The following is a 72,089-nucleotide window of genomic DNA, read 5'->3' as shown; positions in this document are numbered from 1 at the left end:
GGTCCACCCAAGCACCATTCCTTACATCATGAGCCCGGCACGTCCTGTGCCGGGACTGGGTCGCCTTATGAGCCTGGCGCCACTGGCGCCAGGACAAGGTCCATAAGGCCCCTATGGGAGCCGATGGGTGCCTGAAAATGAAGTTGTGACCCAGCTTCCGAGGCAGTTGGGCTAAATCTGACTCCTTGGAGGCTGCGGTCATGACAGTACCCCCCCTCAAGGCCCCTCCCAAGCTTGTCTTTTCCGGCGGTTTTGGCTTGTTGGGAAAAGCCAGATGAAATTTTCGGACTAAACGAGGTGCATGTACATATTCTGAGGGTTCCCAAGATCTCTCCTGGGGTCCATATCCCTTCCAATCAATCAGGTAGTATAGTCTTGATTTGGAAATTTTGGAGTCCAAGATGTCTCGAATTTCAAATTCGGGTTCTCCGTCAACTTGGATTGGCTCAGGAGGTTTAGTCAAACGGGTTCCGGGTTGCACAGGTTTCAGGAGAGAAACATGGAAGACAGGATGTATCTTCATTCGAGTAGGTAATTCTAGTTTGACAGCCACTGGGTTAATCACGGCCGTGATCGAGTAGGGTCCTAAATATCTTGGGTTGAAGGTGCGTGGCCCTTTTAAAGATAAATGTTTAGTGGACAGCCAGACTTGATCTCCTTTTTGATATTGAGGAGCCTCTTTTCGATGTTGGTCTGCTCCTTTTTTGTATGATTCTTTAGCTCGTTGAAGATGAGCTGTGGCTTCTTTAAATGCTTGAGTTATCGTCGAATGCAGATGGTCAACAGCAGGTGTTCCGAGAGCTTGAGGTGGGTCCAGATTTGAGGTTCGAGGATGACTTCCATACAGCAGGAAAAAAGGGTTTTTTCCTGTCCCAGAATGGATTGAATTATTGTAAGCGTATTCAGCAATCCAAAGGACATCCTTCCAAGTACCCTCGGATTGATGCAACATGCAGCGCAGATATTGTTCTAGAGTTTGGTTAGTTCTCTCAGTCTGCCCATCGGTTTGAGGATGATGGCTGGTGGAAAGTCGTACATCAATCTGTGCTAAACGACAACAACTCCGCCAAAAATGGGAAATTAATTGGCTCCCTCGGTCAGAGATTAGTACTGACGGGAAACCGTGCAACCGGACAATGTTTTCAAGAAATTCTCGGGCTAGAATGGAAGCTGTAGGTAAACCCTTCAATGGGATAAAATGAGCCATCTTTGAAAAAAGGTCCACGATCACTAGAATTGTGTTGTATCCGGAGCAAGGGGGTAAATCCGTGATAAAATCCATCGAGAGCGTGTGCCAAGGGCCTGGTGGAATGTCTATTGGACGTAATAATCCTGCTGGTTTTTCCTTCTGACTCTTGTTTTGTGCGCAGATACCACAAGAAGCCACAAACTCCTTAACATCTTTCCTCCAAGATGGCCACCAAAAATGCCTTTTAATTTTCTCTGAGGTTTTGGCAACTCCAGGATGTCCTTCCATTAGAGAATCATGGTAGCAGGTGATGACCTGTTTTTGTAAGTCAGCGCAGGGTAAGAATAGTCTTCCTTGGAAATACAGTAGGTTCTGATCTATTGTAAAATCCTTTCCTTTCAATTGCCAATTCGATGAATCTTCGGGAGTTATGAGTTGATTGACCCTTGCTTTAATTTCTTCGAGGGATGATGTGTTGATTACTCCTAGTATCTTTTGTTCAGGAATTATTGGCACCGGCTCCGGATTAGCTGTAAGTTCGTCTACCCCTATCCGGGAAAGGGCGTCTGCTTTTCCGTTCCTAACGCCTGGTCGAAATGTGATTACAAAATCGAATTCTGCGAAGAATAAAGCCCAGCGTAGTTGCCTCGATGATTGAGCTTTAGCTGACTTCAGGTACTGGAGGTTACGGTGATCCGTGATTACAGTTACTGTGTGCCGGGCTCCCAAAAGATAATGCCGCCAGGCCTTAAAGGCGGACTTAATTGCCAAGAGTTCTTTGTCCGTAATTGTGTAGTTGATTTCAGGAGCCGAAAATTTGCTAGACCAAAAGGCTACAGGATGTAACTGGTGCGTTTCGGGGTCTCTTTGTGACAGCACCGCCCCCATTGCAAGACTGGAAGCATCTGTCTCGACGATGTAGGGTAGTTCTGGACGGGGATGCCTTAAGACTGGAGCAGAGATAAATTTAGCTTTTAATTCTCGGAAGGCTTGTTCGGCTTCTGGAGTCCACTCGAATTTTTTACTCTTTTTTAGAAGAGCCGTGATAGGTTGGACTACCCGAGAGAATTCAGGAATGAACCTTCGGTAAAAATTAGCGAAGCCCAGCATGCTCTGCACACCTTTCACGGAAGTTGGGGAAGGCCATTTGGTGATAGCATCCACTTTCTTGAGTCCATGTGAACTCCGTTGGGTGATAAGATGAACCCTAAAAATTCCACTTCCTTTGCGTGAAAGGTGCACTTCTCCAGTTTAGCAAACAAGCGGTGTTGGCGAAGTCTCTGTAAAACCACTGTGACGTGTCTACGATGATCAGATTCTGAGGCTGAGTATACCAGGATGTCGTCAATATAAACGACTACGCACACATCAATAAGTTCTCTGAGGACATCGTTCATGAAAAACTGGAAAGCGGCCGGTGCGTTACATAGTCCGAAGGGCATTACTTGATACTCAAATAATCCATATTTAGTGCGAAAGGACGTCTTCCATTCGTCGCCCTCCTTAATGCGTACCAAATGGTAAGCTCCTCTGAGGTCTAACTTTGTGTATATGCAGGTGCCTTTTACCTGGTCCAATAATTCAGGAATCAAGGGCAACGGGTATCGGTTTTTGACTGTAATCAGGTTCAGGGCGCGATAATCGATACACGTTCTTAGGTCACCTTCCTTTTTCGGGACGAAGAACAAAGCTGAGGAAGCCGGGGATTTCGAGGGGCGGATGAATCCGTTAGCCAAGTACTGGTCCAAGTATTGCCTGAGATGGAGGTTTTCTGGTTCAGTGAGGGCATATATTCTACTGCACGGAGGGGTGGACCCAGGTATCAGGTCTATCTGGCAGTCGTATGACCGATGTGGAGGCAGGGTGTTGGCTTGATCTTTCTGAAAGACGTTGCTGAACTCTTGGTATTCTAGAGGTAATCGGGGGTCCTCGGAAGTGATGGCTGCTAGCTTGATTTCGGGCTGAGGATAACAGGTTGAAGCGCATTCTGGAAACCGAATCACCTTGGCTCGCCAGTTTATCTGAGGATTGTGTTTTTCCAACCAAGGCATTCCCAGAATCACCTGAAACTGTGGGGCCTTGATTACATCAAACACGATCTTCTCCCGATGTCCGCCTTGACATAACAACGTTACCTCCATGGTGGTATGAGAAACTGGTCCGGAAGCTATTTCAGTACCATCCACTGTAGTGATTACGTCCTTTACCATCTTGGGACGTAGGGGAAGATCCATCCTGGTAGCCAAGTCGTGGTCCACATAATTACCGATTGCTCCACTATCGATGTACACTTTGATAGCATGCATGCAATCTGGTCTATTGGGACATATGAGGACCATGGGCATTACCAAATGCGAGGTCAAGGAACTGGTTCTAACGCTCGGCAAGCGGACCTCTACGCTTGTCGGGCGAGGTCGTTTCCCGATTCCAGTTTCTCAGCAGTTTTATCGGAAGCTCCTACGGTCTTCTTGACCGGTTTCACTGAGCAATCACGAAGGAAATGTCCAGAATTCCCACAGTATAGGCACAGCTGTAATTGCCTTCTTCTTTCCCGTTCTTTCTGGGTTAATGGTCCTTTTACTACTCCTATTTGCATTGGTTCCACAGAGTCATTCCCTTTAGCGGAGCTCTGAGGTCTTGAAAGTACCCGGGTTTCAAATCTGGATCGATCGGTCTTCCTGTTCTGTAGCAGATGATCTAATTGGACCACTAGGTCGATATAATCTGAACAGTCTTGCGGCGGATTCACCACCTGAGCTAAAACGTCTTTAAGTTCCCCACGTAGACCTCTGTAGAAGAGCGTGATTCTCTTATCTTCAGGCCACCTGGTCTCAACCACCAGTCTATTAAAGGACGCTATGTAAGCCAGGAGATCCTGATTACCTTGTCTGAGTGACAGGAGTTCATTGTCCAAGGCCTGCCCCTGCGAATGTCTTGCGAACAACTTTTCCATACTGGTCTGAAAGTCTTGAAAGTTATAGAGGAGCGGGTCATCCTGTGTCACGAGAGGAATGGACCAGTCTGCAGCACTACCGCTAAGATAGGAAAGTACAAACGCTACCTTGGCTTGGTCCGTTGGGAATGCGGCGGGTCTACACAGAAAGTGCAAGCGGCATTGATTGATGAATACTGCATATCGCTTTGGTTCACCGGAAAAATGTTCGGGCGGGGCTAAAGGCACATTTCCTGGCAGATTAATTTGCACCGGATTACTTGAGGTTGTAGGAGGGCCGCCCCCTCCATAGGGAGGCAGTGGCGTCTGTCCCGCTTGAGCCTGTAGCAACTGTCTGGCCAGATCATCAGTCCGTTCCTTGGCAAGGATCAACTCCCTTCGTAAAGTGTTTCCTGGCGAGATGCGTGTACTTCTGCCCTTAGTTCCCCAAGCAATTGAGCCAGTTGATCTGTGTCCGAGGTTTCCATTGCGCCTGGGTGGGAATATTGCGGTAGGCTTCGCATTCTGTAACGCTCACCTGAATCCCTCGGAGGCGCAGGTCTGGGCTGGGGGTTCTCGGAGTCTTCTAGGGTCACGCGCAGGCCTCGAATGCCACCCTGGAAAGGCCCTCTCCTCACTGAGATCTTGATCTGAAGGGTGAGGTGTCTGCAATTAGGAGAGCAAGGGGTTAATAGGATATATAAGCCTGACTGGGCAAGCTGACTCCCCTTCCTGGTACTCCCCAAGTAGTTCGTAGGCTAAACGTGCTCACCTTATATAGGTGAAAGCGGAGCTCTCCATCCTGCGTCTGTGCAGGGGCGCCGAAGCCAGTTACTTCACTGGTTAATTGTCCAGCCTCTTGGTTGCAGAGGATGAAGATTTGAAGCTAGGCCGTCGTTAGCAGCACGAACGGCGGTTGCTTGAATATGGAGGTCCGGAGAGCGATGGAATGGCGAAGGTATTGCAGGCAAGTAAGTAGAAAATGTCAATTCGAAGTTTAAAGCACTTCTTAATGTCTCTTTTCCTTTTTCAGGTTGCAGAAGCAGCTGGATGGAAAAATAGATGTCGAGGAATGCGCCGAGGATTGAGATAGATGAGAGCTGCCCAAAACACGTGCGTATGGATGGCGTTTGTATTTCTTAATGATGTCCTTTTCTTTTGCAGATGCGAGTAGCAGCGTCGGCGGAGGCGAAAAGAATGCAGCGCAGGTAGGGAAAGTTTCAAGATGGTTACTAACCAATGTCCTTGCTTCCACAGGGTGCCGAAAAAAATGGAAAGCTGCAGCCCGTGGCTTGAGATGCACCGATGGATTGGGTAAGAGCTGCGCTGCTTTTTATCTCGTGCAAACCTGGTGTTCTTTTCCCTTCTCAGATGCTGCAGAAGACGAAGATGGTATTTCAGAAGGTAAGATTACGGATTTCTCTTCCCTAGATGCAGAAGTTGAAGATTCTCTGGAGCTGACACGGTGAGCGTCTTGCTGCTATTGCAGAATAACGCGAAGCACGTTGCTCTGATCGGGCGTGGTTTAAATAGTCCTACTGGAGTGCTTAGGTGTCTCCTTCCACAGCAGCCTCGCCCAGGTAAGAAGTCCCAGCTTCCAGAATAGTTCCAGTATCCAGTCCCAGGGAGTGGTGCTGGCCACACCCAGAAGGTAAAGTAGTTCCAGCCATGGATGGATGAGGATTTCATCCTGCAGGTGAGTGAGCAGCATGGTCTGCAGCCGGTAGGTCCACCCAAGCACCATTCCTTACATCATGAGCCCGGCACGTCCTGTGCCGGGACTGGGTCCCCTTATGAGCCTGGCGCCACTGGCCCAAACTGCAAGGCAGAAACGGCAGCTGCCTTGATGATTAACCACATCTTTTCCCGTTTTGGTCTACCTCAAAGGATTGAGTCAGACAGAGGTAGCCACTTCACCAGTGAAGTAATGACAAAGATGTGGGAGATACTGGGGGTCAAAAGGAAGTTGCATATTGCTTACAGGCCAGCTTCTTCTGGGGCAGTGGAGAGATATAACCGGACAATTGTGAGCATATTAAAGAAGTTTGTGGCAGATTCTGGGCCAAGTTGGGATATCCGATTACCTCTGGTCCTAATGGCCATCAGATCTACCCCTTCATCTGCAACCAAAATGTCACCATTTGAGTTGATGACTGGGCGCAAGATGGTGCTTCCTCAGCATTTGCTCTACAGGACCCAAGAGCAGACACTGATAAATGCCTCCACAACTCATGAGTATGTGGAGAATTTAAGGAAACACCTCCAACATGCTTTTGCTTACGCTCAGCGGAATCTAGAAAGATCGGCTGATAGCATGAAGACCCATTATGACCTGAAAACTTCCAGGAAGGAATATCAGGTGGGGGACCGGGTCTATCTATACAACTTCCAAAGAAACCAGGCAAAACAGCGGAAATTTTTGCCTACGTGGAAGGGACCCTTTGAGATCATCGACAAAATCTCCCCTGTGGCCTACAAAATCCACATCCCCAAAGGTCCTTTGGCAGAGGGGGAAGACAAGTGGGTCCACATAAACCAGTTGAAATGTTGCCATCCCAGGCACACTCTGCAACAACTGGAGGAATCCTCTGGAATCCTAGCGGGTACTGTCTCAGACTAATTCAGTTCCAACCATAAAACATACCACATCTAGTCTCTAAAATATTGTGATTTGCATGAAACTGTCTCTTAGTTATACTGTTTTTTTTTCAAAATAAGAATGTAATGTTTCATTATGATGAAATGCATATGCTGCCCCACTATCTCAACAGTGGTGGAAAAAAACGTCTATGAATAGGTATTGCCGCTCTTCCTTTGTCGTCCTAGGAGAAAGAAAACCTGGAGACGGGACAAGGAGGACGATCCGGAGACCGGTAGCGGAGACGCAACGGGACCAGTGTACCGCCCAATATTCCCATCAGGACCGGCGAGGAAAACTGATCGATCTGACCGGATGGAGAGGAAGATGCTGAACTGTGCCATCTACAGAATTGGAAGAAGATAATGTGGACATACCAGCGCCAGGGTTCAAAACCTCCCTTGCAACCGACTCCCCCTCGACTCAAGTCAAAGCGCAGTCGGGCGGGGGGTTTGTGGAGGGTTTTGACCCATGTGGAATCATTAGACGGGGTAAATATGGGGATTAAGCTGTCGCTGCCCATCATTTTACCCCAGAACAAAAATAAATCATTGGAGTGGGTAAAGATGGGGATGCGCTGTCGCCGCCCATCATTTCATCCCAGAATCCAGGAGAGCTGCGCAGTTGTGCGCACACCAAAATGGTTGCCTAACTTGCCACCCACCAGTGTAAAGAAAGGTCTTTGTTCACAAAATCCACTGTTACTGATGTCAAAAAGTTGCTGAAATCATGACTCAATGGACCACTTTAAAGATTCAACCCTTTTGTGGGGTTCCACATAACCATTTTACTGTAAGGAGCCCCATCAAAACAATGTTAAGCAAGGATTTACTACCATGTAAGAACCATTCCTGTTTAGAATGCTTTAATCCAAGAAAAATCCCAAGGAGGGATGCAGTAACCGCAAAATCCTGAGAGTGGCGCTAGCGGTCTAAACTCTGACAGGAGAGCTGTCTTGCAAAACTGTCTAGTGCAAAGAAAGGGGTCTCATTTCATCAAAATTTCAAAGGGGTTGCCTTTCCTGAGAACTCTTGACACTTCAGAACTCAACACAAGAAGCCACGAAATCACAGGGTTTTGTTAATTAAATGCAAAGTGGCTCCCTGGCCTCCTGATCTCAGCTTCCCAGAGACCACACAATGGCCCCTCTCCTCTGAAAGGAATATGTTGATTTTGACTGTTTAATGTCAACAAAGGCCTGCCTGCCAGAGGACACGTGACTGACCCACCCAAGTCTTGGAGGCGGACTCCAACACTCTGAGGACTTTGTAATCAAATGACAGAAATGTATAACTTTGAGAGATTTAATTTAAAAAATGTACCTTTAATTCAAGCCCAAACTCCAAATTGTGGGATATTCTGGGACAAAACCCTGCTGTTTATTAATATTACAGACTCCCTGTTTCAGCTAGACAAACGAAAATGCATTGGTATGTGGGTAGATATGTGAGGAACAGTTGTATAAAATTTAATGAAGATCCAATGTTGTTTAGCACATTAAAAAGTGCTAAAAGTTGCCATTTTTGAATGCAAGCTCTTAGAAACAGCAGATTTGGGACGGAGTATACCTCATGTGATATGTGACATGGGTATGTAATTTCAAACAACTGTGTAACTGTGAAATATGTATTTTGATCATATATAGATTTGGGAGCACAGATGACAGGGGAGTTTTTTCAAGAGATCATAAATGGCTGATATCACTCTGACACAACTTAGCTCCCCCAATCAGGGGAGAAATGAAAGCTGGACCAATGACAAGTGAGAGGGGCAAGTTTAGTTATGACCAACACACACACCCACTTGCAGAACATATAAATGGACCACTGAAACTTAGGTAGAGACCTTCAAATCCATTTGCAGCTGGAAGCTCTGCCGGGAAAATCCATACTTTACCTCCATCAACCTTCAGAGAGCAGACATAGAGACTTCAAATCTATCAAGTATCCAAAACCAGAGAGAGCTGAACCGGAGTCCAGTCCAAAACCTGACCAGATCCGTGGGAGGGCATATTTCTAAATATAGTGTGAGTACCTAGCAAACTATGCAGAACCAATCTTTTAGTTAAAATAATATAGTCCAAGCTATTTTAATCTAAGTAGAACTGCCTCCTAACTGTCACCTGTCATTTGTAAAGCTGTCACTTGTGATTTGCTAGTTGCAAGCTGCACTTGTCTTTTTGAACTTTAAAATTTCAAATCTGAAAGACGACCTTTATTTAATCGCTCATATCTCCGTGACTGTTTGTGCTAGAGACTTGCAGTAACTTTCATCTGAAAGCTGAGATCCTAGGCTGTCTTAGGACCCCAAAACGATAGTGATAGTCCTTGTAGTTCCTCTGTAATCGCACCAGACGCATTCGCGAATTTTGCCACGATTTGCAAATTTCTCCACGTGTGAAAACAGAAGCTTCTTGCTTTCATTTGCCAAAAATTTGTTTAACCTGCTAATTATCCCTGAACCATTGCAAGAGTGAGCCTGGACTAATATTAACTTGATACCACTCACCCTGAACCTCTAGAGGGAATTAAAAGCATTTTAGCATATTTTCACTCCATTGCCAGCACATATAAAAGCATTTTGCCTGTGTTTAAAACTCCGATCTGTAGTCTAAGCTTGCTGGGGTTAACTGAATCACATTTAATTGCATTTCTGAGAACTTTGTGCCTTCCTTCCATTTCCTTGCATTGCATAAAAGGGGGGGGGGTGAATTGTCCAAGAAAGTGATTACATTGTCTTTTGCTGAAATCCTATCAAGTTATTTTCTGTACTGCATTTCATTCCACATTGCATCCATTTGAAACCATAAAAGTATTGTTGCTATCTTATCCATTTCATGTCAACTCCTTAGTGATTATCAAGAAGTGTGCTAGTGCCAGATTCTCTGTTGTTAATCTTTATCATATCAGATTAAGTGTGCTATTCAATTATTAATTTATTCTAAAGTGTGATATATATCTATTGTTTAAACTATCAATTAAACCTTTTAACTTGCAAAACAGAACTACTTCTTGGCTCAGTGGGGTCAGGGGGATTCTGAGAGAGGGGTGTTATATAGGGGTAGTCATCCAGAACGCATGAACTGGACATAAAGATATATCAATAAGGGTTTTCATTCAGTATTCTAGACTAGGCGTTGACTTGGCTGTAGTGCTGAATTGAATCCTCTTACATTCCACCACATCACGCCGAGATGGCACCAAGCCAATGGAGACATGGAGAGGTTCATGCGTACCCTCAACAAGGTGCTATGCCTATCCCGAGCGCACTCCAGCCCATGGAGGGTAGACCTGTACCGATTCCTAAGGAACTACAAAGTGACTCCCCACAGCACTACAGGAATACCACCGGCAGACATCATGTATGGGACAGTGATAAACTCTTCCATTCCACACCATCCAACCAGGGGCACTGATGCCTACGACAGCTAACACACAAATCAAAGAAGGATCACAGCAAATGAGCGCATGAGCATCAAGAGACATGCAAAGGAATCCAGACACCAAGTCGGTGATCAAGTACTGGTGAAGCGGAACCCATCGAAAACAAAGCTGGACACTGAGTACGATGTGGTTACCTGGACTATAACTCGACGGCGAGGAACCGTGATAACAGCCACTCGAGTGCAGCGACAGATCACCAGGAACGGTTCAAAGGAGTGCCACAACAAATGTGGACTGACGAGGAGCAGCATCCCTCGGAGGAAGCAAGATTGCCGCTGGAAGATGAGTACCAACACCCTGAGGAGGAGTTGATCAAGGAGCACAGGACAGACGGACTGATGGAGGAAATGAGGGAGGCGTCTCCAAATAAGGCAGGTGAGCCGCAACAGGACATAAGTTCGGGGACAGCCCCTAGATTTGGGCGCTATACCCTAAGGACCGAGAGCCCCAGACAATTTAAGAGACTATGGGCCTCATTACGAGTAGCCCGGTAAATATGGGTTAATTACCGGCATGCCGGTAAGAGCGGGTCTGTGCTCGTATGAATCTGCTAATAGCGGGTGACTACGAGTGCGCGAGCATGCGCGAACCCCAATACCGGTAATGGCAATACCGGCATGCTGCTAAAGGCCCTCCAACCCCCCGATAGCGGCATCATGGGACCCGCCGATACCGGCACTGCCTCAGAGCAACCCCTAAATACCGGTCCGGTAATACCACCATGCTAATGCCAGGTTCCCAAAACCGGACCCGGAAATAACATCATCGCGCAGGAACGGGAAATGGGTCGGCGGCCATCTTTAAAAACACAATACATTGCCATCCTTCCTAACCACCAGTCTTTTCGTGTTGTGCTGTGTTGGAAACCCTGAGGATGTCCAAGGCCACCCAGAAGACGACCCCCTGGCAGCGGAAACAGCGTTTCTCTGACGCAGAGCTCATTATGCTTGCGGACACTCTGGCTGCACATGCGGACATAATGAAAGGCAACGACATGAAGCGTGAAGCCCAGATGAGGAGAAAGGAAATCTGGCAGGAGGTAGCCCGGAAGGTGTCGGCCGTGGGGACCACCCCACGTACTGTGCGTGACTGCCGCAAGAGGTGGGACGACCTCCGCTTGAGGGTGAGAAACATCCTGTCAAGCAACAGGAGGGCGGCCATGACGAAAGGTGGGGGTCCACACTCACCTGCTAAGCTGATGCCCTGGGAGGAGACTGCCAGCACATTTATTGACCCTGAGTCAATAGAGGGATTTGGAGAGATGGAGATGGCTGCGGCATCATCCCCAGAAAGAGGTGAGTGACCCTGCACATCCCTATAGGGGAAACCATGACTTAGCACAAGTGACGTGGAAGTGAGACTAGGCAAGGCAATGCATGTCCCTACACCCACATCAACATATCCAAGTCAAGATTGCGGCCCAAACCCTGCTACACAGAAATGCATGCTGAGTGCCAATCCCATAACCAACACACGGCCAACAAACCAGGACCGTGCCCATGTAACCCAACACACAAACCCCATATCAACGGCATGCCTCCTTCCATGCATTGGTTGTCAATATGCCCCCTCAGAACACCAAGTGCCACACACCTGTAAGACATGGATGCATGAATGTATGAATAGTGAACAGCACTATAGTATGTTGCTGGCATGTGACACCATCACTGATGACCTGCATCTCTTCTAACCCCCAGGCACTGATGAGGAAGATGCCAGTCAGGAGCCGAGTGCAAGGGCATCTACATCACGCCATAGGACAAGGGCCACTGCCACCGCCACTCCCCAGCCAGATGAACAGGCCAGACCCACAGGCAGTGTGCCTGACCGGGTGGAAAGCCAGCAAACAACACCTGCTGCCAGTGTGGCCCACACACATCAGGACCAGCAGCACACACCCACAACAGATGGAGGGGTGTCCCTTCCGGACCCACCAACCACCGCGGATGTTGTGGATGCCAATGTGGCCCCCCCAATACCCCTGCCCACCCCCTCCCCCATATGGAGCCCTACAGCAGTGACGATCCCTGCCTCCATGACTCAGACCTGACCCCCTCCGAGTTGGCCTTCATGCAGAATGCAGGCCCCGTGCATGAACCATCCACCACTCCAGCTCCAACTCCCACCACTCCAGCTCCCACCAACACAGGAGTCACGCCTGTCCCTGTCAAGGGTGGAGGCACGACAGGAGTCAAGCTGGAACTCCTGCGGCAGTATATTGCCGATGGAGAGAAGACAAGGAGGGGCATTGCAACTGCCATTGCGGGGACCACAGTGGCCATCGCAGCGAACACAGCTGACGTGAATGCGTCTGCTTGCTGATGCGGGACTGTCTGGGGGCAGTAACCCAAGTCCCAATTTCCATCCTGCTCCATATGCAGCGGCCACGCCTTGGAGCAGGCGTGGAACCTGCCTCGGGCACATCCACTGAAACAACACCTGCATCCTCAGTCCACGCAAGCCCTGTGCGGATGACCCGGAGGAGTGGACGGCACTCAGAGATGCCACCCCCGGACAACAAAAAGTCCAGGAAGTAGAGTGCCCAGACAATGGGAATGGTACACATGGTTGTGGGTGAAGGGAACCATATCATGGAGTACATTTGGGAACTTTTGGGGTTTGTAGGGTGGGTTAGGGAGTTCACTGGGGAGTTTTGGGGTTTGTAGGGTGGGTTAGGGAGTTCACTGGGGGTTGGGAGGGAGCGGTAACATTATGTCTGCTAGAACAAAAACACCTGTTGTGTTGAAAAAAATTCAATGGCTGGACATTGTTCATTTTGTGTATATCCATTTAATGTGTGACAGTGTTGGTGAGTTGTGTTTCAAGTTGTTGGAAAAAAGGAGGAATGCTGTGTATGCTGTGTATCCCTTAGGTCCCGCGACGTGGTGACATAAGGCGCCTTCAAGAAAAGCCCCGCCCCCGCCATGGGGAGACAGTTCTGGGCATGATACGAGCCCAGTGTGTGTGTGCCTCTTTTCAACTCTCTCCACAGCCAGGCCTTGGCCTGCGGGACCCGCATGTCCTCTCCCTCGCCGGCCCACCGGCAGGAGAACAATATTAGAGCGGCAGCCATGCCTGTGATACTGGCATGGCCTAAGTAAGTGCACATTCCAAGGTGCACAGACACGCAACCAGTGGCATGGACATGCCGGTAACAATGTGAAAACGATGCCGGAAACACCGTCATCGCGGACCAAGCGTTAAGTGTATACTGGTGCGTAGAAACAGGCCACAGGTGCTCAAAATCAGCACAGGTGGACACAATGGGCAGTTCCACAGCACAAAAGGACCACTCCCACATCCCACAACCCTTTCAGAACCACAATGCTAGCATTAGCTGTGATAGTACTGGAGCTGGAGGACATGCCTTCAGAGCTACTGATTGAAGAGGCTGTGAGGCTGAGGATGCAGCAGAGGCGCATGAGGAGAAGGAGGGCTATCATGGCCCAGCAAATCCCCAATGTGTAGCTGGTTGTCACGACAGGCAGCCACCAATCCCTCATCTAAGGGCCACCCCATTCAACCGCACCCCTGCTCAGATCCATACCCTGTACCGGCTAGACAGGGACACCATCACCACCATAGTGGACCTCATACATGATGACCTGGTCAGCCTCATTAATATCCGGACAGCCACCCCCCCCCTTGCTTAAGGTAGTGTTGGTGCTACAATTTATTGCCACAGGCACATACCAGCACACAGTGGGACAGCTGCATGGTATCGCCCAACCCTATTTCTCCTATGTGCTCTTCCAGGTGCTCGATGCACTCCTGTCCCACGTACAGGACCACATCAGCTTACCAGAGACTGCTGAGGAGGTGAATGCCACAAACATAGCATTTCATGCACTTGCAGGCATGCCTAATGTAATTGGTGCGGAGGACTGCACACGTGGAGCTGGTGGTCAGGCATGCTGTGGAAGTAGTGTACCACCATTCCCTCAACGTACAGATGGTGTGTGATGCCCGGCACCTCATCACACATTGTTGTGCAAGATTCCTGGCTCTACACAGGACTCCATGGTGCTGCGGAACTCCACGCTAGCCCCGGTACATGGCATGGCACGCTGGACATCATAACTGGCTGCTGGGTGTGTCTAACTACAAGGCCATGTGGAGTGTTGAATTGGGAGGAGGGCAGTGAACAGCATAGCATACCCGGCTGCTGGGTGAGTCCAACTACAAGGCCATGTGGAGTGTAGAGAACATGTCCAAGTATGACACCCATGACCAGTGTGCACAGTGCATGCATTAATCCAAAAAAACACCTACTGCAAATTCCATATCCAATTACCAAATCCCTGTGAAACTGAGCAGAGGCCGTATAGGGCATTGAAAGGCAAAGGTAGATGAGGAATGAGAGCAAGGAACATCATTACCCACAATTGTAACAATATTAAAACTCACACATTGAAGGGGACATGACCCTACGCAACGTTGTGAGGGCATGAAATGTGCAAGTGTGTAGATGCAACTGAAGGTGCAACACAGTAGTAGCATGCCAGAGCACAAGGCCTTGACAGCTGTGTCTCTATGTAGGTAAAATATACAGTGCATACGTAACTCCATCTATTCGGTCCAGCAATGAACAATAACCACATGTACCAGAATACTCCACACTATATTGACAATGATAGGCAAATACACAGTCAAGGAAAAACACAACACATGATGCCAACCAGAGAATCTGCAAGCTGCCACCCTTGAAAAACTTGTGGATGCACACTCATTTGACAGGTACACTGCCTGTTAGTACCCGTGTCATGTCTTCCAAAATGTAACACCTTTAAATGGACTGCTTTTAGACCAAAACATACTTCACTACCACTAATATATGATTTAAAGGTGGTGGCGTCACCCGATCCACCGTTTCACACCCCCTAAATACTCCCCCTTATAGCAAATATTTAACCTGTTACCCCACACACACATATAACATCAATATGTCTGTCGTCATATGGGTCACGATATCAAAGCGCGTCTACATAAAGGATTTGAAATAAAGACTCCATACCGGTACTACCATTAAATCACAAATGCATGCCATTCAAATGCTAAAAGTACCGTTGTACTAGGACATATAGTTGATTTTCATATGTGACACATCAATGACATTTACATCCAATAATGTCAGTTTCTGGGAAATTGTTAGAGGTAATCTTGTCTGTCATTCTCCTCGGTGACATCAACCTAGGCCTAAATTACACCAAAGACCCTGCTGCCAAATCACTTGACGCAGCTTTAGCCACTCTAGGATTCGCCAATACCATCACAGACCCCACTCATGCCCTAGGTAGATCATTAGACTGGATAGCCCATCACAACTGCCCCCTCACAGTCACAGGTAATACCCCCACCATGTGGTCCGACCACCACACCATCACCTTCAACATCCCCACCTCCACCCCATCCCCTCCCTCCCAACCCTTACCACCAGCCCTCACAAGAATTGCCCGCCAACTGACCAAAGAAAGACTGTTACCCTTCCTACAGGGACCTGCCTTTAGCCCCCCTTCTCCAACGACCCAGAAACCCTTGCCAAGAACTACGATTCTGCTATCACGGCAGCAATCAATGTTATCGCCCTACTTAAACCGCGCAAAACAAAACCTACTAGCCACACCAATGCTTGGTTCACCCAAGACCTTCTCAAATTGCGCACAGACAAAAGAGCAGCACTAGCCCGATGGCAATCATCCTGTGATGATAAAGACAAACTTAACTTCAAATCCCTCGCAAATGAATATAAGAAAGCCATCATCAAAGCCAAATCCAAATCATTTGAAGATAGAATATCCGAGGCCAAATCAAACACCAAGGAAATGTTCGCCATATTCAGGGTACTTGAGACCCCTACACCCACCCCCCAAAACTTCACCAAAGATAAAGCATGGTGTGATGACATCCAAACAGCCATGCGAAACAAGATCAGCTCTCTCCAAGCCAAAATTCTGAACACCAAACTAGCGCTTCCCACCCCCCCAATCTCCCCCTTCCCTCAGCCACAGAGACCCCCCCTACCTTCTGATTCAAAACCATTCAGGAGAAAGACATGATCAACATCATGAAAAACATCAAACCCTCCAATTGCAAAGGAGACCCCTGCCTCGCCTCCATCATCAGAGACTGCGCAGACACCCTTGCCCCTTTCCTAAGAGCCTTCGACAATGCCTCCTTCACCACAGGGAAAGTCCCCTCATGCCTCAAGGAAGCATGGGTCCGACCTCTCATAAAAAAGCCTACACTTGACCCCACCTCCCCTAACAACTACCGCCCCATCACCACAGTCCCATTCCTCCTCAAGATTCTAGACAAGGAAGCCTACCTGCAGGTCCAACACTTCCTCGAAGAGCATAACCTCCTAGGACTGAGACAATCCGGCTTTCGGCCTAGGCACGGGACAGAGACCACCCTACTCGACCTCAAAAACCAAATGGATGACGCAAGGGACCAAGGCAAACCTATCCTGCTCCTCCTCCTCGACCTCTCTGCAGCTTTCGATCTTGTAGATCACGACATCCTTTGCCATCACCTCACCTCCACAGCCAACTTCTCCCAAGAAGCCACCACATGGATCACCTCCTTCCTCCAAGGTAGGACCATGCAGGTCTTCTCTGACCTAGCCAGTGCGTCACCCACCATCATGCTATGTGATGTGCCCCAAGGCTCCTGCCTTTCCCCTACCCTATACAACATCTTTACCCGCCCCCTCTTCCTTATCCTCGACGCCATGGGCATCTCTTACAATAACTACGCTGACGACACTCAGATCCTTCTCACATTAACAGGTGACTATGACACTGACTGCACAACTCTCAACAACATATATAACACAAACCAAATGTGGATGGTCATCAACGGCCTTAACTCCGACAAAACTGAGCTCCTACTCGTAGGTTCCCCTGACACCCTCAAGAAACTTGACATCCAGTTTACCCACTTTACCATTGACTCAATCAGAATCCCAGTACTGGACACGGTAAAGACACTAGGGGTCTATCAAGACTCCAACTTGTCCATGACCAGACAAGTAAACGCAATCGCCTCCTCTGCGGCTTACCATGCAAAACTCCTCAACGCGATCAGGCCTTTTCTGTCAAAAGACACTTGCACCAACATAGCAAGAGCCATAACTGGTTTGCGGCTAGACTACTGTAATGTTCTCTTCCTAGGGACCTCTAACAAAAACCTCGAGAAGCTGCAGGTAATCCAGAACAGCGCCCTGGGTGCTGCTCAAGGCATTGCCAAGAGAGAGCACATCACTGCTGCCAGAAAAGCGTCCCACTGGCTCCCCATAAAGGAAAGGATCTTATTCAAAGCGTTAAGCATCACCCACAAATGCATCCACCTCTCAGCCCCAGCGTACCTATCCCAGAGAATCCACCCTGCCGCCTCCACAAGACCCACCAGAACACCCTATGCCAATATGCTCTCCGTACCCAGGGTAAAAAGAGCCAGAGCAGGTGGTGCCAGCTTCCCCTACCTTGCTGCTTTATACTGGAACACCCTTCCCACCTCTCTGCGAGCTGAACCCTCATTAATTGCGTTCCGCAAAGCCATGAAAACTACCTTGTTCACCTAACCAACCCACACATGTTTAAACTCCCATGACTAACATGTATGATGTACTATGGTGTATGATGTATTATGGTGTATGATACTCCTGATCGCTTAACACAGGATCCTGCCTTACTGTAACCCATGGCACAACCTGTGCCTGTACCTGTAACTAAGTTCCCTTACAAGTAACAGCGCCATAATGCCCCTGGGCTGCCTGCGCGCTATATAAATGTAATAAATAAATGTGAATGGTCCATGTGAATGCAACTTTCACAAGACACACCCCACACGCATCCTGACAAACTTCCCTTCTGGTACATGTTAATGTTAATGTTAAAGGTATTTATATAGTGCACTGTCACCAATGGAGTTGGTCTCCAGGCGCTCAGGCGGATCTGCAAACAAAAGGTGGATAGGGTGGGTTAGTGGGTGAAGAGGGCATAGGAAAGTGAGAGGTGGTGTACTGTTGGCAGCTTCAGTTCGGTTTTCACCGTGCGCTGAGCTTGGGTGTGCATATAGGATCGAAGTGGGTCCTCGCTTGCTGTTGTTGCGATCTATGTGTTGATTGTTGTTGCGTTGTGGTGTGGTGAAGTCCATGCGGTTTGCTGTGAGAGAGGTGGTTGTGTGGGTTTTTGTGTGAATTAAGTATGCAGAAATTTGAAGTTTTGTTTAGTGGGTTGTATGTCTCATAATCCCTGTAGTTTAGTTTATGTATCAGGTTGCCATATTGGTTGCTATATTCTTTCTCTTGTTTACTGATTGTCTAGTTTCTGTGGTGATACCGTGGCTGGTTCCAACAGATTAAATTGGCTAAGTACCCCGGGTTCGGTGAGCATTGTCCCCTAGTCCGATAGTGGTGTTATATTATCCCTAACCAGCTCCTTGCTATCTATTTACTGTAAGTGTTCCCTTGGTGGTATAATCTTCTCTTCCCTTTCCTGAGTGTCTAGTTTCAGGGTTGAGGCTGTCCTCTATCTAAGTTTGACCTTCATAGACCCAGGGGGGCGAGCATAATCCCTGCTTAGGTAGTGGAGTTATATTATCAATCCCTGTTCCTTCCATCTATTACCGTTGGTGGTCCATTGCTGCCTTTGCCTACGAGGGATGCCAGGTACAACCGCTGGGTCATATCCTGCTCTCCCGATTGATCTGGGGTGTTTCATGGTATGATTGATGTGGTTTGTTTTATAATTGATAAGTGGATATGTTACAGATCTGTATGTCCTTATTTCTAAGGGTTGATGGTTTAGGGGGTCAGGGTAGGTTCTGCACTCTGCCTAGTTCCTCTGTGTATGTCCTTGTCGGCATTCTTTCTGGTTATGGGGTGAAGAGCCATTATTTGAGGAGTTTCCTGAATTGTAGGTGATCTCTTGTGTTTCGTATGTTCTTTGGTAGTTCGGTCCAGGTTTTTGGGGCAAGGGGAGAAAAGGAGGATCCTCCGAGTTTCCTCTTGTTGTATGATTTGGGTTCCAAGCGGATGTCGCTGCTGGATTTGTGTGGCCTTGTAGTGTGATGTACGTTTAGTTTTCTTCTGAGGAACTCTGCACCTTGGTCGTGGATTGCTCTGTGGGTTATGCACATTGATTTGAACTTGATCTGCTGTTTAATGGGTAACCAGTGTAGCATTTTCAGGGCTGGTGTGATGTGTTCTCTTATAGGTAGTTTAAGGAGCAGTCAGGCCTGGACTGGCCAATAGGGAACTCTGGAGATTTCCCGGTAGGCCTCTGAACTCCGGGCCTCTTTTGTGTAGTATTTCTAAATTTCCCCATAGGAAAAGAGGTTGGGCTTGCTGGAAATGTGTAATATGGGGCCACTGTCAAGCTCTGAGGTCCACGTAGATTAGTATACCTCCGTCCCCAAGCACTAGTCAGAGAAGTAAAATGAACTCGCTGACCGGTTATTGAGGCCACAGGTGGTATGAACAGGAAACACCGGATCCCAAGTGGCTGCAAGAAAAGCACTGGGTTAGAAAAGCACTATACAGTGATGAATGGCAACATATAATAACAAAGCGAAAAGCACCTACCCGTGGGAAGACTGGGGATGACTCTACACCTATTTGTTCCCCCTGAGAGTGAAAGGAGGTGGTACTACCACTAACAGGGTCCCTCTGAAGAGCACACTTGAAGTATGTGGTGTAAGGCAGGTTTCTTGGATCGTGATTCAAAAATAACAAAGAAAAAATAGAATCTGTAGGATTGATCAGAGGGTAGCAACAGTTTGGGTAAATAGTTCCAAGTTGTCAAATCCAGCAAGTGCAAACCAAAACCAATCCAAGGTACCAGGTCCAGAGAATAGTAGCAGTTCAGGTGAGCAGTCCTAAGTTGCAAAGATCCACAATGGCAATCCAAGAGCAATCCAAAAACAGTCCAGAAGGTCCAAAAAACGGGTACAGAAGTCCAGAACACAAATTTGAATGCAGAAACGAGTCTCCTTTATGCGTGACTTCCTGGTCACATGACTCTTCTTGAACTGCCCCTGATTGCTGGGATTGTATCACGTGATCACGTGATGGGCTCGCGTCACATGACTGACGCGTGAACACTGATTGGGAAAAGTGTTACATGTACAGTCACATGAGCGGCCGGGAAGCGAGGAGATCCAATGTGACCATAAGCGCCATGGCCGCCTCCAACTGTATTGGGACCAACAGCGACACGGATGCCGCAACGCCAGGGGACCAGCAGGGCGCCGAGCCGCCGAGGGCAATCGGAGCCCGTGGCTAGGAGTGCCCACAACTGAAGGCAGGCGCTGCCCCTGCCGGTGCTGGGTCAGCTCACCAGCGTGCTGCCGCAGTGAGGTACATGCGACTGGGTTCGGGTGCATGACAGCCACTTTGAACATTATTTCCAGGGCCTCTTTTGGTTCCCAGTCCACTCCTGGGAGAAGTCTGGTCGCTGCATTTTGTATGTGTTGGAGTTTATTTAGGAGTCGTTCAGGCAAGCCTAGATATAGGCTGTTGGCGTAGTCTAGTCTGGACATGATGAGGGCGATGATGGCAGTAGTTTTATTGGTGAATGAGAGGAATGGTGGATTCTTTTAACTGATCGCAAAAGAAAGATTTCTTGATTAGTGCGTTTACCTGTGGCTCTAGAGTGAGTTTGTTCTCCCTCAGGACTCCCAGGTTTTTTACAGTCGATGATGGGGCTGGGGTTTCGCCAAGTTCGGTTGGCCATGGAATGGTGAGGTTGTCATCTCCATTTTTTGTTTTGATCATTATTTCTGTTTTGCCTGGGTTGAGTTTAAGGTAGTTTAAGTCCATCCAGTTGTATATTTCACAAAGGCAGTTCTCTAGTGTTGCGTTGTCTTCTTGTGAGTTTGTATTTTTTAGATTATTTGTGTGTCGTTAGTGTAATTGTAACAGGTGAGGCCATGTCTTTTGATGATTTAGTTGTGATGGGTAAATGTTGAATAGTAGTGGCGAGAAGGATGATCCCTGTGGGACTCCGCATGATGATTCTCATGTGCTCGATTTATAGGGTTTCATCCATATTGTTTCTGTTCTGTTTGTTAGGAAGGATCTGACCCAAAGTAAGGCGTTGTCAGTGATTCCGAATTCTTCCAGTCTCATGATGTTATCTACACTCTATTCTGCCTGTGCATGTTAGTCTTCTCAATTTAACACTATACAGCCTTTGCCAACATGGAATGACCAGGAAATTGACATGTACGATTTCTGTTGATCCCGTGCAGGTGATGCTGGGTATCCCCTGATGCCATGGCTTATGACCCCCGTCACGCAACCCCACAACAGGCATGAACAGGTGTACAACTGTGCCCATGTACGCACTCGCTGCACCATTGAACACACTTTTGACCTGTTGAAGGCCAGGTTCCGCTGCCTCAGCAGATCGGGGGGAGCCCTCATATTTAGCCCTGAGAAGGTGGGCAAAATTGTGCTGGCATGTGCCATTTTTCACAACAAGTGCATCAGACGCAATGTCCCTCTTTCCCCCAACATGGACATGCTACCACCAAAGGCTGAGGACGAGACTGATGAGGAGGAGGATTAGGCCCAGAGCCGCGATGGCAATGATGGACGTGCCACATGTGCAGACCTAATAAACCACTACTTCTGAGCACCTTCTACACACACAACACTTGACATTGAGCACACTGGGCACTGGACACTGTACATGAATAAATGCACTCACACTGAAAGATCAATGTCCAGTCATGATTTTGTTTTGAACACAATATATATATTGTGAGAACATTACTATTTATATTTGTGATAGGCCTTAACTACCCCTACAATCCCACACAACTATCCCCTTCCACACCCCCTCCCCAACTAACCCTCCCCACTTCTCCTCCCCAACTATCCCTCCTCACAGCCCCTCCCCAACTATCCCTCCCCAGACCCCGACCCAACTATCCCTCCCCAGACCCCCTCCCCAACTATCCCTCCCCACAACCCCTCCCCAACTGTCCCTCCCCACACACACCGAGTCTGTGTCCTATTTTCGCCCACATTTATGTGGAGGGGTGCACACTTCTGCAAGGCGAGTCAGCCACAGCGATCTATGCCTTGGGCTGCTTTGTTGTGAACTTGTGGGAGTGTTTCATGAGGATGGTGCCAGTGGCAAGGACATGTGCCATTGTTCAGCAAGTGACTGCACCAACACAGCGATGGACTCAACCAGGGTTGAGATTGACCCATTCCCCTCCCTCACACACCGTGCCAGATGGTATATGCCTTGTGTAGCTTGGCCCAGCATCCGTGCGGTCCTCCTGGAGGTGTCCTGAGTGTCTCCCGCATGAGCCGGGCCTCCTCCAGGTATTGTTGCACCATTGTGTGCATAGATGTTTGTTGTGCCTCCATCCTGGACAGGTGGCCCTCAATGTCACGTACATTGTGTAGGGGTGGTGGTTGTCTGGGTTGGGGGCTCATTGGGCCCATGGGACTGAATCCCTCAGCACCGGCATAGCTGTGGTCGCTGGATATATTATCAGGCCCACCGTCTTCACCAATGTCATCGGGTAAACTGCCTTGCATAAGGGGTGCAGGTTTCTCCTGTCAGGGGGGGGGGGCTGTACAACAGGTGGCTCCTGTCGGGGGGTGGCTGTACAACAGGTGGCTCCTGTCGGGGGGGGTGGCTATACAACAGGTGGCTCCTGTTTGGGTGGTGGGTGAGCGGCTGCAGTAGTAGGCCGTTCCCGTCTGCTGCCGGATGCACTGGATTCCTGGGTGGAGGTGGTGGGTGGCCCGCGGCAGTGTGCCCTGGTGTTCCGTGATGGGTCGGCTGTTCAGCCTCATTGCCAGATGATGTGCCTGTGTGGGTCAGAAAGGCAGGGCATCAGTGATGGGTGTGGATTCATCAGACAGACATAAGTACTAGTGATTTCAGATTTATGTGCGTTGTCATGGATATGCGGATGGCCATCGCATGGTGCACAGATGCATGTGTCGGGGAATGCTGTGTGGGTGCATGTGCGGTGTGTGTACATGGTGTTTGCAGTGCCTGTTGCCAGGGGTATTGGTGTTTTCCATTTTGGGTGGTATACGTGTGCCACACAAGCTGTATGACATGGGGTTGTTAGATTGTCACACGGATATGTTACACATGTGTCTGCTGCCTATGGCATTTGCTGCATTGAGATTGATTCAGCATGATGGGACATGGTGGGTGGGACAAGTGTGCCACATGTATCATTGATGTGTGCATCTTGTCATCTGCTGGTGGTGGGGGTACGTGACACTGACGTGACTTTGGGCATGTGGTAGCACGGCAGTGACGACATCAGTTGTGCAGTGTCAGGGGGATGTGTGCCTGAGTGCCTGCAGGTGCAACTTGTGGGGGCAATACAGGGGACCTGTGTGATGTGTGAGTCGTGTATGGGTGTGGGTTGCAGGCAGGTTAATTGCAGATGTGTGCAACGAGGTTAAGAGTGGGTGGACTGCCAGCAGGTCTATACTAGCCTTGGGTATAACATACATGACATGTTGGCCTACCCATTAGCATTGGGGCTACAAGGTGTGTGATATGACATTGGGCTTACGGGGTCTCACCAGCCTCATTGGATGTGACATCTCCAGCCTCTGCATCTCCAACTCCCTCGATGCCTCGAGGTGCATTATGCTGCTGCAGCTTTCCTCCGAGGCCTGCAGTTTTATTAGTGATGGTGGTCCCCCGACTGTGGCCCGGTCCTGGGCGCGCTCTGCAGCACGGAGGTTCGGCACCTGGAGATGTAGATCGTCCCACCTCTTGCGGCAGTCCCAACTGTTCTGGGGGTTGTCCCTACCGCTGACACCTTCCGGGCAACCTCCTCCCAGATGGCCTTCTTCCTCATTTGGGTTTGGCGCAGTAGGTCATTGCAGAAGACTTCTGCACAATTCTCGAACAGCGTGTCCTACAACATGTTCAGTTCGGCTTCACTGAATCTTGGCTTGCGCCTCCGTGCGGCAGGTGGTCTTGAGGACATGTCTGTGTATGTCCTTCAGTGCTCAGAATTTGCCTCTGACTCCTGTGCACTAAGGAGTGCAATGGATTGTGTTTTTTAATGGCCCCCGGTACATTTCCTGTTCTGGCAAGCACGTTATTTCCAGTCATGGTAATACTGGTACGGGTAACAGCGTTGCCGGTAGGTCGGTGTAGGTAGTGCCGGGATCGGAGTCAGCGTCAGCGATGATGCCGGTATGGGGGGTTTTGGGGCCTTTTGATGGTGTTACCAGCATGCCGGTGCTACCGTTTCCAGCATGCTGGAATGCGCGTTCCCGCTGACTAGGAATCAATCATTGATTCTTGTAGCAGAGCAACACGGATTCGGTAGCACCGGCATGCCCGTAATTCCGATTACTTACCCGCAAACTTGTAATTAGGCCCTGTGTGTCTAACTTGTCATGCCAATAACATACCTTTGATTGTATTATTGTATATGGTGAATAACTAAAAGCAAAATAATATAGAAAAGGGCAGGAGCTCCGGTATTCAAGGAACAAAACATGTAATCTGGTTCTCCAGGTGTTTTAGACTACAAATCCCATCAGCCCTAGCCAGCATAGTCATTCATGAGGGATCATGGGAGTGCCAGACCAAAGCACCTTGCGAACCACAGGTTGCAGATTTCTGAAGTGAAGGACATTTCTAGAAAAAAAATACATCTACTGACTTAGATGCCAGATACTTGGTAAGGAAGTGCCCTTGATGTGTGTTGTAATGTCTAAAAACCCAAAAGTAAGCTACTGCGATATGACTGGACATCATTGACACATTTCCATTGTCCAAGTACTTGTATTTGAGAATTACCTTCAACAAGTTGGTTTGCAGAAGGTAGCATGAGTAGGCCTAAGTGAATCCAATCACACCGTCAGGATGGATCTGCTTGCCTGCCTTCAAATAGCTTGAAATATCATTGCTTCAGGATCAGCATCAATGATTGCACAGCCGACGGACTGGACATTTGCTAGGTGTTCAAAACTGTTGCGATTACCTGTAAATTAGTTTATAAGATGACTTTTAAATAATGGCATGCAGGTATGAGAGGGACAGAAAAACTTCTCAAGATGAGCTGGTCATTTAGAGAGTCCCCCTAATAGCATATCTGTGGTTTAACTGCATTTTGAGGGTCCACCTAAAAGCATATCTGTGGTATAATTGCATTAAGAGAGTCCCCCAATAGCGTATCTGTGGTTTAACTGCATTTTGAGAGTCCACCTAATAGCATATCTGTGGTTTAATTGCATTTAGAGAGTCCACCTAAAAGCTTAGCTGTGGTATAATTGCATTTAGAGAGTCCACCTAATAGCATATCTGTGGTTGAACTGCATTTTGAGAGAGAGTATGCCTAATAACATATCTATTGTGTAATTGCATTTAGAAAGTCTGCCTATTAGCATATCTGTGGTCTTGTTGCATTTAGAAGATCCACCCAAGAGCATATCTGTGGTGTAATTGCATTTAGGAAGTCTGCCTATTAGCATATCTTTGTTAGAGTTGCACTTGAAAATCTGCCTAATAACATATCTGTGGTCTTGTTTCATTTAGAAAGTACACCTAATATCATATCAGTGGTGTAATTGCATTTGAGAGTGTGCCTAATAACATATCTATTGTGTAATTGCATTTAGAAAGTCCGCCTAATAGCATATCTATGGTGTAGTTGCATTTAGAAAGTGTACCGAATAGCATACCTGTGGCCTACTTGTATTTGAAAATCTGCCTATTAGCCTATCCGAGGTCTAGTTGCATTTGAAAGTCTACCTATTAGCATATCTGTGGTCTAGTTTTGCATTTGAAAGCCAACCAATAGCATATCTGTGGTCTAGTTTGCATTTAGAAAGTCCACCTAACATCTGGCATTTAGCATATCTGTGGGCTAGTTGCACTTGAAAGTCCACCTAAAAGCATAGCTAAGGTGTTGTTACATTTGAAAGTCTGCCTTACAGCATCCCTGTAACCTAGCTTGCTAGAAGAAAGTCTATCTAATAGCGCATCTGTGCTGTAGTTGCATTTGAAAGTCTGCCCTATTCATAACTGTTACAATTAGAAGGTCCACCTAATGGTGGTCAGTCATAATTTCGAAAAATAAATGTCGAATGACAAAAATGTCGAAAAAAAAATGTCGAAAAAAAAAATGTCGAATTACGTTTTTTAATTATATATTTATTTTGGGGTCCGGGAGTAAAAAAAGGGGTGAAAAAAAAAATCAAAAAAGGGGGGTTGGGGGGCGGAATCCCCCCATTTCGAAAAAAAAACCTATTGAAAAAAAAATTAGAAATGTTTTTTTCGAATTTTTTTTTTCAAAATAATGACTTTTGACATTATTGTTTTCGAAATTATCACTATAAACCCCACCTAAAAGCATATCATTGTGCTAGTTGCATTTAGTAAGTCTGCCTAATAGCATATCTATGATGTAGCTGCACCTTGAAAGTCTGCCTATTACATAACTGTCGCCTAGTAGAATTCAGAAAGCCTAATAGTATATCTGTGACACAGTTGCATTTGAAAGTCTGCCCTATACACAACTGTTGCAATTAGAAGGTCCACCTAAAAGCATATCATTGGGCTAGTTGCATTTAGTAAGTCTGCCTAATAGCATATCTATGATGTAGTTGAACCTTGAAAGTCCACCTATTACATAACTGTCGCCTAGTAGAATTCAGAAACTCCACCCAATAGCACATCAGTGTTTTAGATACATTTAGAAAGTCTACCTAATTGCATATCAGTGGTCTAGTTGCATCTAGAAAGCCTGCCTAAAAGCACATCAATGGCTTAGTTGCAGTTAGTAAATCGCCCTATAGCATATCCGTAGTCTAGTTGCATTTAGAAAGTCTGCCTAAATAGCATATCTGTTATTTACCTGCATTCAGAAAGCCTGCCCAATAGCATATCCATGCTTTAGTTGCACTTGGAAAACCGCCCTATTAGCACACTCATGGGCCCTCATTACGACCCTGGCGGTAAGGGGTTTACGCCAGCGTAAACATCGCCGACCCTTACCGCCTGAGTACGAGATCCCTTAGCGCCATGGCGGATCTAACACCTGCTTTTAGCAGGAGTAAAAATCCATGGCGCTAAGGGACCTTGATGTTAATTACGCCACCGTAATTTACGGTGGCGTAATTAACGCTTTCCCCACTCCCATTATGCCCTATGGGGCAAAAATGGGAATGGGGAAGGGTAAATGGGGATTGGGGACTTACCGCCCCGCCAAGGTCGGAATGGGGCGGTAAGTCCGCCAACCACCATGGCGGAGTTGGCAACTTAGCGCCATGGTCCATGGTGCCAATAGCGCCATGGACCTCCGCCAAGGTCGTAATGAGGCCCATGGTCTATATGCATTCTGAAAATCTAAATAGAAACTGTAATATAGTTGAACTTAGAAACCGTGAATAATCACACCCTTGAAAAACGGTGAATAACCTCACCCTGTGATATAGTTGTACTTAGAAACTGTGAATAATACAGCCACGGGATTTAACTGAATTTAGGAAATGTGAATAATCTCAGCCTGTGTCATAGTTGAATTTAGAAACTGGGAATAATCTGACCTGGGTTATATTTATACATATATATCTTCATCACTCTATGGTATAGTGGAATATTAAAACTGTGGTTAATCTCACCATATGGTATAATTGAATTTAGAAAGGGTGAATAATGTCAACCTGTGAACAGTAAAATTTAGAATATGTGAATAATATCACCCTGTTTAGTTGAACCTAGAAACTTTGAATAATCTGTATTACAGTAAAATTTAGAATATGTAAATAATATCACCCTGTTTAGTTGAACCTAGAAACTGAATAATCTGTACTACAGTAAAACCTAGAATATGTGAATAATATCACCCTGTTTAGTTAAACCTAGAAACTGTGAATAATCTCACCCGGTGGTATAGTTGAATTTAGAAAGTGCAAATAATCGCTAGGTACAGCTGTAGTACTGTTAATCATAGAGGGTGTGAACAACTAGCATCCAGTGATATAGCTAAAGTGGGAAGGTGTGAACGAAATCATCCATCTCCATCTATTTCACAGATTAAACTAATCCAAACCATGAGTGCACCCTATCCACCAAGGTCTGCCGAAAATGACCCCCGTGCCCCCCCATCCTCCCGCCACCCTACCTCCCATCTCCCCTCCCCAAACCATCCCACCCTCCACCACATCCCCTATCCATCTCCTTTCCAAACACCAAGCCAGAGGGGCACAATGACGAGCCAACCACCCTAAAACAACTGCTCCTCCCATCCCCTCCACCCGTCAACCTACTATGATCATACCCGCTCCCCTCGCTAGCCTCCCAAGCTCACCCAGCCCTACAACCATCCACCCCCCGCTTCCCTCATCTTCTCCCACCATCATCCCCCTCCGACCTCACTCCTTCCTCTCCCTAAAAACTGCACGCCTCGCCCTAGCAAGAACAGTAGCCACAACCCTTTCCCCCTCTCACCCCCTACCCTCTCTCACACACCATTCGCAACAAAGACACTGAAGAGAAAACGTACCTGGTCTCCCTCAATCTCTCAGTACTCATTGCCCTTCCCATCTCATCCCACTACCTCATCCTCCCAATCACGATCATCACCACCCTCCCCCATACCTCACCCTGTCTGAAACCCCTCTCCCTCGAATTCTCACCGTCCACAACTGAAACTCCTAACCCCCCACTCCCCACCTTCAAATCACCCATGCCAAACCCAATCATCCCACCACACTTATCCAACCCCTCCCCCCAAACCCACCAACTCATTTGCTCGCCTACTCTTCCCATCGACCACCAACCACCCCACCCCTCTCACTCTCCAATTTCCACCCTCTCCCCTCCCACCCCCCATCTCTGCCACTCCCACATCATCCTCCTCTACCAAAGTAAATTGCATCCTTTTTAATGCCCGATCTGTAGCGAAAAACAGACACAGCATCTTTGACCTCCTCCCCTCTGACAAACCGGACCTGGTCTTTATCATGGAAACCTGGTTCTCTGACGACTTCGCCCCTATCGCCAATGAAGCATTCCCCCCTGACTACTCGCCATCCCACTGAACTGTCCCTCTAGAGGAGGAGGAATAGCAATCGTCTTCAAGTCTCACTTCCACGCCTCAATCATCGACAACCAACCATCCATTCCTTCCTGCGAATCACTCCTCGTAAAACTATCCCTCCCCCCTTCGTTCTCCCACAGCTTCCTAATCATCTACAGACCACCTGGCTACGATAGACAATTCTCAAACAACCTCTGCGACTCTATTGCCACCCTCCAACTAAACCATCCCAAACTCATCCTTCTAGTAGATTTTAACATATGGCTTGACATTCCCACCAACCCTATGACCCACTCTCTGGTTGACAGCCTAGACGCAATTAACTTCCAAACCCGAATAAAAGGCCCGACTCACTATAAAGGGGGCACACTTGATGCCATCTTCAGCTCCCACAACCTGATACATCTAAACCCCCCCTTCCCCTATCATCTGGTCCGATCACTTCATTGTTTCTTTCGCCATTTGCTCACCCAACCCGCTCCCCTTACCCGAACCAGAACCTCCGAATCTACGCAAATGCTGGAAGAAACTAAAAATCCTTCCTGACCTAGCTGACGCACTCCTTCAGTCTCCTCCCCCTACCCGCCTGCCCAATGAACACCTAACCTCCGACGCTTTTGACTCATGGCTCATCACCTCACTAATACCGCTCACCCCCTCTTGCAAACCATCAGCTCGCCACAGCCTTTTTCCTAGATGGTTCACCCCTGAACTGAAGACCACTAAACAACTATATAAATCCCTAGAACGCAAATGGCGGAAAGACAAAACACCCCTGAACAGATCCACCTTGGCCCAGCACCATCGCCTGTACAAGGCTGAAATCCGGAAAGCAAAAAAAGCCCATTACAACACTGAATCCTAAACTGTAAAAACACCAGCAAAGAACTCCACAAAATCATCGCCAAATTCACCAAACCATCATGTACCACCACCCTTCCAACCCCCTCACAATCACTGTGCGACTCACTCTCTCTCCACTTTTACGCCACTGCTCTCGAAAGAACAAATGCTCAAACCAACAAACTAGCTCTCTTACACCCACCAGGCAATCCACCCACCATACCAGCCATCCCACCACCTGCGACCACTACCCAACCAACGTTTGACTCCTTCAGTCCAATATCAACCGACTAATTTCTCAAACTTCTCTCTGCCAGCAAACCATCCGGCTCTCCTCTGGACCCTTGCCCAGCCACAACCCTCAAAGAATCTTTTGCATCTACCTGCGCAGGAGAACACACAAGAACCATCATAAATGACTCCCTTTCCTCGGGAATGTTTCCCGACGCATTCAAAATGGTTCATGTCAAACCTCTTATAAAAAAACCTTCACTCAACCCTCTGGAGCCCAAAAACTACCGCCCCATCTCAAACACCAGGTACCTTACCAAACTCATTGACCGAACCACCTACTCCCAACTAAATGCCTTTGTCGAAGCCATCAACCTCCTAGACCCCGCTCATGTAGGCTTCAGAGCCCAACACAGAACCAAAACCACCCTAACCTCAATCTGGGTTGACCTTAAAAACACTGCAGACTCTGCGGGATGCGCCGCACTAATCCTTCTTGACCTATCTGCCGCCTTTGACACAATCAACCACTCAATCCTCCTTGACCGCCTCCACTCCCTGGGAATCCGTGGAAACGCTCTCAAATGGATAGCATCCTTCCTCAATAATAGGAACCAAATAACCGTACTCTCCGCCTATTCTTCCCAAGCCCGACCAGTCAACACTGGAGTTCCACAAGGAGCATGCCTATCAGCCCTCCTGTTTAACCTCTATATGGCCACCCTCCCACGAATAATCTGTTCGCACAATATCCTGTGCTACAACTACGCCAATGACACCCAACTAATTCTAAAACTCCTGAATTCAAAACCCAACTGCCAACCCGACCTTGCCTCCTGCCTCCTCGACATAGATCACTGGATGACCACAAACCACCTCCTGCTAAACCCCTCCAAAACTGAAATCATGGTATGTGGCAACACTGAACTTCTTCCACACCTGCTACCCTGGCCATCTGCCATGGGCATCTCGCCGACACCCTCTAATTCAGTAAAAACCTTGGATGCACCCTAGACTCAGACCTAACCCTCCCGCACCAAGTCAACAACGTCTCAAAGTCCTGCCACTACCACCTTAAAACCCTTAGGCGCATTTTTCCATACCTCTCCTTTCCCAACAGACTCTCTGCGGTCCAATCAATTGTTATGTCAAGACTGGACTATGCTAACCCCCTCTACCTAGGTGTCCACGCGTACCAACTGACTAAACTACAAAGAGCACAAAACGCTGCAGCCAAACTGCTACTAGTGCTTGGCCCAAGAGATCACATCTCCCCAGCCCTCAAAACTCTGCACTGGCTTCTGGTTGCCCGAAGGATGACCTTCAAAACCTTATGCATCTCTCACCGAGCAATGAATAAAACCGGACCTCAGTACCTTCAAGACAAACTAAAACCCTATTATCCTGCACGTACTGTAAGATCAAGCGTGCCGGCCTCCTAGTCATACCAAAAACTAACTCAGTCAGGTTTGTTGGATCATATTCTCAGCCCTGGCCCCCACTCTGTGGAACGCACTCCCACCCCACATCCGACTGACAGAGGACCTCATGTCTTTCCACAAATTTTCTTTCTCAAAACATGGCTCCTCCCCTAAAATCGACTCTTAACTCAAACTTGATAACAGCAATTCAATGACCTTAGCCCAAAACTGCTATATCATAAATAACAATCCAGCATCATGATCCGAACGAGAAATCGAAAACTAATAACCACTAATGTAAAATAAAACAGAAGTGGATGAAAGGAACAAATTGTATGAAAACAGTAAAGTGGTTGAAATGAATGATATTAATGATACGGATGAAATAAATGAAATAAATTAAATTGACGAGAGGAACGAAGTTGACGAGGGGAATAAAGTGGACGAGAGGATGGAAAAGATGAATACATGTTACAGATGAGTGCAGCGAGTGCATCGAATAAACAAATGGAATAGACAAATCAAGTGCATGAGATGGATGTAGTGCAGTGGGCAGATCGAGTGCGTGCGACAAATGATGTGGGTTGACTGGATAATGCGGGTTGAACGGATGAAGTGAATGGAGCGGACAAAGAGTGTGGAGCAGATGCAGAGTGAGGAGCGAATGTAGAGTGTGGAGCGGATATAGAGTGCAGAGCGATGAAGAGTGTGGGGCGGATGTAGAGTGTGGGGCGGATGTAGAGTGTGGGGTGGATGTGGAGCGCGGGCGGATGTAGAGCACGGGGCAGATGTAGAGCGAGGGGCGGATGTAGAGGGTGGGGCGGATGTAGAGGGTGGGGCGGATGTAGAGTGTGGGGAGCGGATGTAGAGTGTGTGGAGCGGATGTAGTAAGTGTGTGGAGCGGATGAAGTAAGTGTGTGGAGCGGATGAAGTCAGTGTGTGGAGCGGATGAAGTCAGTGTGTGGAGCGGATTAAGTCAGTGTGTGCAGCGGATGAAGTAAGTGTGTGGAGTGGATGAAGTAAGTGGGCATGACGAAGTAGATGGAACTGATGAAGTGGGCGGGACGCCTGAAGTGGGCGGGACGGATGAAGAGGATGGAATGGATGAAGTGGGTGAAACAGATGATGCTTGTAGAACAGATAAGGTGGTTAGAACGGATGAAATGGTTGGAACGGATGACGTGGGTGGACCGGATGATGAGGGCGTAACATGCATAGATCGGACGAAGTGCATGAGAAGGAATACATGGAACTGACTGAACAGATAGAGTGCATAGAACTGAGGGTGTACATGCAACGGATGGAAAGCATGGAGCAGATAGAGGGCCTGGAATTGACACTGTACAAAAATGGCTGGAGTGCATAGAACGGTTGGAGTGCATGGAACGGTTGGAGTGCATGGAATGGTTGGTGTGCATGGACCGGTTGGAGTGCGTTCGATCACAACCACCTAATGTAAACCACCATATCACATCTCCACGCTTACTCTTTTCTATACACCACCACTCAACTAGAACACAGCGATACTATGATACATTCGGTATAGCTGTTCTCATACCGACACCTGCTTCATACTCCCCATCATCCTAATTAAACACTGCTGGCTGCACACCCGCCAGCCTAGGCGTTCTCCTCAGGCCTAACACAGCCAGAAGCGGTCTGGATAACACCCTGCCAGTACGAACACATACTCATGATCTCCCAACCACCACACCTACCGCTAAGAAGCAGCTATCATACGAATACCACACCTACTGCACACATATCCGGTGCTCACATGCAGGTTGGCTCTCCTGGGTTTGCTAACATTTGGCACTCATGGGATTAGGGCATCTCTCTCCCCAACAAGGCCTACAGATGAAAGAGTGCAAAGGGTCTCCTGCCACCTCACTCTGGATCTCCTACCCCAGCCCTGAGGGTTTCCTATACCTCCCTTTCAGTCTCTGGGCCATATCACCAGTTGGGCGGTATACCGGCTGTAATACCCGACGACTGTAATAGCGTTAGCACCAGCCGGTTCACAGGTTGGGCGTTAATGGTAAATCCCCATCCCCCATTGGACCCAATGGGGCATTTTCGGCGCAAATACTGCACGCTAATTTAGCCAGCCGTAATTACGTGGAAACTGGGCGCTAAATGGGATTTTCACCTCCAGCAAACAGCTGGAAGTAACACAGCACATTTAGCGCCCAACTCGTGATGAGGCCCTCTGCATTTTGCCTCTTTCAAAGCTAACCCTTTTCTCTCTTCCTCCCTTCCTCAGTCAGGTAGCGATTGTATCACTGCATGCAAATCCCACTTCACTCTGCCCCTCCACTTAACTCTGCCCCTCCTGCTCCTCCTCCTGCTTTCGTTGCTCAGGTTATTTCTCCCTGCATCGCGACTTCTCTTGGGTCTTCCTTCCTCTTCTCCCTGACACGGCCTGGCCCATCTTTTCCACTCTTGACTCCTTCACCTCCTCCCTCTGCCAGGTTACACTTGTTTCATCCTCCGTGCTCTTTCCCTCCTATGGCAGCAAACATCCCTGTTTGCTCCACCCTCACCCCAATCACACATTGTTTTCCTCTCCACTATGCTAAGACCTCTCCCTTACCAAGCGTTCACACACTTCCTTCCTCTGCTGCAGCTCCTGCAGAGTCACCTGCACTCGAACAAACCCTCAAACTAACCGAGGAAGTGGAGCTTCTCATAAAGCCCTCAGAGCAGTTGCTTGCTCCCTGATTGGCTGGAGCGATCAGGTGGTGCCCTGTAGTGATCTGATTTATTTGAGGATTTATAGTTGACCACTCAGGTTGGTGGGATTGGGGTTAGATGCTTTACAAGAGCAGCGGTCATCTTGAATCCATGCCATGCTGCTAGGAAGGGTGTTTGTTGGAGGGGAGAGTCCCAACTCTCCCCAGTATACCAACTTTTATATTGGCAAGATGCTTTTAACCGAATCTACGTTAAAATAACAAAAAGAAAACAAGGCCCGAAACAAATAACTTTTCCTTTTTAATGGGAGGGGGGAGACCTCCAGCCCCCGAGCACTCCCACACCGCGTCCCTTTTTCATTCCCTAACCCAACCTCCCAACTATTTATTTAAAAAACATACCAAAATAATCATTACAAAAATGTGGCGTTTTCGGCCTCGTTTTGACATTCGTTTTTTTGACGCAATACCCTTTTGACCTCAGGAGTATTAACAGGATGTGGACCGCTCGTGTTCCTCTCCCTGTGGAATTTAAAAAATGTTGTTCCCAATCAGATGGCCGTTTTACAGGAGAAAGGCCTGCTGCTGAATGGAGAGATGTTTTTACCCACACCTTTCTGTTTGGGAAAGTGGGTACACATGTACACCTCACTATTGGTCAGTTTTCTTCAAATGGGGATGCCCCGAGGGTGTCCAGGTGTGGACTGTTGTGGGGCAGATCTCCCTCCCGTTACAGACATGCACACGGACACGTCTGTATAGTTCGGGCTCCCTGGTCCCACTATCGCGGCCGGGAACGCCCCGTTTATTTTGCGTAGTGCAAAGTCACTCTGCCGCATGCTGAACCCTTAAAGGGCCAGCACCACAGGGACCAAGGCTCTTTCAAAAGGAAGGAGGGTGACTGCTTTTAATAGAGAATCACAGCAAGGGCCCTGCCAACATTGTTTGTATTTCAGGGGGCTCAGCATACAGAACCCTACTGCAGGTGGTGCTGTGGCATTAGGGAGAGGTGTGTGGGTCCCTTTCTTATATATCTCCTGTGGGGAAAGGGGCTTCCATGATGGTGTAGGCCCCCCTGGAAAATGTTGGAAAATTTTGAATCCACTCCAAGCATGTTTCATTTGTGTTTGGTTTAAATCTTTTTTTTATTTTTTATTGGCATTTTGTTTTGTTTTTAATAAAACTCCTTTTTGCCCAATCACATTACTGTCAATAGAAACAGAAACTAAACAAACAAAAAGAAATCACGCTAATTAAAATATGTTATTGCTAAAACCAATTATCACAAACTGACATTGAAATACAAAACTTTGCAAGGGAAGGTTATTAGCTTTTCTTGTGCGTCTTGAAAAGTAAGAGAAGGAAAACATTTGTGACTTAGGCTAACAGGTCGTTCACGGCCTTAGTTTACTTAGAATCACAGGATTTAATTTAATACATCAGAATGAGATTGTTTATTCTATTGGCTTAACCGTCCTAACTGTATCACTTCTGTAATACAGCGAAGAGATTTTTCAGGAAGGCTAAGAGTGGCAAATTTATAGAGAGACGTTCTCCCAACATCGGTTTGGTCCACCAATCTTCAACTGTCAATGTTGTGAATTGTGAGAAGGAGTCTTCCAACCATTTTTCTCTTAGGGTTTTGGTGCCGGGCCATAGCAGAGTTAGATGGAGCAAAGTCTCTCTTTTGCATTCACATAGCCGGCATTGAAAATTCCTCTCAGGTTTAGCTTTTCTTACTTCTGTAAGTTCTTCTGTGAGGAACAAATTGAGCCTGAAGCGCATAAATTATCTACGCCGCTATGCTCAAGTACTTAGGCACCGAGCCGCTTGCTCTAATGTCCGGAAATTGACTACCATAAAGTTTAGAGCTCCGCTGTGCCTCTATGGTCTGAATCCAATCTAGGTCATAGAGTTTTCGCTTGACCTTCAGCGGATTATTGAGGAGTGTCTTTTCCATCTCATTCATGGCATCCAGAATGGCGTTGCATGCTGACCTTGAGCAAGGGTTCTCTTTCGTCGATCATAGCTTTTCCTATACAAAACCAAGCACCTTCAAAGTTTTACTCACAACATTTTCGGAATAGTGATAAAGACTTCCAAACTGTACATGCATTGAGTGAGGTCAGGCCTAATTCGGCCCTTATGATTTCAGCAGCAACACAAGATGGCAATGCCAGCACTTTTCTCCAGAAGAGCCCTTCCAATTTCCTCCAGATTTCATGAGATAGAGTAAAGGATGCTTCCGCTCCGTGAGCTAGAATGGGTGACACTTTCAGACAGTAAAACTCAATAACTGGTGTTAAAGAGAATTTACAGTACTGGGCCATACTACTCTGGCTTGTGCGGCTAGGTTCTTCGTCTTACTTCGGAGCACAAGCTCACATTGTGCATCCACTGCACTATCGTTCAAGCCCATGCCCAGATACGTTGCCGATGTAACCGCCAAGATTTCTTCTCCTTTCAAGAACCATCCTCTTGCTTTATTTGCTGCAGCTCTCTTCTTCTGTCCAAATATAAGAATTCTTGATTTCTGTATGTTGATTTTGAGTGAGTTAGCGTTGACATAGTCTTGCAGTGCTTTCAATTGTCTTTGGATGCCTATTTTAGTTTGATCAAAGGGGATCAAGTCATCTGCATACAGTAAACAACCAATCGCCACCCCTGCTAAGCAGGGAGGAAAGCACCTCACTGGCTCCCGAACAGAGCCCACATCGGAGATGAATACATTGAAAACTGCTGGTGCCAGTGGGCAACCCTGCTTTAGGCCGTTGGATGTTTCAATTCGATTACTCAAATTCCTCAATGCCACCCTTATATCGTCCGGGCATTTCCATTGTTTCAGCTTGGCCCAGAGCAGTCGTCTGTCTATTGTGTCGAATGCCTTGACCAGGTCAATTGAGGCAAGATATAACTCAGACCCATTTTTCCTCTTTGCTCTTGACTTCAGGATGGTAAAGGGCCGTTCCTGTGCCCTTCACGAAGCCTGCTTGCCACGGTCGTAATGATGTGAGGCTTTCACCCAGGTGTTTAGGGCCTTCAAGAGCAGGGATCCAAAGATGTTTACCATCACATCCAAGTGGGCGATCGGCATGGGCGTAATTTTTGGGGGGGGGCAGGGGTGTTTGTCCCCCCACCCCCAACTTTCATGGCACACCATTTTGTCCTGATTCATTTAGCTTGGGCACCTTTTGTTCAGATGTCATGTCCCCCCAAAATATTCAGCAAAGTTACTCCACTGGCAATAGGCCTATAATTACTTGGATTGGACCTATCGCCCCTCTTGAAGATCGAGACAATTATGGAGGCTGTCCAAGATTCCGGTATTCTTTTTTCCCTTTGATGCCCATTTCTCAGGATCTTTCTTGAGAGTTAGGTTTGTTACACCATCGGGACCCGCGGCCCTGGAATTGCTCGCTTTCTTAATGCAATCTAAGATCTTGCTCTTTTCTGTTGAGAAATTCCACGAGCAGTCGATCATCTCCTCATCGAAAATTGCACTATTTTCAGGTAGGGAATACATTAGACCAAAACGGATTTCCCAGGACACAGCAGGCACCGGGTTCAAGGTCAGCGCTGCCTGAGTCGCATAAGCATCGTTCATCAGTCTCCATACTTCCGCCGTATTCTTTGAAGCAATACTCTATAGCTTTTTCTCGGCATCTTGTTGGAGCATCCAGTATCTGTGGATTTTTAACCTGTTTTAAAAAGCCTGTTTCAATTTTCTTGAGGATTCCCTTGAGTGCTGTGTGTTTATTAATCGGTTTGCTCTAACGGCCTTATTTAAACGTTTTTTTCCTCTGGGAGACTTCCACATCAAAAGTATGGAGCAATATGAAACCAGATTGCTTGTCATTTGGGTTGTGTTGAAAACTTTCAAATGAGAGTGCAGTTTTGCTGAGATCACTCCTTCATGAACGGGTACTACAGACAGCGGGACCTGTTCCAGCCTAATCCTATTTCGGCCCGGCTCTGCCTCTAGGTTTGAGGAAAATAACTCGGCCCTATCTGTGTTCCACTCACTAATAGTTATTGCCAGCATATTGTGGTCACTTAAGTTCGTATGTTGGACCAATAAGCCTGATATGTGAAAAAGCATATTGGCAGAAGTGAAGACATAGTCCAGGATCTTTTTTTCCTTTCCTCTTTTCCATGTGAGGTTAGGCAGAACATCCCTCTTAGTGGAGCCAATTGCCATGAAGAAGTTTCTCAAGGCGGGCTCCTCTCTTCATTGAAGACCCCGCAGGACTTGCGATGTTGCTGACGGCAGGCGATCTTTAATCAATTGAAAGTTTTCATCAAAGCAGTGGATGTTTAGATCTCCGCATAGTAGAATTTCCAGGCTCGGCCATATTCCTTGGGCCTCATCTATGAGAGCCAATACAGTGGCCATATTCCAGTACAGGTTGATCAGCAAAAGTATATTGGAGTGGTTTGCAGGATATATTCTTGAAATCAATACTAAAGCCTGTATTAGGGGTGATTTTGTATTTCATAGATTACATCTAAGGTCCTGTTGTTATTCAGAGCTATTAGCAGTCCTGATGTTAGTCTGCCTTGAGACCCACTCTCAGCCACATTCAAATAGATGGCAAATCCTTCCAACATGTGGGAGGCTTCGAGCCATGTCTCCTGCAGACAAATGATATCATAGTCCTGGTATTTTAAGGCCCCGTCCTCAAACAAGTGGACAAAGCCTTGCGTGTTCCAACTGCCAAGTCTGATCCCACCAAGGTCCTGATTCATCTTTGGGACCTCGGGTCGGTTAGGGCGCTATAATTGATCCTCACCAGCAGCCAGGGCCCTGACCAGCCATCCCCAGTCTTCCGTCTTCAGAGTTTGTCTCCTTGTGTGTCTGTCACCTTTTGGGTCTTTGTAGATGTTAAACAAAGGGAGGTCTGGGAATCTCTCTACCAGCACAAACACAGCCCAGTGACCTGTTCTTAGGTGAATAACCCCTGGGAGAGACTCTAGTAAGTCTTTAGCTCACTGTCCCTTTCACAGAGAAGAGATTTCCCCGCATATTAGTCTATGTCCTGCCCAGGAGCAGTCCAGCACTGAAATGCTAGACAATTCTCCTCTGAACAAGAATACCAACAGCAACCACATACACGTGTTTCAGCCTTGTTGGGCATCATCAGTGAGGTGAAGCTGTGCCTCTCTAAGAACAGTGAGCAAGTGGTCCACGTCTGGATCGCCCTGGTAACTTAGGGTGAGACCCAAAGTTAATTTATGCAAAACAAAGGTGGGGTCTGGGAATCTCTCTGCCAGCACGTACACAGCCCAATGACCTGTTCTTGGGTGAATAACCCCTGGGAGAGACTCTACTTAGTCTTTAGCTCACTGTCCCTTTCACAGAGAAGAGATTTCCCCGCATATCAGTCTTTGTCCTGCCCAGGGGAAGTCCAGCCACCGAATTGCTAGACAATTCTCCTCTGAACAAGAGTACCAACAGCAACCCCATACACATGTTTCAGCCTTGTTGGGCATCATCAGTGAGGTGAAGCTGTGCCTCTCTAAGAACAGTGATCAAGGGGTCCACGTCTGGTCCACCCTGGTAACTTAGGGTGAGACCCAAAGTTAGTTTATGCAAAACAAAGGGGGTCTGGGAATCTCTCAATGGCCTGTGTTCGTACTGGTCTTGTGACACAAATTTGTCCTCTTCATCCTCAATGGTTTTATTGAAGCTTTCTCTGGAGGTTTCATGAGGCGACATACACGAAAGGTCCTCTTTGTCACCCTGCTCGGTGTAAGCCTCAGATTCTTCTTCACCCAGAGAGGAGTAAGTGGAGAGGTTAATCAGATCAATTACATCCTCTTCCTCCCTGGTAGCCGGGGCCTGGGATAGCAAAATGGCTGTGATCTCGTCCCTCATCACGTTAACCTGGCTTCTTTGGAGCCCCGGTCCTAATGGTGACTTCTTTGCTCATTAAATCATCAATTGATTAATTGATTAATTAGAAGCTCTCACTCCTACTGCAGGGTGCCGCTCGATTTTGATCCAAAGATCCAGAGGGAAGCCTGCTGCCAGCTATGTCCTCTCTAGTTTTCGGTGGAATTAAATTTCTTAATGCAGGTTTCTCTCTCCCCCGTGATTTAGGCTGGGGTAGAATGGACTTCTCCGGACATTTTTTTCTAATTGAAACTACCCCCTTTTCCTCTGTAAATTTCTTCTTTAGGGCAGCTCTTAAACTTTGGGGGGATTTATTGCCAATACCCCTTTTACCGTCCATCACTTTGTCAAATATTTCAAATTTCTTCTTGGACAGCTGTCCCTTCAGGGCCCCAATTTCAGCAGCCTGAGCGATTTCTTTATCCGACAATGACTCTGGGTACATTTGCCCCGACTTTGTGGGGAGGCCTTTAGATTGCTGACAGTCTGGCCGGCCCTGATGGGGTAGCTGCATAAAGTCTTGATACACTTCCCCTGCCTCAGGTTTCTGAGCTAGGGTCGCTACAAGAGGCCTTTTTACAGCACTTAGTGCCTTTGCCAAATTGTCGGTCTCCGCCTCTTCCATTGGCCTATTGCCAGATGACAGTGTAAATTCTTCGTTTATTTCAAATCTGTTTATACCTAAACTTGCATCAGAACGCCTCCCTATTTTTTACTAGATTTCCTTGTATAGCTGTTACGAAGCCCTCTACAAATAGAAGTTTGGTATGGACCATGCCCTTTACCGTGGTCTGGTCTCTGATTTGCTCACTCATAGATTCATGTAGCTTCATGTATGGCGCAAGGGTCAGTGTGAGGGATGCAATTAGGCCAGGGTCAATCCCCTGTTGAGCATTCGGCCCGTCCTCAATTTGTGCAGCTGCCAAATCTATCAAAATGTCTTCGTCTGAGAGGCTTAGTTCTTGATTTTTCTGCGTGTTTGCGCTTTCCCTCGATACATCGTCCCCCGTTAGGTCCTGCTTGGTGGAATCTAAATTGGAGTTGGTAATGGAAGGGCATTGTTGAATCTTACCCGCGGTCAGAGCAACTGTTTTAATCTGGGCCGGTGTGTGGCCCTATGAAGGGTGAATCTCATCCCACCTTCTTTTCTGCGGACGGCCCTGAAGGGGAGACTGTTTTCCCTCCAAGGGATTAGAGGTCAGAGCTCGTATGGAATTATGGCGGGCAACCAATCCTTTATCCTGGGGGTCACTCATGAGTACAGACGTGACTTCCTTGTTGGAAGGTTTTAGATTTGCGGTAGATCTACTTACAGGTGTGTGCTTTACCTTGCCCTGAGGACAAACGCTGATCGTTTCTTTTTGGGAAAACCCACTTACAGTCCGACACTGCGAGCGGCTTCTCTGCTCTTGCCGGATCTCCCCACGCTTCCTGGAGGAGGCGGGGCTACATCGCCGACGTGACTCATCACGTGACTACAGAAGCGCACATAGCACGGAAGCTGCTGCCTGCTTCGTGTGTGCTTTACCTTGCCCTGAGGACAAACGCTGATCGTTTCTTTTTGGGAAAACCCACTTACAGTCCGACACTGCGAGCGGCTTCTCTGCTCTTGCCGGATCTCCCCACGCTTCCTGGAGGAGGCGGGGCTACATCGCCCACGTGACTCATCACGTGACTACAGAAGCGCACATAGCACGGAAGCTGCTGCCTGCTTCGTGTGTGCTTTACCTTGCCCTGAGGACAAACGCTGATCGTTTCTTTTTGGGAAAACCCACTTACAGTCCGACACTGCGAGCGGCTTCTCTGCTCTTGCTGGATCTCCCCACGCTTCCTGGAGGAGGCGGGCTACATCGCCCACGTGACTCATCACGTGACTACAGAAGCGCACATAGCACGGAAGCTGCTGCCTGCTTCGTGTGTGCTTTACCTTGCCCTGAGGACAAACGCTGATCGTTTCTTTTTGGGAAAACCCACTTACAGTCCGACACTGCGAGCGGCTTCTCTGCTCTTGCCGGATCTCCCCACGCTTCCTGGAGGAGGCGGGGCTACATCGCCCACGTGACTCATCACGTGACTACAGAAGCGCACATAACACGGAAGCTACTGCCCTTGCGGCGTTAAGCCCGGCGGGGACAAGGCCGCTAGCAGTGCTGTTGTGCGGCTGTTTGGCGGCGGAAACTATATACGGGAGACTGCGGAGGTGTGACCTCTTTGATCCCGACAAGAAGAAATAAGGTAAATACTTGTGCTTTGGTGAGTCAAATCTGATTGTAGATACGGTTCTGTTATAGGCATAAATGTCTTTAACACCGCAAAGGAATCAATCTTGCACGAGTCATCCAGTGGTGAACTTTGACACACCAATGGAGACTGTAGCTACTAGATCTAAAAGTACTTTAAATAAAATCTCTTCTACCAAAATGATAACTTTGACTCTGCGTGCTAAAACACGCTTAAAAACGCAAATCATAAACAAAGATATTAGACAATTTTGCCCGGTTGTGAAAACTACTACACAACCTAGCACACTGACTTCCTATCAACAAGAAGCTCCCATTGCAGAAGGCAATTCGGGACCTCCAAATGAAATATCAATAGAGAACATCACAAGCCTCTCTATGAAGTGCATTGAAGTACAAATGGAATCTAATCGAAATATACTAGATGGAACATCAGATTTAAATCAAGTGCACTCAGCAACGCAGATGGTTATGACTAATAATGTCGAATCTGAGGCACTGGACAATATTCCAATTTCGGATAATACCATGCTTCTATCTTCTAATCAAATTGAACGAAAGAAGGTTCCAAGTACACATTTGGACAAAATATATGAAACGCTGGAGAACGAACAGAGCGCCTCTAATGAAGAAGTATTTTTGGAAGAAGCAAAACAAACGACACCTGTAAGCACAATTGCATCTCTTAATAGGTCACATACAGACTATTATAAACGAGGCTCAATGGACTCCACCATCTCAGAGTCCGTGTCGTATATTCTTCCAACGCCAAGGCATCGCGAATCTTCATGTGAAAAAGAAAAGATACTTGTAAATACAGGACTTCTAGAAGTGACTCTTATGGCAGTTAACACCACAATTAAGAGTTTGTTCAAGTTATTCGAAACTCTTGAGACTAGGATTAACATACAATCAACCAAAATTGACCATTTAACGTCATGGATTCAAACGCACTCGGCGGAAATGGAAAAAACTGGACAAACGGAAGAATTGCCAGACAATCTGTCTAAGAGCATAGAAATTGTGACTGTACCCATCTCGCACTCTGTGAGTCTCCCTACATTCGATCATGTCATTTGCCCAATTGAAGCTGAGGCACAAACAGAGTCGCTTCAGAATACCTCATGGATAAGTATTGAAAATTCTCCTAAAACAGTGAAACAACCAATAAATAAAACTCAATATGGTCTTTTCAATAAACAAACACGAAATAAAGGTCGTGCTACACATCAATCAATGAAACGAAATAAATCATCCAATTGTCAAATCCGTACACAAACAGTGGAGTTGACAGTTCCTACAAAGTCCCATGTTGATCACACAATTAGTGGTGTCACACCAGTTCAAAAAGCTCCGGTGGGAAGTTCTTTGTCAAATCAATCTATTCTACAAATAAACGAATCACCCCTTAGTCAATTGGTATTGGCTTTGGATACAGCAATACCAATGGAACATGTAACTTTAACAAATCCATTGACTAAGGAGACTTACCCAAAGACTCAATTTACTAAGGCAAATGAAAAAATAACACAAGCATTGTTGACAACAACGGAGAAGCCACAAGTTGAACAACTTAAAGCAGTGATAGATGCATATATTGTTCAACGCACAAATGAGATAAAAGATCTTGTAACAAAAAAAAATTCGCAGATAAATGTGGCGAGATGCGCTGGAAAACTTGCACACCACAACACATCCTTCACTGAAAGACAATGTGTAATAGAAAGAGATAATGAAAAACAAATTAAGTCCAACACTGGCTGCGATTCACAAACAATAAATGGATATCGAGGTGGTGAGATATGGCATAATCAAAATGATGAAATTAAATCAGTCGTAGAAGCTTATTTAGATACTCACTTGAAGCCATTGCACACACCTAGATGTTCAAAAGAACCTAAGGTCACGTTTTTTGATGAACAGGGATCTGGAAGTAAACTTGACCACTGTATAAAGACAAATCATGTGATCAATAATTCTAGCATCAATCAAATTGCCAAAAAACAACCACCTGTAACAAAATTACAAAAACAGGATCTAAAGAGACAAAAAGAATTTGCGAGCCATCATACTCTAATTCTAAAATGTCGTGCGGATCCTTATCCTCAATATGATCTATCACGTACTAGTGTACTTAACATCTTTAGTGACATACCAGAACTAGGAGACCTCACTTCATTTGACATTAACCAAGTGGAATTCATCTGCGATACTAACTTGGGGATTGTGCGTCTATGGATGAAATCTGGCATAGTTATGAATACTATATGGCAGACGAGAATGAAAATCTTTGCAATGGGTTTCCTTCTTGCTCAAGATCCGGAAAGAAAAAACAGTGAAAAAAATATAGAGAAACAAACAATAACTATTTCACCAACAAACGTGTGTCAATGCCATAAATGCAACTCTTCAAGTTTCGCCGCATTGGAAGAACGTTTTTCTCAGTTATAACCACCATCGAATCAAGAACCTGATAGGCAAAAAACAGCCAATGCCACACTTGTAAGCTGGAACACAAGGGGATATTCCCATCTTCTTACTAATCCCAATTCCTTTTTGAATGACGCAGATATCATAGTCCTCCAAGAAACATGGCTAAGTGTTGCTCCAATATGGGATAACCATACTATTACAATTAATCCGGCAATAATAGCTCAGAAAGGTCGACCTATGGCAGGACTTTTGGTAGCCATCAAACTGGGAAGCAATATACAATTACAAGCATGGGAAAACCCCAACAAGTTTATACAGATGGTTAAAATAACGATAGAGTCCCAAAGGATTGCATTAATCAATATGTATAGAAACCCAGCGGCAATTACGGATGTTTGCTTTCATCAGGAACTGTCCAAAATGTTCAATATTATTGCACAAACTAAAGAAATAACTGATGTTATTTTAGTGGGAGATCTTAATATTGACGCCTTCAAGCTTCAGTTGAGAAAAAACACACAAGATTATAAAAAGTGGAGCTGTTTAATGAAGCAATATGATATGAGAATGGCTAACGGGTCATTACCGGGAGACATTCCGCAGCAAGTAACGTGGCAAAGGGGAAAATCAACAAGCACTTTAGATTACATATATCTTTCATCAAGGCTTTTCATGTTATCTACCGAATTTAAGATAATAAAGCAAGAAAGCAGTGACCATCATATGCTATCTTTAATGTGGCCAAGAGACACAAATAAAAAAAGTGTCAAATTTCAACAGATGCCACAAAAGTTGACAATTAATAATGCCAAAACACGGTTTAAGTGGACACCATCTAAACTGAAAAGCCTACATGCAAATTTGACGTCACAGAAGAGATCATTAAATAGTCAAACATATGTGGAAACGCTCAATAGCTATAAAACCTTTTTTCTTCCATCAGGACGTTCTCATTTGCATACATATGATCAGCCCGTATCCATAAGGAAAAAAAAACATCGTAAGGAAATGAGACTAGCCAGGCGGCTTCCTTGGCCTGAAAACCAAGAGGTATGTAAAATGTTAAAAACCGGCTATAGAACCTGGATACGTGCTTATAAAGGACGTCTATTTCAACAAGATGGAGAGGCCTTCTTGACAGCCACAGTTAGTAAAAATTGTGCACAAATATGGCAATTACTCAATTCTAAAATAAACTCAAACATTCAGCAAACTCAATTGAATGGAGCGACTGAAGACCAATGGGTAGCGCATTTTTCATCACTCTATATAGATAAAGCTTTCCAGTATGCTCCCGAGACTCCGTCAATGGTAGCCTGGAATTTAGAGTGTTCAGAAGAAATAATCATGACACTCATATCAAAATCTTCATCATCACGAGCTGCAGGCCCTGATGGCATAACTAATTATATGCTAAAACAACATCCACAACTTTGGGCAAAGATTCTGAACTCCATTTTCCAGACAATATTGAAAACAAGGAAAATACCTGATTCATGGCGTACATCTGTCATTGTCCCGATTTTTAAAAAAGGGGACCGTAGCATACCAGCCAACTATCGTCCGATAGCACTTTTGGATGCCCCAGGCAAAATATTTAATAGATTAGTCTTAAAGGTCTTTAACAGCTGGACACTTGAAAACAAAAGCAGAGACCGTAATCAAACAGGTTTTGTTTGCGGGTTAGGGACGTCAGTAAATCTAATGATCCTTAAGACATTAAAGGCTCAAGCACAACAAACTAAAACATCACTTTATTTCGCATTTATTGACTTAAATGCGGCGTTTGATTCCGTCTCGCGTGTAAGACTATTACAAAAACTATCTATAGCACAGTGTCCACAGATTCTAATTGACATAATAGCTGCGCTCCACTCAGGTACGTCCATTCAAATCTGGTTATCTACCACCGGACTGCTTTCATCAAGAATCAGCACATCAAGAGGCTTGAAACAAGGGTGTATTTTGGCTTCATCACTCTTTAATTTTTTTATTCATGATGTCAAAGAAGTATTTTGTAATCTCTATACGGACTCTCCAAAAATGAATGGTCATATAATACAAGCATTATGGTATGCGGATGATCTGGTGCTAATTTCTAAGACTCCAACAGGCCTTCAAAAACTTATAACTGCACTTTCAACATACTTTAAGACCAATGAACTCTCAATGAACATAAAAAAATCTCAGATCATCGTCGATGTTCCAAAGAGATCAAAAAGAACTAAGTTCACATGGAGAGTTGATGATATCACATTAGATATTGTCGCAAATTACAAGTACTTAGGCACGCAATTTGAGGCCAACACTGCAACTATTGCCTATAATCACATGCTACAAAGTAAATTGAATACAGCAATTTCACAGTCCAAGTTGATTCTACATAAATATGGCAAATTCTCCATCAGTTCTGCCATATTCTATTGGCAACAAAAGGCAACACCAATACTTCTTTACGGAATGGAAGCCCGAGATATAACTAATATAAAAGAGCTAGATCGAATGGAAGCCAAATTTTGGAGAAACATCCTGCAGCTACCACAAGCCACTCCTGTAGCATGTATTAGATACGAACTTGGTCTTACCTCACTGAAAGCAAGATATCACTGGCAGCTGTGTGCTTTTCTTAGGAAATGTTTGATGAATATTGGAGCTGAATCAATTTTGGCTGTATTAGTGACATATATACTCAAATCAAATCATCAATTTGCAGTTGTATGGACTACCTACGTCTATCAAATAATGGTTGCAGCCGAAGTAGATTTAGAAACTCTAATACAGAATCCAGTTCGAGCTAAGAAAAAAATCTTTTTGCATGATTGGTTGGCGAATCGTACTGTCTGTTTGCAATACAGAAATTTTAAGAGTCAACTATTTCCGGATAAAAAAATGGGCACGGTTGAAAACTATTTACTAAAATCTCCATCTCCACAAGTACGCACAGCGATTATGAGAATGCGTTTCAATCTGTGGTTGACTCGAGACATCTTGGCACAGCGGAAACAAATAAAAATGATAGATAACTTTTGTAGGTTCTGTCAAAAACTAGATCAAAAAGAAACCTTAGAGCACATTATAGTAGAATGCCCTGCTTTGTGTGCAACAAGGTTTAATGCTTACAGAAAACATATGTCTGTGGTGGCCAACATACAGCCAAGCTTGAGATGGGCCTATTTGTTAAATTCTGCTAATATGAGCATATTTATTGCATCTATAGAGTTTTTGAACTGTCTGAGCTTGCGCTCTACATGCGATGCTTGAATTTCGATTGCATTTTTAAAATAATGAAATATAAAATGGTCTCTATGAATTTTAAAATCATGTACTTTACAATCAATTCACATGTTTGTAAGCAAAAAAGTATTCTAAATCATATTTTTGTATTATTCTTGTAAAAATCATTTCTGATTAAAAACAAGAAATAAAAAAATTAAAAAAAAAAAAAAATACTTACAGTCTGCCCTCCTGGTCCTTCCTAGTCCGCATAATATTTAGGGGCGATGTAGTGAATGACCCCCTGCATTTTTATTTGGCCTTGTTGCCATGGGAAGATGATGGTCTTCAGGTTTTCTCTGAGAGTGCTCTGCCTCAGGGTCTTCTGTTGTGGTGTCCTTGGACCCCAGATCCCTGACATTTAACAGCAGGCTTTCACTGCAATAAATGGAGCAGAACATTATATGCTCTTAGAGAGGTTGAAAAATAGCTATACTTCCCTCCGTCTGGACTGTGCCTCCTTGCCAAGTTTCCCAGTTCCATGTGTTACACCTCAAGCCTTTCCTGCTTTTAGCTGCCAATTGAATGCTGGAATGTGTGGTTTCGTTTTTCCCATTTTAAAGGTGGGCCTATAAGTCCCAGAATGCAGTGCAAAAATAAATCATATATACGTGGTTAGACTCCTTTGAGAGACTATTCTGTCAGGCGACACTTTTGATGATTTGAAGATTTTTTTAATATTTGGAAATATTAATGTTGTTGGTCTGTCGCGTCTTATCTGAGTTAGGTGGTAAGAGATCTATAGAACCACCTTAGAATTAATAGAGTATTCGTACACACTCAGAATTCAAGAAATGCCCCAGATTTTTAAGACATAGACTTGAATTTTAATGCTTTGCCCTTAGTGATGACACGTGTTGGGCTGTTGTGCTTCGCAGTATTATGACATTTGGTCAGCAGTGCCAACGCGAGGAACGCCAGAGGGCTGGAAGCTGAGGGATTGGAACCTATAAAAAGGAACTCAAACAAAGCAACAAGGTTTATAAATGTCACAATACTGCGAAGCACAAACAGCCCTGATTTGAGAAAGGCCTTCATTGGCCGAAACACGTGTCATCACTAAGGGCAAAGCATTAAAATTCAATGTCTTAAAAATCTAGCGCATTTCTTGAATTCTGAGTGTGTACGAATACTCAAAAATAAATCATGACTAGCTCAAAGATTCTGCATTTGAACTGGGAAACATGGCAGCATGTATGGCCCTGCCCAGCTTACCCCGGCTGGGGGTGCAGCCGCCTCCCTTGTGCGCCTGCCTTTCATGTGGGTAGACTGTCCCCCTGCCCATCTGAAGTCCCTGGGGGCCTGCCGTTCCTTTGCCATGAGCCCTTCCCGTCTGGGCCCTTTGGAATGTATTGCACTACCAAATGGTCGTGCCCTGAGCCCGGCCATCTGGTAGTTGGCCATAGGAGTGAATAGAAGAATCAGATGGCTGTACTGCTCTTGAAGTCCAGATGGGCTCCAAATTCAAATGTTTCTCCAGTTGGGTCTATAAGGAGGCTGGACACTTTTGCCCAGGCCTCTCCCTCTGTCACCCAGGGTAGACTGATTACAAGAAAGCTTAGTCACCTTCACCTGGATTATTGTAGACAATGTTTATGGGTCCTGCCTGAGCTCTGCTTGGCTCTTGCGGTATCCGGTAATAATGTCCCCATACATAATGTTGCCAGGAAAAGCCATTGACAACATTATGTATGGTGACATTATGTATGGGGACGGGTTGCAGGGATGCCCCCTGCTTCTCTTGTAATAAAAAGAAAAGAAATTCAGGGATTGATGGGGTGTCCCCCGCACGTTCAATGTAATAATGTCTCCACAAAAAATGTCGACTTTTTGTCAGGAGACATTTTTGCGGGGGCATTATTACTGTCAATGATGGCACTCTGTCAAGAGTGGCACAGGGCTCCCAGGTAGGGTTTGGGTGGCTGTGCTGATGTAAGGTGACAGATAAGTACACACACAGCAGGAAACTCAACAAGAAAGAAAAGTAGGTAACTGTAGTTGTGAACAGAAAGCGGCAGGAAATACAAAGATACAAACAAACTGGATTCCCTCTTGGGGTGTATGCAGATATGGAAAAAGAGTGTTCCACGGACCTTTGGAAACTTCAGCCTTCTGCACGGATTACTATTACAGAGGCCCACTCTGTCTGCTCATGTCTGGGAACAACAGCTGTGGGTGTCTGTTAAACAGAAAACACGACAAGGGAAAGGTCAGAGGTTGCCTGCCGGAAACCAACAGTCAAGCTCTGTACAAAGGATCAACATAAAACACAAGAGAGACAAGAACAGAAATAACCAGGGACAAGGAAGTCTATGTCATGATGCCTACCTCCAAGGAGCCAGACCAGGCCCAGCTACCCCAGAGGCAGACATCATGTCCCCGAGGGAAGTCTCGGCAGCCCCAAATAGGGGTCCTTTGGACTCAGTCCTTGCGCCTTTGGCGCCAGGCTCATATTGGACAACAGTCCTGGCGCCATAGCCGCCAGGCTCATAAAAGATGACTTTGTGTAGAAAGGTGCTTGGTGTAAACTTACCTGATGCAGACCATGCTGCAACATCCAGGCCATCTAGAGGCCTGAATGGGACTACTTTATCTTTGGGGACTACTTAACCACACGGGTGTGGCCGGAGGAAGAATACATACCTGAGAGGAAGGATACATACCTGGAACTACTTTGAAGGCTATTTAAGCCACGCCCAAGCAGCAACTCACGCTTCGCGTTGTTCTGCATCTAGCAGCTGGACGCTCACCGTGTCTGCTCCTGCATCCTGACTTCTGCCACGGCCGCCAGCATCCTGGAACACCTGCAAAGGGAGAAGAGAAGAGAATAGAAGAAAGAAGAGTCCTTACCAGCTAAATCCGCATCGCGGAGACATTTCGCTGACGATCCTGAAAAGGAAGACATTCATTTTAAAAGCACATCGCATCGATCGCTGCAACACCGCATTCCACTTACCTTTACTGGGCGCCTCCATGTTCATCAGCGACCATTTGGATCCGCAGCCACATTTCAGCGCCTAGGGAGAAAAAGACAAGAACAAAGGTGAGCTAGGGAAGAGAATAAGAAAACCCTAATTTTCCATCATAAGACTTACCTGTTGGGTCATTCCCACTTCATTTCGGGTCGGTGCCGCATCCTGGCATTTCCGGACCCCGGCCCCTAAGGGGAAAAAAGAGACATCAGCGTTAGTGAGCGAATGCTGAGACATTACCTGAACGCTCATTAAAGACTTACCTGATATCTACTGGAACTGCACCTCTCACTTCGGGTCGGTGCCATATCTCCGGCATTTCCGAACCCTCGCCCCTATGGGGAAAAAAGACACAAGGATTAGTGCATTAATGCAAGGACACTAAAGGAACCTCTCATCAAACAACTCACCTGAGTTTCCTTCGTCGGTTCCATTGCTCATCTCGGAATCTTTGTTCTGCACCTGAAATAGAGACAACGGACAATTATTATTTCGGGCTCATACTTATAAACAGAATTCTCACAGTATTTTACCGGGAAGGTCAAGCAAACTTGAACTCTCTACAATCCAAGATCCAGTGAAGTAACTGGATTACAATGCGCCCCTGCATCAGAAGCAGGATGGAGAGCTCGTCCTTTCAGACCCTAAGGTGAGACTTCAGGGGGAATCGCAGAAGGGTTTCGTGGAGGGTGAGAAGGGAGTGGGAGGCTAACACATTATCCCGCAGATTGTTAATGCTCCCTTTTCACACACAGAAGGATAATTCTGCGAGCCAGACAAGCCAGATTTGAGGGTCCGGTCCTGTCCATCTTCCGAGTCCTGCGCTTCACCATAGAAGAGGCAACAGCACTCCAAACCAGGCCTGCGCCTCCGTGGGAGTCAGGTGAGCGTCTAAGAGAAATCTAGCAGAAGGGAATGAAGGAAGAAACAATACGATAGAAATGGGTAGACTAAAGGGTAGGACAGAGGAGTCAAGGAAGAGAAGGACAGGGATCAAGAACAAGGGGTTGCAAATAAGGAAGAGAGCAAGGGATCAGCAGCCAGGAAAGAGGGGGGCTGCAAACAAGGAAGCAGGGCTGCAGTACCGAATGGTACGAGGTACAGAAAACTGTAGTGGATTGCAGAGGACTGTAGTAGGCTGCAAGGCAGAGAGTCGAGGGGAGCAGGACTGAGAGCTGTAGTAGGCGGCAGACAGAGAGCCCAGAGGAGTAGGGCAGCAAGGAGCAAACCCAAAGGAACAGGGCGTAGAGGCAGAGAGACCAGAGGGTCAGGGCTGAAAGCAGAAGAGAGTAGCAGGCTGCAAGGCAGGGAGCCCAGCGGAGCAGAGTAGCAAGGGGCAAGCTCAGAGGAGCAGAGCAGCGAGGCAGGGAGCCCGGAAGGCTATGGCTGTAGGCACCGGAGTGTAACAGGCTGCAAGGCAGGAAGCCCAGAGGAGTAGGGCTGTGAGGCAGGGAGCCCAAAAGGCTAGGGCTGTAGGCAGCAGGGTGTAGCAGGCTGCAAGGCAGGAAGCCCAGTGGAGCAGGGCTGTGAGACAGGGAGCCCACAAGACTAGGGCTGTAGGCAGCAGGGTGTAGCAGGCTGCAAGGCAGGAAGCCCAGAGGAGCAGGGCTGTGAGGCAGGAAGCCCAAAAGGCTAGGGCTGTAGGCAGCAGGGTGTGGCAGGCTGCAAGGCAGGAAGCCCAGAAAGAGCACTGGAACAAAAGCAGGAAAATGCAGCAGCAGGAACAGCATACAATTTCGAGACGAAAGGCAAAAAGGGGCTGGGAGGACTCTTGATGCAAGAGACTGAGCTCCTGCAGGCAGCTGCTTAAATACCGCCCTGCCCTGTACTGAGGCAGGCTAATTGGCAGCACCTGGAGCAGCACACCTGAATACAATCTGCCTCCTCCCTCTCTGGTCCTGAGATGGTGGAAGCAACACTGATCCCTAGGGCTTCTGAGGATTGTGGTTCCAATGCTGATGAATGGGAATGGCCAGGAATTGATAGCTGTAGCAAGGTGCATTGTGGTACATGTAGTTAGTTGAGTTATATAAGAAGGCACCAAAGTCACGCAAATGGGAATTAAGTACCAAAGTGGGAATAGGGGTTGTTCCAAGAGTATTCTGAAGATAAATGAATAACAAATAGTCCATGATGGTTGCCAATATGTGCGCTCATGGCGCAGGCATGACAATTACATGGAACTGTTCTTGCTGCCCAACCTGGACTCTGTGGGGAAACTACCAAACCCTACCCCTCAAGCTGGCGAAGGGCCATGGCCCACTGGGTCCTTGTCCCTCCCTGGAGGGAAAAGCTCAAACGCACCCCAGCCGGAGCTCCAGGACAGCCAGGAATGCTACCCCTCCCTTGGGCACTGGCCTTGCACGTGGGTCAATGCCCCACTGGCCAGTGGTGGTCCCAGGACACCCCGTCGGGGTCCCTGTACCTCCCTGAAGCGTCCAGCCTCCTTATAGACCAAACTGGAGAAAACTGTGAAATTGGTGCCCATTCAGACCTCCAAAGCAAGCCGGCCATCTGGTCCTGCCATTCATTCCTATGGCCAACTATCAGATGACAGGGGTCGGAGCATGGCCATCTGCTAGTGCAATGCATTTCAATGGGCCTGGGCTGGAAGGGCCCCTGGCACCTTGGCAAAGGAATGGCAGCCCCCCCAGGAAGCGCAGTGACTTCCACTGGGCAGGGGCATGGTCAAACCACATGCGAGGCAGGCACCCAAGGGAGGGGCAGCACCCCCAGCTGTCCTGGACACTTTTGCCCAGACCTCCACCTCTGTGACCCAGGGTACACAGATTACAAGAAAGCGTAGTCACCTTCCCCTGGATTATGGACAATGTGTATGGGTCCTGTCTGCGCCCCACTTGGTCCTCGCTGCTCCACCCGAGCACTGTGGTGGAATCTCCACACACTCCCAATGCCGTCCAAGGACTGTGCCCCACGTGATGTCCTAGGAGAGCTTTGCAGACTGGGAGCACCTTTCCGGCGCTCGGCAGGGAAAAAAAAGCACCTTAGGTGCTCCTCCGTGAGGCCAACTTTTTTCCAGGCGGCAGGCCACCTGTCTGACAAGAGACACTTGGCTGATTTGCACATGGACGGCAGGGTGGCCTGTCCATGTGCCTCCACGCTATCCATGGGATCAATTTGGTGCACCTGGTCCATCTATGGTTGGACTGCTTAGTGTGTAGGTATCATGAAGCTGCTAGCCATGATTTTTTAATAGGCTTTAACATATATTTATTGTTGTTGGGTATCTAAATTGTATGGAATGTGGATGCATGATGGCTGTATGTGGACGAATGAGCGAATGATTTACTGTCGATTATATGAACTGTATGGATTACTGTCTTCTTAACTCTCCTGCAATTTAAATAACATGCTAAAGTGCTGATTAAATCATGAATAATCAGTTTGTGTAAATAATGTATCAGGCACAATAAATCCTTTTGATACTTTGTTTATAAATTAAACTCCTCTGGACTCTTTATTCTGAGCAAATTAGTTACACTAATACCCTAGCCCAGAGTGGGGAGTTTCCTGCGTCTTTCAGAAATACATAGAATTCAGACCTTGGCTGTGCAGGTTAATTTTATTGTTAACTTTGTTTTTATCCTATTGAGGAACATTATTTTTACATTTGTTGTTTCTTTATATGTCTACTGGTGTACCTACGATGGGTGGAGTGTTATAGGACCATCACCGAATCAGATACCATTTCCTTTACGGAGGCTCAAATAGCAGACTTCATTGAAGGCCCCTCATTTTTTGAGAACTTGCAATTACCCACACAAGCTCAAGGCACCTCAGGCGAAGCCTTACTAAGGTTAAAAAAGAAACAATTCCGCACAGAAATGCACAGACCTGTGCTTAAAGAATATTTGAAATCTAGTATTATTCCACAGGGGTTACAAGTAAAGATCATCCCATGTTTGTTTCTACCAAATGCAGCCGTGACTGCTTAGTGCTAACTATAACTACGGCTCAACGGGTGAGTGGTAAAATTATGGAAGCCGTTTCAGAACAAGGAAAAGCATTTTTGACTAATGCAGTTATTTCGGAGGCAAAACAGAAACTGGAACAAATAGAGAAATCCTTTCAAGAATTTAAAAGTATAATGATTGAAAAAAAGACCAATAAACTTAAAAAAGATATCTCTTTCTTCAAAAAAGAGCAAGTTTACCCTTACCTTGCAGAAGATTTTAGCCTTCAAGCAGTTTGGAAGAATAATGGGGGCCCCAATATAGGGACGAACAGAAAAAGATGGGTCACATTCTCTGATACATCATCTAGCAATTCAGGAAATGAAGACCCGACTAACCAAACATTGGGAGACCCTTTTTGAGGAAGGGGCGGCCGCAGAGGCTGCAGAAATGCTCCCCAAGGTCGAGCAGCTCGAAATATGTCCATGCAGAATGCCCCTCTACAGGGGCTGATGCATTGGGACTTCCAGACTCGCAATCGGGCCTACAGATGGTAGATGCAACATTGCCCATCTTTAATCTCTCTTCCAGAGTTCTGTCTACTATTGAAACATCGGTCCTAAAATGGGGTCTTTCATTTGTCCCGTCTCAAAATCCAAATGTGATGTCTCTGATAAGCTAAATGAAAGGCTTCTTGAGAAAACTTAGGTTGCGATTCTATTTTTTGGATCGCTCCACGTCTACTGAACTGAACATCTCTGGTTCCTCTAAACCATCTTCCTTTACCCCCAATTCGGCTACCATTCCCCCAGAGGTTGTGATTTTTAAAAACAGGTGCTTAAAGAAATAGAAGATTTGATTCAACACCCTAGAAATTTGTCTGGGCCCAATCTGAAATTATCAGAATTTCAAGCCATAAACTCTTGCTCAAGATCCATTTTTTTTTTTTTTTTTTTTTATTGTTGTATGATTAGTTTACATAAAACCTTATACAACATAAAGTGCATTACAAACAAATGGAAAAAATACATTTCATTTTGTGATCAAATATACAAATACAAATATCTATATATATAAAAAAAATTTCAACCCATTTATCAGCCTTTAAAATCGTTCCCAGACATAAGATCAAATTCCATACATATTATATACAGTTTACATTTCATATACCGTAGATCATTTCATATACCATAGGTCCACTCTAGTCTCTACTCATTGAATTCCTTATTTATGTTTTGCTTCCAGTTCCTCCTGAATATTAAGTAGGAATGAATTCAATGCGAGGATAAGGGAGATATTTGCACCCCACATGCAGCGACTCCAGAACAGATTCTTCGACATTTCCCAATCCCCATCAAATCTATCTGTAACATAGAGAGATCTTTTATTCCCAAAATGGGTGCATGTCAGGAGAAGGTGCCTAAGTGTTTCTGTCGTGTCAGTCGCTCCACAAAATCGACATGAGAGACTTTTAGAATTTTCCTTCGACCCTTTTTCTTTATGGGTCCAATGGTAAATTCTTTCTAGGGTGGGCATCTGGTTTAGTCTGAAGCGCATCAATTTGGTTCTCGCCCTCTGGCAAGGAAATCTTTGAATATATAGAGGAATCGATTCCCTTGCATGCAAAAATTTAGCATACTCCTTGTAGGTAACACGGGACTCAATATCATTTACTGTGTCTACCCAGTCTGACCTAAATAAAGATTTTTTGACAAAACCCGGTCGTTGAATCAGATCATCTAAACAAAGTCCCAGCGATTCCAACAGAGAGAACATTCTATCGCTAAAACTCTTGATAGATAGTACCGTCCCCATTTTGACTACCTTATTCAACAACTCATATAAGGTGTTTATCGGAGGATCATGTATTTTTCTAAAAGAGGAGAGTTGCCTCCACAAGTATCTGGCTTTAAGTGATATGAGACATAACTCGTGCCGAATAATGGAATTGGGGACTGCCCTAGAAAGGCCCATTGCTTCCTTCCACAGTTTCCCCTGGATCACATTTAGGTAGGAACTCAAGTCCTTTGTACAAATGTCCAAACCGTACAAAAGAACCGGTTCACATTTCGCAAGATAGAAGCGTCTAATAGGCAGAAGCGAAAATTTACAGACCTTTGCCCTCAGAAATTTCATCTGATTCTTTAGTTTAGCTGTTTTATCCCCAAGATTCAATTTCCACATTTTTAGGCTTGATTGGTTGGAAAAATTATAACCTAGATAGGTTATGGCCTGAACCTGTTCCACCGAGTTATCTCCCATCTTCCAGATACATGGTTTGACTACTCTCTTCCTAGAAATTACAATCGTTCGGGATTTCGAAGCGTTGGGGGAAAGATTATTCGCCAGTGCATATTGGTAAAAAATATCCATCCTTCTGCGTAGGCCTCTCGGGGTGCGATCAAAAAGGATAAAGTCATCTGCAAAGGCCATCCACTCGATAGCCAAGCTACCCAACCTGACCGGAGCAATGGAAGGGCCCTGCCACATGTCCTCCACATCACTAACGTACAGGTTAAAGAGCGTGGGTGCAAGGGAGCAGCCCTTCTTGACCCCAACCTCAGTATCAACAGCATCAGATAGGGAACCTTCTTGTGATAAACGTACCCTGACGGAGGTATTCCTATGTAAAAGAGCCAAGATTTGGACAATCTTGCGTGGAATATTCATAGCTAACAATTTTGTCCACAATCTTGCTCTAATAACCCCATCAAAGGCATTAGAGAGGTCCAGGGAAGCCATGTATACATCTCCCATTTTAGTTTGATGCACTGTATCTCTTAGATGAGCCAAAATCATCCCATTCAGGTCGGTTCCCAAGCCCTCTCTGAAACCAACCTGGAATTTACTATAGCAAGCCTTCCCTCTAATAACCTTGTTAAGGTCCCTCAAAAGCAAAATACCAAAGACTTTGCTCGCTGCATCTAACAGTGCTATAGGCCTGTAGTTCTGTGGATTTAGGACGTCCCCTTTTTTGTAGATAGGAATTATAATGCTCTGTGACCAGGTTTTAGGGATGGAATGATATTTAAATACATCAGCGAATATGGGTTTGAGTAACTTAGCCCACATTTCCGGGGCCGACTTTATAACAAAAGGGGGAATACCATCGGGGCCCGGTGCTCTAGAAGATTTAAGCTTATTGATGGCCCATTTAATATCCTCTATATCCCACAAACACTCACCTACAACCGGAGGGCCTAAGTTCACATCCTGTTCCCTAGAGAGATTAGAGGGTAGAGCGAACTTTTCCTTATAAAAGAGAGTCCACACATCCGCTTGAATGGGGCAGTCTAATTTATCTTTAGCAGGCGTGAGTATGGAGTTGATGGTAGACCAAAATTTGACCTCTCTGCCCTTGCATAGATTATACATCATCAGTTGATGTGTTTCATGATAATGATCCATTCTGAGAGACTTGATAAAGTTTTTGTAGTTCTGAATTATTTTTTTCTTTCTCAGCCTAAGTTCCGAGAAAGGAATAGACGCTTTATTCAAGGCCTTAATTTCCCTATATTTAGTACGCTTAGCGTTTTGAATTCTGGGATCTGCCGCCCGCACCCTCGGTTTCGGCACCCCCAGATCTCTGGCCATACTAATTTTGTAGACACATGATAAAATAATATTATAGTAGGAACCTCCCAACTCAATGTCATCCCCCCTGATAATCTGAAGCTGCACCTTGGACAAATTTTCCAACACCAAGGTATTCAATTTCTTAATTATTTTCTTATTCCAAGTAACCCTTCTCCCATTGTTTCCCACCTCTAAACCCTGCAACATGGGATTGATATAAATACCCATGTCGGGGATGGAGAGAGAAAAACGTAAGGGAACATTCCATTTATAATTATTAAGGCTGCCGATAAAGGGGGAGGACAGTGGTATGGGATGCGAATAATTACAATCAAAAAGTACTAACACTCTTACACATCCCAGGTCACTATACCAAAAATAGCCAATGATCCATCTAGTGACATTAAGCAAAAGATATTCCAGTTTACAGAAGAAGCCAGCCAAGGAGGATTTCTTTCAAGTAAAGAATCTGAATTTATCAACTATTCAGAAGAGCGTATTCCTCTCCTTTATATGATGCCCAAAGTGCATAAAGATATTAGAAGCCCTCCAGGTCGCCCAATTGTATTTGGGTGTGGGTCAATACTCGAACCCCTGTCGAAGTATATTGACTTCTTCATCAAACCACTATCCATGGCTACACCCACTTTTCTCTTGGATTCTAGGGATGTCATTAATCTCATAGAAGGCAGAGTCTTTGACCCCAACAAACAACTTCTAGTGACATTTGATATTGAGGCCCTCTATACTAATATACCGCAGGATAGAGCAGTCAATAGTCTAAGAACTATATTCGATTGACGGCCTCTTTCCACACAATGTCCCCACGGATTTCCTATGTAAATGTGCTGAACTAGTCCTAGCCAATAGTTTCTTCAAATTCAAAGAAGAATATTTCCTACAAAGTAAGGGCACTGCGATGGGTTGTACTTTTGCCCCTAATTTGGCTATCATTTTTAAGGCTCTGCTGGAGGAATTGAACATTTTGGTAGACACTAATCCGTTCATAGAGCAGATTAATTTTTACCGTTGATACATTGACGACATTCTTTTAATATGGGAAGGCAATGTTGTATCTCTACTATTGTTTGTCGAATGGCTGAATTAAGTTGATTCTAATATACATTTCACATTTGACTACTCAACTTCAAGAATTTCATTTCTAGACTTGTCCATTTTTAACCATTCTGGCCTTCTTCAAACTGAGCTATACAGGAAGCCGACCAAAAGAAATACCACACTTAAATTTCACAGCCAACACCCCACTAGTCTGCTCCGCAATTTACCTTTTGCGGTGCTTTTACGGCTTTGCCGTAATTGTACCAATATTACCAACTACAATAAACATGTAGACATTATGGAAACCAGACTCCTGGAGCGGTATTACCCAAAAAAACCTATTAAACACTCTAGGAAAAGGGCGCGGTATGCAAACCGCAAGTCATTGTTATCTCCAAAAACAAATGACAAACAGGAACAGTTGGTATGTGTGTCGACATTTTCCCAACATGGCAATGCTATTAAAGCCATTATCCTCAGGAAATGGAGGATCCTAAATTCATCTGAGACCAAAATGCAAAAACCATTGTTTGCATTTAAGAAGAGCCAAAATCTCAAGCATAAAATGACCAGAGCTAGTAGAACCCCTCAAGAATTTACAACTATTAGCGATACTAACTTTGATCTGGTAGTGGGACACTACCCATGTACTTCATATATGGCATGTAAGTATTCCAAAAAGACTACTTCTTTTGTTGCAGAAGGAAAAATCTTGGACCTACGGACTTTTACATGTAATAGTAAAAATGTAATCTATGCAATCCAATGTCCATGTAAAATGTACATTGGGAAGACCACAAGAGAAGTTAATTTACGCATTAACGAACATCGCTAAAAAATAAGAACACGCAATCTGAATGCCCCTATGGTGATTCATTTTGTAGAGATGGGCTACAGTGCAGACCAACTAGAATGGTTTTGCATAGAAAAAGTAAGGGCCCGCAATGCCGTACAAATGGTAAATAAACTGGCCTATAAGGAACAGTTATGGACCTTTAACCTCAAAACACTCACTAAGGGTCTCAATACATTAGAACCTTGGAACCAACATTTTTAGGGGTCCTCTCCATGCCTGGTCATACTATGATCTTATCACATCCAGCCCAGTTCACTTTCTACTTTTGACGGTGCCTATTAGGCATATGTTAAGAGTTTGGGCACAGCATATGTTGCTCTGGCTTAAATTTAAACTTAATTTTTCAAAACAAATACATTTTTCATGTCCAATAATAAGCCCCCTGTGGACTTTCATTTTTGAAAATACTGTAAAATATTGGAGTCCTCTGACCTTATACATACCATAAACTTTCTTTAGCTTCCATTACCAACAGGGAGTGACATAAGTTTAATTAATTCAAAATCAATTGAAAATATTGGTTTCCCAATTGTTGCTACCTTTGGGTTGCGGCTTTTCTAGCCTGGTCCGTGGTGTCTGCGGTCGTGACTGCATGTGGATGCACCACAAAGGTCGGATCCACGAAGAGTTAATAATCCGAGATTTTTCGTACAGCATCATGTGACTAGTTTGGAAGCTAGGGGGCAGTGTAATAGTGCGTTCCACGATCCCAGACGTATGACATCAGGTGACTTCTTTGCCTGTGGGACGGGCCGACGTGCGACTGGATTGGCCGCCATAAAATAAAGGAAAGGACACAACGGAGCTCACGGATATGCATGTCGTATTGACATTAGATGGCCAAACCTCTTGGTTAAGTTTAACGAGAGGCTCCATTGCTGCCGTGCCCGATGAGAAGCCTGTGCAGGAGACGCACGCACAATACAGTAAGCGGTCATCCCGGATAGACACAACTGGTAGCCAGTGAGGGGCTAACATTCACAATCTATGGGATAAAAATCCATGCTAACCTGTGATTTTTCAGTTTACATCAGCTTTTGTTTCCCATGTCTAAGCCATGGTCGAGTAGTTGGCCATGGGATCCCAGAAACTGGGACCACTGTGTCTCTAGTGGATAGCTGTTGATTGCTATTAGGTAATTGCAGCAAGTTTTAATTTGCAGCAGCTCTTCCATAGTAATCTATAGCATGTCTTTCTAGCTGCTGTGAATGGTTGTACGTTGCCCAAAGTAGTACTTGGGCCAGCTTTGCTATTTGGTTAGGCAGCCAATTAATATTATGTACATTTGTACAGTGATTTGGGCTAATAGCATGTCACCCCCCAGATGGTCTCAGTGCACGTCTAGGCCTGAGACTTTCTCTTCTTCTTTTCCCCCTTGGATTTGTGCTCGGGCGTTGTGGTTGTTTGGGAACCCCGACTGAACAGGATGGTTGAAGGCCTAACTTTCCCTATGCTAAGGTGGGATTTCCCTGCCAGAATGAAACTTAGGAGAGTTTGAATCAAAGAGTTCAACTTAAAAGTCTGTCTGTGTCCAAAGCCTATCCTGGCCCTCATAATTAAAGCTAACACATGTGTGGGGATGTCAAAGGTCAAATAAACAGTGTTCAACTCAAAGTTCTGGCCTTCTTCCAGCCCGCAGCTTTCTTTCAGCTCCCCTTACACAAGTATAAGAAAGTTCCACAAGAAAAAGTCTCAAAGTTGACCTTTTTCCAGTTCAAGGTGATATAGTTCAGAACCAATCCTTGGGGTTCCCTTCCCCAAGTTTCAAGTAACACAATCCAAAACAAAAGGGATCTTGAAGCTCTATTCTCAAGACAACAAGTGTGGTCCCTTTAAGTCTCAGGGTCTCCTTCCCCAAGACTTCAACTTCGAAATAAACCAAATAAACGTCTTAACAAAACTCCAGGTCAACCTGACCCACCTTCTGGCTTTCCTCGCCAGTTAATTTGCAGTGGTCTCAGTGGGCTGCTTCAAAGTGTCTTTATTTTCCACCATTCAGGGCTCACTGGTCTAGGCACAGTTTTTAGACTGCACAGTCCACCCTTCACAGGTCACACAACCAGGATCCCTGTACTCCTCAGCCCATACAGATTCCTTGGCACTTGTTTGTGTGCACCAAGTCACCTTCACTTAGTTCTTTTGGTCGGCCTCTTGGTTTTATGTGTAGTCTTGCACTTTGCTGGCTTCTCTTTATTAGCCGTGTGGCTCCGCCACCATGTGTCACACACCACTTGCCAATCTGTGGCCTTGCCGCACTGCAGTTACTCATCAAGGTTCACTGTTGGGTTCCCTTTAGCCTTTGATGTACTTAACTTCTGTGTTTAGGTTAAATCCTTGTGCAACATACATTTAGTAAGCTTTAATTTCCATTCTGTGTTCAATGTGCACTTGTGTTGCTTAAGTGTAAGATCTCAGTCAGTTTGGTATTTAATATGCACTTATTTGCTTCAAGGTTCATTTTCCATTTAGCTCAGTATTCAATATGCATGTATTAGCTTTAAAGTTGAGTTTCTCTTTTGTTTGGTATTCAATACATGTACCGCTGTTCACTTGCGGCCCTCCAGGAGTGCCCTGGTGCTTAAATACTCTCCCGACACTCACCAGCCTTTTAGGCGTCTTCCTGGCAGTTCCCGCGACTTCCTCTTGACTCCTGAAGTCGGGAAATCCACTGTGAGCCTTGCTCCACTGCCATGTGCTTCTCTCTCTGCACGCCGGCTCCAAGGCTGCTTCCTTGACGCGGACAGCATCTTCTCTGCACCAGGCTTCTCCTCAGCAGCTCCTGCTGCTCACACTTGGAGATGGAGGCTCCCAGACCTGGGGAAAACATATAGCCCACTCGTTTTGGGTTCCACATGTCCTCCGGGATGATTGTCGGCATCCTGGCTCTGTCTTCGGTCCCACCACAGATGCCTCCTCAAAGGTATCTCCCACTGCTCTCCCAGACAGAGGTGACCCTGTTGCTTCCCCTGCCTTTCTCTCACTTGCTGAGCTGGTCTCTTTTTATACACCTACAGCCCCTTGACAAGCTGCACATGTGCATGCTTCATTAGCCCTGCCTGACCATAATTAAAGGGACAGATCCTTGCAGGCATCTTCCTTGTCCCTGTACCAAAATGGTGAAAAGGGGTGATCTTCATCACTCTCAGTTGCCTCTTCTTCGCCCCAGTCCTGTCAAGTGTCACATGTGGAAAAATGAAGGGAGTTGGCTAATAATAGCCCATAAAGGTTGGGGGAGGGTTAGGTTGGTTGTCAATAAGAAAATGGGGATACAATGTCTGGATCCATTTTACATTTAACCCTTTTTGCCCTCCTTCTGGTACATCTGGACTGATGATATCTCATACCCTTTTCTTGGTCAATGGGACATGGATAACAATATCCCATTACTGCTCTTGGAATGGAGGGTTCTTCTTGGACTTGAAATGGAAAATCTGCATCTCGCCGAGTATATCTCGCTCCCAATCACCAAGGACCATCCACTCAGGTGATCCTCCCTCGCTTCTCCACCTCCAGGGTCGAAATCCAAGAGTGATGGCCTTTTCATGGCCACCTGTGCAGAGGATCCCAAGGGAGTAGGAGTGAGAATACTCTCAGGTTTCTCACATTAGCCGGCTTGGGCCTTGGTTTCAAGCAATTAGCTTCCACCCGCCTTTGGACGGTGTCGACTCATGGGTATGCCACCTCAGGGAGGACTTTGTTATGTGGGTGTCCCTCCCCTCCAAGCAGAGTGAAGACCGAGCAGCCCGGTAGCTCCCTGGTAGACAGATCAGAGTGTACAGGGTCTGGTGGTGCTAGCCCTGATGAGCACTGTAAGTCATACTGTTTCCCCTTCTCCACGAGCACCTTTTCCATCAGTTTGGAACAACCATTCCGTGGGGTGCCAACCCCCCTGTCACCACACCGGTGGTGGCGTGTGGCAAATCCCCTCCCGCTTGAAGCTGTACCTGGGCCCAGCCTCTCCCCTTCCACCCTGCCGCTGTGGAAGAGAAGACTTGGCCACAAGTGCCCATGTGGTTGACCTGTCCACCCACCTCCCAAGTGTTGGGGCACGCTCTCATTCATGGTTCGCGCAGACCACCGAGAGTGTGAAGGCTGGCCTGCGACAGGCACGCAACTCAACCCATTGCCACCCTCCAGCAGTAGCGGCTACCTGGTTGGTCCTGCCATTAGCAAATGCTTGTCTGAAAGATTAAGCCATGCACATTGATGTCCACACGGCTGGTAGAATGATACTGCGAATGGCTCAGAAAATCAGTTATGGTTACTTTAAATGCTCCATCTATTACTTGAATAACTGTGGTCATTATAAAGATAATATATGCAGCGGAGCGCTGACCTCCTGGGAGGCATGCATTTATCAGACCAAGAACAAACCAGACTAGACTGGCCGCTTTAGTGACTCTAGATAACCTCAGACAGATTGCACGTCTCTCCGACAGCGACAATACATATGGATATCTGCCCTATCAACTTTCTGTGCCTACCATGGTGAACACAGGTAAGAGGGAATCAGGGTTTGATTCCGGAGATGGAGCCTGAGAAACAGCTAACACAACCAAGGAAGGCAGCAGTTGGCCCAGTCCCCACTCCCGTCTCATGGAGGTAGTGACAAAAAATAACAATACAGGACTCTTTCTAGGCCCTGTAATTGGAATGAGTACACTTCAAATCCTTTAAGCAGGATCCATCGGAGGGCAATTCTGGTGTCAGCAACCGTAGTAATTCCAGCTCCAATAGCGTATATTAAAGTTGCTGCAGTTAAAAAACCCATAGTTGGATCTTGGGATCGAGCTGGCGGTCTGTAGCGAGGCAAGCTACCGCCTGTCCCAGCCCCTGCCTCTCAGTGCCCTCTTGATCCTCTTGACTGAAGAGCCCGTGGAGCGGAAGAGACGTGGTCTCTACGAGAGAGACCCATAACCCCCCTCACAGTTCCGTTCTGGGTGGCCTGCAATCTATTGCATGTGGATTTATTAATGCCCACAAGTAGGCTAGAGCAGTAATCAATCTTAGCTCCCACAATCGCTCTCGCGATTGTCTCAGCATTAGCCTGTTAGAAACAAAAGTAGTGGTTATTAATTAAGATTGCATTCTATTGCAGTGTAGAAGTAGAAAATAAAGGCTGAAAAGTTGATGGCCCTTTCAGAAGGATATACGATTCCCTGTATAAAATAAAAAGGAGATGAAAATGATGATTCTTTTGCTATACTTTGTTAGTTGTGCAAGAGGCACACAAAAGGGTATGAGAATGTGTGTACCCCCACTGTAGAAGTTATAACAAGGGTAGCGTGACATCAGGGAAGGAAACGATCGGCTGTGGGGCAGGTAATGAAAATAATGGGAATGGCATACAAAGGTTTTCCTCATATAAAACTTTCTCCACCCTTTTTGATGTCTTTGCCACACCAACATGCCACTAGCTCGAGTGTTTGTTATTTTTCTTTAAATCACAGCAATTTTTGTTGAGGGTTTTCCCATCCCATTTACTAAAGGCGATGAGCTTATAGTTAGTGGGTGAAGGCCATTGGCCTGCATTTTGTGGACTGAACCAGTTTAAACTAGGAAAGACAATGGGGGTCGTTACGAGGTTGGAGGTAAGTAACAGTCCTTACCGGCATGGAGCAAATACCGTGTCCGTATAGTAAAGATCCCGCTAGTAGAGGGCTATTACGAGTTTGTGTGCACGAATTTAGCGCCATGCCGGTAACGACATTACCAGCATGCCCCTAAAGTAAAAAAAATGGCCCTTAGCGGCATCATGGAAAGCACAGACAGCACTACCGGCATCAATGGATACGGCATTAGCGGGCACCGCTTTTAGCGGTGCCCACTAATAAGCGGATCGGGAAGAAGCGTCATCGCACAGGAATGGAAAAGTGCACGGCGGCCATCTTGAAAAACACAATCCATTGCCATCCTCACCACACAGGACCTGAAGCATATTTCTGACTACAGATATCAACTGTCATGATCTCTGCTTCCAAAAGGTCAGGGTTTTCCCAACTCCCTTGGAAGCAGATCCATAACCCAGGTTCCGAGTGCCAACCAGTCCCAATTGGGACCTTTTGGACCCAGTCCTGGCGCCAGTGGCACCAGGCTCATAAATATGCCCAGTCCCAGCGCTGGAAGCGCCAGGCTCATAATGCTTGGGTGGACTTACCTGCAGCAGACCATGCTGCTTACTTGCCTGCCAGTTGAGCCTCTGATCCTCTTCTGTTTGGAACTACTTTTCCTGTTGGGTGGGGCAGGAGCCACTCCCTAGGTTCAGAACACTGGAACTCTTCTGGAAAGCAGGAACTCTTTTCTTACCTAGGCGTGGCTGTGGAAGGAGACAGCTAAGCACTACAGGAGGCTATTTAAACCACACCCGATGGATGAATCTTGCTTTGCGTTATTCTGCATCCTCTGCAGCAGAACGCTCATCGTGTCTTCTGCATCTGATCCTGGGCCTAAGGAAAAAGGCTTACCATCCAGAATCCAGTCTTCAGCAACACCTATAAAGACAAGAAAGAACAGGTTAGCATTACGGTCTTCAGTGACAGCGCTTCACTTACCTGGTCCATCGGCTGTCACCAACGCCTCGCACTGCATTCCGGCATCTGAAAGACAAAAGCTTACCAACTCTTCGCACGCTCCGGAGGCCTTCGGCGCTGCATCCCGCATCTGAAAGACAAAACAAGTTGCGTTTAAAGACATTGGGGAACTTTAATACTCACGTGCCATTACTCCTTTCCACATCTAACCCAGTGGGTATTCCGGCACCCTGCAGCCGCTCCGAACTTGTACCTGCAAAATAAAAAGACAGTTAGAGCGCATCGTGAAGCAGGCAACAAGCGCTTACTTACGTGCTTCCAGGCGCTTCTATTCATCACACGGGCTCCATCTTCAACTCACTTCAGCCCGTCATCCGCCATCGCCGGAACCCTGCAAAACAAGAGACATCATTACTAAAGACTTTTAAAGACATTAGAATTACTCGAAACTTACCGTTCGTGCAGTAAACGACGGACAGCAGTCCTCTGAAGTCAAGAGGCCTGCTCCCCTTATCCAGTGAAGAAACTGGTTACAGCACCCTGCCCCGAGGCAGATGGAGAGCACGGCGTTCACTTACCTAAGGTGAGAGCGTTAACCTTTGGGGTTCTACAGGAGAAGAGAAAGGGAAGAAGAGAGAGACATTCAATAACCCAGTTCATTAATCCCATATTTTCTATCTGCAGACATCTTACCCTTCGAGTCAGACATACAGTGCACAGAGGTCCAGCCCAAAGAGCCAGCCGTGTGTTACACATCACCTTTGAAGATACGGTATACGCCCAGTCAAGACCGGCGCCTCTACGGGAATCAGGTGAGCGTTACAGAACGCAAAGCCTACCGCAAAACTCCCGTCCAGGCGCTATGGAGACCTCGGATACCGACCAGCTAGCCCAGTTGCTTGGGGAACTAAGGGCAGAAGTGCATGCAGCCCGTCAGGAAACGAACGCTCTAAGAAGGGAACTGATTATTTCCAAGGAGCGAACAGATGATCTCGCTAGACAATTGCTACAGTCACAAGCCGGACAGACCCCGTTACCCGCATCTGGGGGAAATCTTCCTTCTACATCCTCTATGAATCCAGTGCAGATCAACCTACCTGGGAATGTACCTCTGGCTCCGCCCGAACGATTTTCTGGTGACCCAAAGAGGTTTGCAGTATTTATCAATCAGTGCCGGTTGCATTTCTTATGCCGGCAAGCAGCCTTTCCAACTGATCAAGCTAAAGTAGCTTTTCGTGCTTTCGTACCTTAGTGGCAATGCGGCAGACTGGTCGATCCCTCTAGTAAATCAAGATGATCCAGTCCTCCATGATTTTCAAGCTTTTCAGCTCAGTATGGAAAAACTGTTCGCAAGACATTCACAGGGGCAGGCCTTGGACAATGAGCTTCTTTCGTTGCGACAAGGTAATCAAGACCTTTTGGCTTATATTGCGTCTTTCAACAGACTGATAGTGGAAACTCAATGGCCTGAGGACAAAAGGATTACGCTGTTTTATAGAGGTCTACGTGGAGAGCTCAAAGATGTGTTAGCCCAAGTAGTGAATCCCCCACAAGATTGTTCGGTCTATATAGACTTAGTCGTTCAAATAGATCACAGACTGCAGAACAGGAAGGCCGATCGTTCCAAGTTTGATGCTCGAGTATTTTCCAAACCGCCAACTCCTTCCAAAGGAATAGACTCCGGGGAACCCATGCAAATAGGGGGCCTGAAAGGTCCTCTAACACAAAAGGAGCGGGAAAGGAGAAAACAGTTGCAATTATGCCTATATTGCGGAAACTCAGGGCACTTTCTTCGAGACTGTCTGGTGAAACCTGCCAAGAAGGCAGTAGGAGCTGCAGTTACCAAAGTTACAAACTCTGAGGAGGGAAACGACCTCGCCCGACAAGAATAGAGGTCCTCTTGCCGAGCGTGAAAACCAGTTCCGTGACCTCGCATTTCGTGATACCTATGGTCCTCATTAGCCCTGATAATCCGGATCGATTACATGCAATTGAAGCTTACGTCGACAGCGGTGCCATCGGCAATTACGTGGATCATGAAATGGTTTTGAGGATGAATCTAACTCTTTGTCCCAAGGCTGTAAAGGACGTCATTACTACGGTGGATGGAACGGAGATAGCCTCCGGACCAGTAACGCATACCACTCAAGAAGTGACGCTAGTAAGTCAAGATGGACACCATGAGAAGATCGTGTTCGATGTGATCAAGGCTCCTCAGTTTCAGATTATTCTAGGAATACATTGGTTAGAGAAACACAATCCTCTGATCGATTGGCGAGCAAGAACGGTCCAGTTTCCAGAATGTGTCTCTACTTGTCACCCTCCACCTGGTGTTGCAGTGGAACAATTTCTTCAGAGACTCCCCAGTTACCTCCCGAATACCTAGAATACCAAGATGTTTTCCGGAAGGATCAGGCTAACTCTCTACCTCCTCATAGGTCTTATGACTGCCAGATAGACCTGATACCTGGATCTACTCCTCCTTGTAGTAGAATTTATGCCCTCACCGAGCCTGAGAACCTTCACCTGCGACAATACCTGGATCAATACCTGGCAAATGGGTTTATTCGTCCTTCCAAGTCCCCTGCTTCTTCAGCTTTGTTCTTCGTCCCAAAAAAGGAAGGAGACCTTAGAACTTGTATAGATTATCGCTCCCTGAACCAGATCACCGTCAAGAATAGATATCCGTTACCTTTGATCCCTGAACTCCTGGACCAAGTCAGAAAAGCATGCATATATACAAAGCTGGATCTTAGAGGAGCCTACCACTTGGTACGAGTAAAAGAGGGCGATGAATGGAAGACGGCCTTCCGCACCAAATATGGGCTATTTGAATATCAGGTCATGCCCTTCGGACTTTGCAATGCCCCGGCCGCCTTTCAATATTTTATGAACGATGTCCTCAGAGAGCTCATAGATGTGTGTGTTGTTGTTTACATTTACGACATCCTCGTTTATTCTTCATCGGAATCTGAACATCGGAAACACGTGAAATTGGTCCTCGAAAGATTGCGTCAACACAAACTTTTCGCTAAGTTGGAAAAATGTGTTTTCAACGTGACTGAAGTTGAATTCTTGGGATTCATATTATCACCTAGCGGAGTGCGTATGGATTCAAAGAAGGTCGATGCAGTTCTCAAATGGCCATCACCATCCTCCGTAAAAGGTGTGCAAAGCATGTTAGGCTTCGCTAACTTTTACCGCAGGTTTATCCCCGAATTTTCTCGAATAGTCCAGCCCATCACTGCCTTGTTAAAGAAAAACAAACGTTTTGAATGGTCTACCGAGGCGGAACAAGCTTTCCAGGATTTGAAGACTAAATGTATCTCTGCACCAATCTTAAAACACCCTCGCCCCGAACTCCCCTACATCGTGGAAACTGATGCTTCAAGCCTTGCCATGGGGGCAGTTCTATCACAAAAGGACCCGGTAACCAATTAGTTGCATCCCGTGGCATTTTGGTCCCGCAAATTCTCGCCTCCTGAAATCAATTACACGATTACTGACAAGGAACTTCTGGCTATCAAGTCTGCCTTTAAGGCTTGGCGGCATTATCTGCTGGGGGCCCGACACACCGTTACTGTGATTACGGATCACCGAAACCTGCAACATTTGAAAACCGCAAAAGCCCAATCCTCTAGACAACTCCGTTGGGCATTATTCTTTGCCGAGTTTGACTTCATAATTACCTATCGACCTGGTACAAAAAACGGTAAAGCTGATGCCCTTTCTCGGATGGGAGTGGAAGAACACTTGATCAACCCTAAACCTGTACCAATCATTCCCGAACAAAGAATTCTGGGTGTAATCGCTACACAATCCATAGAGGAAGTTAAGGATCAAGCCAGGCAACTTGTAACTCCAGCAGACATACAGAATTGGCATCTGCAGGGAAAGGACTTTGCAGTAAAGGACAACTTATTGTATTTCCAAGAACGATTATACCTGCCCAGCACAGATTTACAGAAAAAAGTAATCTCTTGTTATCACGATTCTTTAATGGAAGGACATCCCGGTATGGCCAAGACCTCAGAAAAGATCAAGCGCTACTTCTGGTGGCCGTCTTGGAAAAGATATCAGAGACTTTATAATGTCCTGTGGAGTATGCGCCCAAAACAAGAGTCAAAAGGAAAGACCAGCAGGCCTCTTACGCTCTATTGACATCCCACCTCGCCCTTGGCATACACTTTCTATGGACTTCATCACCGATCTACCTCCATGCTCCGGATACAATACGATTCTAGTAATCGTGGACTTATTCTCCAAGATGGCGCATTTCATTCCGCTCAAAGGCTTGCCAACAGCAGCAACTCTGGGCCGAGAATTTCTCGAAAACATCGTCCGAATGCACGGTTTTCCTTCGGTTCTAATTTCGGATCGAGGTAGTCAATTTATTTCTCATTTTTGGCGAAGTTGCTGTCGGTCGGCTCAAATTGATGTGAGACTATCGACCAGTCACCACCCTCAGACCGACGGACAAACCGAGAGGACCAATCAAACTCTGGAACAGTATTTACGCTGCATGCTGCAACAAACTGAAAAAACTTGGAAAGACATCCTTTGGATAGCCAAATATGCCTACAATAACTCTGTTCATTCGGGAACTGGGAAAACCCCGTTTTTTCTTTTATACGGCAGTAACCCTCGAACCTCGGAGTTGGATCCCCTCCAAGATCTTGAAACACCAGCAGTAGACTACCTGCATTCTACAATCACCCAAGCCTTTAAGGAAGCTGTTTCTCACCTTCAAAGGGCTAAAGAACAATACAAGAAAGGAGCAGATCAACATCGGAAGGAAGCCCTTCAATATCAAGTAGGGGATCAAGTCTGGTTATCCACCAAATATCTACCTCTAAAAGGGCCACGCACATTCAACCCAAGATACCTTGGTCCCTAT

The sequence above is a fragment of the Ambystoma mexicanum genome, chromosome 4q, assembly GCF_040938575.1.
Source record: "Ambystoma mexicanum isolate Mex_15411 chromosome 4q, UKY_AmexF1_1, whole genome shotgun sequence".
Classification (NCBI taxonomy): domain Eukaryota; kingdom Metazoa; phylum Chordata; class Amphibia; order Caudata; family Ambystomatidae; genus Ambystoma; species Ambystoma mexicanum.
Note: the sequence above shows the minus strand (reverse complement) of the source record.